The 72089-nt window shown below is 40.6% G+C and overlaps 1 protein-coding gene across 1 annotated transcript; it reads right to left on the bottom strand.

Moving 5' to 3' along the window:
* Positions 1–340: 340 nt before the first annotated feature.
* On the bottom strand, positions 341–33049 carry SLC30A5 (solute carrier family 30 member 5). Its single transcript, XM_052659176.1, has 16 exons — positions 32970–33049; positions 22914–23036; positions 18104–18170; positions 16622–16707; positions 13838–13925; positions 11166–11253; positions 9599–9675; positions 9197–9367; positions 8239–8527; positions 7865–8073; positions 7090–7247; positions 6144–6273; positions 3379–3586; positions 2381–2607; positions 1289–1417; positions 341–685 (listed from the first exon to the last, which is right to left on the bottom strand). Exons 1-16 carry the CDS (start codon positions 33047–33049, stop codon positions 515–517), a joined length of 2301 nt encoding a protein of 766 aa, XP_052515136.1. The 3' UTR covers positions 341–514.
* Positions 33050–72089: the final 39040 nt, after the last annotated feature.

The raw sequence follows: 72089 nt of genomic DNA on the forward strand, positions 1-72089 counted from the left end.
TAAGTTATAATTAGAAACCAGTTTTATATACAGAAAGTCCATAAATATAGATCTTTTATTCCTATTTTATCCTAGGGCTATGCAAAAAAGTGACTAAATTTTTTTCATTTGGGTCTTCGTAATAAACATGTTACATACATTATTTACAGTGGAGATGCTTTCTGGCGGAAAGTAAACACACAGAAGTAATCTTGGTCTTCACTTGAATCCATCATTGTATGTTCATTTTTGAAGATGATGTGATATTACATCACATTCACTCAAATTTCAAGTTTGCTATTTTACACATAATTTCAACAATTATTTCACTTGTACAATTAATGCTTCATTCTGTATTTAAATTTCCTTTAAGAAAGATTCCTTGATCCAACTTTAGGGAGCTTTAAAAATTTTTTCAAAAGCAACAAAATGTTTCTGTACAATTATGTGCAATTTTCTTCCTTCTGGTGGTATTATAAATACCCGGCCTTTTAATCTTCATTGTTCAAACCCCAGCAGTAATTCCCAAGTTATCTCACATGATGTAAGTACCATCTTTGTAGTATTTCATGGACTCCATTTGTTTTGTCATAGTCAGAACATCATGAAATCCAGTACTCAAGCCAGACATATGTTGGAAGTATGCTTCTTTTTCTACTTGAACCGTTAAATTGTTTACTCCAGCATCTTTAAGTATTCCTGTAACCTGTTATAAAAATCCATACATTGAAAAGCATTTAGATTAATGCATTTAGTGCACATGGATTAAATAATGAATATCACATTTTAAAAAACAGCCAGATAGTCAGTTATAAGTCCTTAAAGTAACATTTATTATTTAGCTGGTCAAATATTACATACGATCTGTTAGGAGGCCAGTAGCTCACTGAATTGACATTCAGAAGTGTAAAGGAAAACAGCTATTGTTTTCAATTCAGTAGGTCCAGAATAGGGATACAGGAACTGTTTTCATCCTTATCGCCACCCTGCCAACTTTATTATTATTAACTTAGGACTATTTATAATAACTTATTTCTTGACCATCTGTTGGTAATCACGGTGGATTACAAATGAACTTTTTTTTACATTAACTTAAGCTTGTCCTCCACATAATAAAGACTGACTTTATTTTTACTATTTTGGGATATAAAACAAATCTAAATATAAAAAAGAAAGCTATCCCTGGACAGCTGTAAGGCTGATATTTTTAAAAAATTAAGTGACTATCGAGCTGTAGAACTTATAATGTGTACAATTTTACTTATGAATTACCTCAACTGAAATTATTTTAAAAACTTAAGAGGATTACCTGCTGTACTATTCTTTGTTCCAGCACATCAGATGTCACCTGTATATGAATTGTTCCTGCCACAATACTGGCAGAATGACGCCAAAAATGTGGGTCTCGGTATGATATCAATCCTTCAATTTTCTGTAGCTGTCAGATAAAAGGAGAGGGGATATAAATGGACCTGAAAGGCTAATTTACTGAACACAGAGCAGTCTTTCTGATCCAGGAACCATTATTAAGCTGATTAAAAATAATAATAACAACAGTAAGGAGAGCCTAGAATTTAGAAGGGAACAGGAGGGACAACTACAAGTCAAGGTGTCTACAATACTGACCTGGCAGTGATGCCAGGGAAGGAAGTCTGGAATAGGAAGTGAACAGGGTTACACAGGCGCCTTTATACACAATGGGTGCACGCCTATTTTTACCTATATAACATGCACTTTACCTGTTTTAAACATCAGATATGTTTAGTGAACTACCTGTTTTCCTTTATACTGATACAAATGTTCAAGTTTTATTTTATATTTGAGATAACACATTCAAAAGATAGCCTTCATGTTCAACAATACAGGCTGGTTAAATTCAATGGGAAAAAATTTACAAAGCAGTACAAAACATTTTTTTGGCTATTTTTATTTTTAAAGTATTTTTACATAGAAAAATAACTTTTCAAAAGTATTTCTCTCCAGGTGGTGAAACTAACTATATATATTTTTTCTTTTTTATACTTTAAAACTTTCTGTAATGGACGTATATTAGTTTTGAAGTAAAATACTTTTTTTAGTAGGACACAGTAAAAACTTTTTTTTAGTAGATACCAATTATGAGAAAGTGAGAAAACTTTACTAATTTTATTTATGAAACCAGTGTGGTTAAAATGTTATACCTTATATAGTCAACATGCCAACTGTTCATCAGCAGATAATATTAAATGGCAAACTACAAGTTGAAATATATTCTGTGTCTGGTTTTTCTATGAATTGCCTGTCCATATTTTCAGTTCATTTTCTACAAGACTGTCGTTTTCATTTTCATCTCATTAGGCCAACTTAATTTCAAATACTATTTTAAAAGGAAGAAGAATAGTAAGGAAATTATAAACAGTACCTTTTCTAAGGCAATATGTAGCTCTTTTTCATATTCTGGTGGCAGCCTCAGAAGTAGAACCTGACAGGCATCTTTAATCAGTGGGACAACACTGAGAAATATTAATACAGCAATAAAAAGAGAACAGAGGGGATCAGCAATGAACCATCCAAACTGCTCTATAAGAATGGTGGATACGATCACACCAATACTGCCGAGCGTGTCTGCCAAAACATGTAGAAATACACCTACAAGTAAGGCATACAAAATATTAAAAATTAAAGCACATCTAATTTAGATTTTTATTCATTATACAAATATCACAGGATATCTATTATCCACCAGGTACTCTGCTAGGGGCTGGTACTTCCAAATGATTAAACCTCCTCACTTCATCAAGGAATTCATAGCATAGAGGTGAAAATAAAGATTTGGGCAACTATTCACAATGTGGTGAGTTTTACGATGGTGTAGTTTGTCTGGGAAGGATTCCTAGAAATCATACATGTGCCAACTTTTGACTTTAGTCAAATTATTTAAACTACCAGAATGGGGAATTCTCTGCGAGTCCAGAAGTTAGGACTCTGCACTTTCACTGTCAAGGGCACAGATTCAATCACCTGTTGGGGAACTAAGATCCCATAAGCTGCACAGCACATCCAAACAAATAAATATCAGAATAAATATCACATAAATGATAAATACTTCCCCTGTATTTTTTTTACAGTACAAGAAACATTTCCTAATTCTTTACATGAAAATGCATAACAACAGTTTCCCTTGCAACTAATATTTATTCAAGTGTTACAATGAAAGAGACTCTATAATTACAATAATTCATTTAAAAAAATTGACATTTATGAACATTTGTGGGCATTTTCTATAACAGATGATTTTAGATCTCTTAGCTACAGATTGTTTTTTTTTTTTTTAAATAAAATTGTACCAGAAGCCCAATTCTTAATACAGTATCAACTCAGAACAGTTGAAAGGTAGGACAGTTTTTGGCCAGGACTCACCCCTCATGTTAGCGTTCATGCCTCTGCCAGCAGATCCGTGGCTGTGGCCATGACCGTGCCCATGGTCACTGTGTCCGTGCACATGGTGTGAATGGCTGTGATCAGACGAGTGACAGCTTCCTTGAGAAGCTCCATGGCTATGGTTATGGGCATGGCTAAAGGCACAGATACCAATAAGGTTTACTATCAGCCCTCCAACTGAGACTGGCTAGCAAAAAAGAGGAAAGAAACCTTTAAATTTGTAATTAAAAAAAAAAATTTATCTAAAACTTACTATACAGCTATACGTTTTTTTTTGGTTTACAGTTTTGAAAATATAGTAAAACCTCATTAATTAGAAAAAATTTTAAAGTGTGAATTTTAGAATATTTTAGAAGCAGCACTTAAGTTTCAAATACCAAAGTGCTGACAAGTAAAAGGATTTAGGTTTGCTTTAATTAAATGATTAAGAATAAAAGTGTACTTGATTCAGGGTTTGCTAAGTCGCTTCAGTCGTGTCCGACTCTGTGCGACCCCGTAGACGGCAGGCAGCCCACCAGGCTCCACTGTCCCTGGGATTCTCCAGGCACTGGAGATTCTCCAGAACACTGGAGTAGGTTGCCATTTCCTTCTCCAATGCATGAAAGTGAAAAGTGAAAGTGAATTCGCTCAGTTGTGTCGACTCTTAGCGACCCCATGGACTGCAGCCCACCAGGCTCCTCTGTCCATGGGCTTTTTCAGGCAAGAGTACTGGAGTGGGGTGCCATTGCCTTCTCCGGATTCAGGGTTTATGAATAAGTAAATGATGCTCAAGTTTTGTCTTGTTTATTTAAATAAGAGTTTGAAAGTACTGCTTAACTAGAGCATGTATACACTGTATCTGAAATCTCATTTATATTACTAGGTAAATGTCAATACTTTAAAAGACAATGACTGTAATTTACTAATGAGTGGACTCCAAATAAACGTAGTCTTATTGTGTCTTAACTATAGTAAGATTTCCCAAAATAAAAAAAAGTATAATGAAAAAGCATTTTTTCAAAAAGTAAGTGGGATTATCTTGACTTAATGGTGCCACAATAACACCTCAGAGGATAAACAAAGTTACTTACCTTCATTAACACCTCTTACAAGGTGATCTGAAGTAGTAGCTCATGGCACTATTTAACTTACATATATCTACAATTTCTCCTTTAGAGAAATCCATTTGTTTTATAAAAAGAACATATAAAATTAAGGGCACAGAATATTTTAATTAATTTTCAAAGCTAGAAAGAGACTAGCTTTGTAGTCTGTAGTAAACATATGTAGAACTTATTTACTTTTTCTCATGACTCAGACCATCTGCCTGTCAGATTTTAAAACTTCAGTCAGCTTTATGATCCTGAAGAGTGTTAATGAATTTTGAATGAAATAAAATACTGCAGAGACTTCATTAGATCATAAATACTCTACTCTGTTGAGAAATACTTCATGTTTCTATATTTCATCAGAATGAAAATAAATAACAAAGTGAAAGACCCCTCTAAGAATTAGTCTCTCCTAAGAGGATGGTGTATATTCTATGCACAATACTAATATACATATATACCTTTTAAAAATCAGTAACAGGATCATATTCAATACTATTTTATGTATTTTTTCACTTAGTACATACTGTAAATATTTTTCATGCCAGCATATATTGATATACCTTTCTTTTTAGTAGGTGTGTAGTATTCTATTGTATGAGTGCTGTTTATTTAACTAGTCCTTTCATTGGTGAACACTGTTTTTCTTTTTTCCCTGCCATTGTACCATTATAAACAATGGTACAATGAATGGTGCACCCCTATACCCTTGTGTGAATATTTCCGTAGCAAATATTAAAGGTCAAAGATATAAGCATTTAAAAATCCAAAATATATATCCAAACTACAATTCAAAAACATTTAATATACGCTTCCATCAACAAGATTCATAATTGTTTTTAGTCATTTAATGATTAACAGTGGACTGTAAAAAAGAATATATATATGTATTTATATATATATAAAACTGAATCACTTTGTGGTAGATCGAAAACTAACATAACATTATAATAAAAATTCGACTATATTACAAAAAAAAATCCCTACCAATTAATAGTTGGCTTTCTATTATAAGCCAGGTGCTAAAATTTAAGAGTTAATATACACAATTCAGGTCCTGAAAATACATCTTAATTGTGGAAGAATGACAAATTAAACAACAGCTTTAAGTCAGAGTTGCTATAAGAAGACTGCACAGATATAATGGGAATATTCAGAAAGGGAAATCTAACATACTTTGTGGTGAGAAGAGAGGGATGAAGGGAAGGTATCCCACCAGAGGTGACACTGGAAGTGCAGGCTAAACGGGCAGAATGTGGGAAAGGTGTGAGAACGACAAGGAGAAGCACATGCAGAGGTTAAGGGGCGCAGGGAGAGCACTGAGCCACCGCAGCACTAACTCAGAGTAATAAAGTCTTTGCAAATTTCCTCAGGTACCTAAAAACACATCTTCAAACAAGAACATTTAATAAGGCAGAGAAACAATCCATGTTTTAGAATGTCATCTAATATTCTGACTACCAATGTACTGGAGAAAGGTGTATTAATTAATTTCTAAGAGTCAGCAGTGTAAATATAAATAGCAAGATAGGAAGTTGAGTAAAAAAAAAAAATAAAAACCTTGTTAGGTCAATAATTACAAGTAGTTAAACATTAGTAGGGAAATAGCTGTATGAGTATAAGTAGAAATTCAAATAGTAAAATGAAAAGACTTACTGTTAACATGTGTGTGTCTAATTCCGGAGGATCAATTAACCTAGCCACCGACTCCATAAACACAAAGAAAGCTATTACCACTAGAAAAAGCCCGTTAATAAATCCAGAGAGAATTTCTATTCGGCCATACCTAAAAATGGAGAATATATTTTTAGAAAAGGAAATTGACAAATGAAGTATTTTAAAAATATAAACATTATTATGTTATAAATGAGGAAATGAGTCCAGATTTTCAACTACACAAACAGTAAGACTTGAAAATTACCAACATTTTAAATATCATACTACTGCTGGAAGGTTTATATGTTTGTTGAGATTTTATGTGTTTTATCAGAGTCCTTCTTCAGTGTCCCCTCTTATACAAAGCCTGTCCTAATTTCTTAGCAAGAAGTTACTTTTCTCTCTTTCAAGACTTTGATGTTCTCTGTATCTATCACAACACACAGATTCAGCTTGTATCAAGATTTTTTGTATCTTTGGCTCATCCATCTTTCAAAATATAAACAGCTGAAAATAAGCTGAATTTATTAACCTATTTATAGTAGGTCTTTATCAAAATACTCTGCACAAATCATGGATTCTAATATTCACTGAATGATTCACTTAGTGAAAGGATACTGCATGTATAGTCACTTCAAAGTTTGAATTCTCTAACAGCAAAGATGTGAATGAACATGCACATTCCATGACCTCAAAGAAACACTGTTGGCCAAACAGCTCACTATTTAACTGATTTTTGCTATCTATCTATGAGAAGGATTTGTCAGGGAATATGGTCTTAAGCTTATTGCCATTCAGTATTTATCAAATGCTTGGTTTATTTCCTCTTATCTACTTTAAAGAAGAATTAGGCTCTGAAAAATTAAATTTGTATTAAAGGTAGTAAAATTTTATCACATGAGATGGAATTTGCTATTAACACAAGCCTTGAAATCAGTGTACCTACCCATAGGAGAAAATCCGAGTTGCTTTCCATCTGCTCATCAGGGCTGCAAAAAGTCCCATGACCAAAGCAGAGCAGTCAAACAGCATGTGAAATCCATCTGAGATCAGACCCAGACTATTGGTCAACACGCCGTAGAATAATTCCACAAAGGTAAAAAGCTAAAACATGTTCCAAAAACAACAACAACAACAGGGGAATAGTTTTTATTTCTCAAAAAAACAATTGGGAAATACTGTTTTAAGATAAACTTATCAGAATTTGATCATAAGGAATTTAATGCTTAATTACCCAAAGCTTACTTGAAGATATACTGCCTCTTTCATTACTTAACTGATTCTCATACAAGAAATCTCATTTCATATAAATGGTAAGAAATCATGCTAAATCAGTTATGTCCATCTTATAAATTATTTAAAAGGAGACAGCTTTATCTACATGTCTGTAGAACTCAATAAGATAGATTAGAAAATGTTAGCAATCTGGTTGGGAGTGAGATCCCATAAGGTGTACATAAGAATCTTTATAAGCTACTCTTGAATGGCACACTAAAGCAATGTCTCTAAAATACCTCAAAAGTGTTTAAGCAGTATGAATAAGATCCTGTAATCTTTCTACTAGAGAAAATATTTTAGCCCACCTCTTAACTATTAAAATTATTTGGGAATAACAAAAATTACACCAGAACTGTCAAAATTAAAAGATTAAGCCTTCAAAAAGAAAGAAAAGAAAAAAGATTAAGCTTTCAAGATATGCCATTAATATTTAAAACTCTTACCAGATTCAAACACAAGAAGTAAAAGATCTGCCTAGAGTCATTTTCCTCAAGAATCTGTTTTAGTGATTCCTTAATAAACCTAGGGATGGACTGGGAACTATGCTGAAAAGCGTCACCCATGAAGTTATAAAGAGGTGTTCCTTCAGGAGAATATCCAATGAGGGTACCTTTCTGTCCTCTCTTAGAAGGAGATGATAAGATGTTGGCAGCTAAAAGAAGGAAAAAAAAAATACATATATTACAAAAATTTTAAAAGTTTAACCTACAGAACCCAACAGTATCTCTCAGCACTAGGTAAGCACTGAACACACTCCCCAGTTGAGTGAATGAGCCGCAGAATCCACAGGAAGGAACTTGCTAGGGGAAATGCTCACATAAGGTGAAGAACACAGCGCTGACCACCACTCCTCCAGAAAGCACGTGCTCCGTGCCCCCTTGGCGTGCTGCTCTATCCACAGCCCGGAGCTGGCCTGCTATCGGATGTGTCCAAAACTTTCCAAACAGTAGAGCGCTGATAAAAATGGGAAAGGATCCATAGCGGGCACATTTGGAAACTTCCATTTTGACTGAACAAATGGACTCGACATAGAAATCCAGGATCATGACAAAAAAAACAACCGTTGAGAAAGGCATAATGAGAGAAAACCAAGAATCGACTTTACTCTAGAAATTAAAAAAAAAAAATTGTTAATACCATATGGGTATAAAGTTCACATCTTATATTTTAGTTAATCCGTTTATGTGTAAACAAGTTTTTCCATGATTCAATACAACTTGTAAAATGCCAAAATATGAGTTATAAGATATTGTCACATTTTCCTCATATTCCCCAAAGTATTAAAAAAAGAAGCATTATGGTTTAATAATTTTATAAATACTTGGTGATGTGCAATCCTTGGGTTTTTGGGTAAGTATTAAATTATTTTGGGTAGTATTTAACTGAAGGGATCAGCTAAATACTACCACAGGGATGGGTATATAAATGTAATAGTACTTGATTTGTATTTTCTATAAACAATAAAGTTAACTCTAAAAAATTTTCAGGGACTCCTCTGGTGGTCCAGTGGCTAAGACTCTGAGCTCTCAATGCTGAGGCCCTTAGTTTGATCCCTGGTGGGGGAACTAGATCCCACATGCCACAAAAGACCCTGTGCAGCCAAATAAATAAATAAAAATAAATATTAAAAAAAAAATTTCAAAACCTATAACGAAAATGCAAAGAAATTTAAGCCACTTGCAACATCAAACTGAAATAAAATATAATGTACTGAACTAAAATCTATAGGTAACAGTAATTTATTTTACTTATTACCAATAAATTCCTGCTCTTACCTCAGTTGTCACAGAAAGAACAATGACCCATGGGCATAAGAGAAGTACAGAAACAATTTGGGATAAAGCTTGAAGACGTTTGGCTCCACCAACATCTATAGAGAGTTTTCTGGAAGCTGTATGAAAACCAACTTTACAACACAAAGCCAGTACTAGCAACAATACTCCACCCTGTGAGTAAAAGTAGATAAGTCTTATTAGAAACACAAGAGTTCAATACTTAAGCCTTAAATATATAATATTTAAAGAAATGGAGCTAGCATGTTTTCTTTCATAACCCAAATTACTGAACTACTTAAATGGTTGGCAGTATTGTAAAACATTTTAAATGCACTTTTAAAGTTATCGTTGCTTTAACTTTTCAGAATCTCTCATGTTAAGAACAAAGAAAAGAAAACATACCTTGTGATCTGCCACACCTAAGAAGGCAATGGCTGTGTAAAGCATGTGGGTTAGAGCACTGTCATGATGTCCTTCAGCTAAGTGAGTCGGAGTAAAGGAAAAAAATTTAACTCTTTGAATCCTGAAGTCCTCCTGGAATTTACCTACTATTCGGGGTTTACTATTTATTAATCTGAGGGCCCCAAACCTGACTATCCTCAATTATGTTTCCCTTAAAAACAAAAGAAAATAATGAAAAAATTAATTTAGGGAACATGATTTGTAAATTAGAATGGCTTGTATATACTTCTTTTGTTGTCTCCAAGACAAGTATAATAGTGCTTAAGGCATAGTTGTTAAATTTTAGTACATAACCTCCAAACGACATATGCATACTTACTAGAACCTCCTTGGACCACTCCTATCTGATTCAATTAAGGTTGATTTTTTTGGAATGCCATGTAAAACTCAGTCCTAAATCTACTTCTTAGTCATTGATAACATAAACCTCAGCAAAGTAAGCAGCAAGCAAAAGAGGGGGGGGTAGGCAACAGTTGTTTAACAGTCAACCTGAAGTTTTGCAAAAGTCATACCATTCTCCTTCACTGTAACACAGTAAACTGGTCTTAGTTAATCAATAGGTTTTAGAGCAGTATCAATCACCAGAAGATTCAAAACTGGTGTTCTGAGCCCTGCTAAATGGAGAGGGCTAAGGGTATGTGGTGGAGAAGGCAATGGCAACCCACTCCAGTACTCTTGCCTGGAAAATCCCATGGATGGAGGAGCCTGGTGGGCTGCATGCAGTCCATGGGGTCGCTAAGAGTTGGACACGACTGAGCGACTTCACTTTCACGTTTCACTTTCATGCACTGGAGAAGGAAATGGCAACCCACTCCAGTGTTCTTGCCTGGAGAATCCCAGGGACGGGGGAGCCTGGTGGGCTGCTGTCTGTGGGGTCACACAGAGTCAGACACAACTGAAGCGACTTAGCAGCAGCAAGGGTATGTGGATAGGAAAGAACAAGCCATGTCTGCAGAGGAAAATGAGTAGATATATTTGATTGGAAGTTGGGTTTAGTCAATATAAGAGAGGAGTGGGGGGGCTGAGTTGGAAATAATTTAGAGCAAGGGAGTGAATACCAGATTAAGGAATTTAAACTTCTTTCAGGTAAGAAGATGCCAAAGGTTTTTTCATTTAATTTCAAAAAAGTTTATATTTAATAACTGCCACTGCCTTCTAAAGGGAGCATTTATTTAAATCGTTAAATTACAAGGGAGCAAACAGATTGATTTTATTGAGTGAGTAAATCATACATATATATGTATACACATACATACATTAGCGCCACAACATTCTAAAATATTCTTTCATTGTCCCAAAATTGCTGAAAATTCAGGGTGCTTTATAAGATGTTTAACTTAGAATGAATTTATTCACTATTTGAATAGTGATTTAAAATACCTCCATTAATCTATGAAAGCTTCATTCACGATTGATTAGTTTAATTCAGTTACTCCTTCTTTCCCATTCTGCCAGTCTTCTGTTTCTCCGTAAGACTAAAAAACTCCCATCTTCTGCAAAAGGATACGGTGCTCAGCCATTTTAGCCATGAGGTCATCATTGTCGAAAAGCAACAGGCAAATCACAGCAATAATGAAAAAAGCAGCCCCCCTTGTCTGAAAATGAAGAGAATAATATCAAGAGTGGCTTTTTCAAGTGTTGATTTTTAAGACCATGACTATACAAATGTAAAAGAAATTTTTTCAAATACCTATTTAAAGATAAAATAATATTTGACATTAAAATCTTTATACTATACATGTAAATTTATAGTATTAACAGTAAGATGCAAAAGTAAAGAGCTCCCATAAATTCTGCAGTATGTTTTCAGGGCACTTTAAGACACTTAATAATGACAACTTCAATTGTGTCTTTGCTACTATGAATAGGGATATTACCATGCACAAACTATTAAATGTTCAAAGAACCAATCTTCTTAAATGTTACTTTGCTTCTATTTGAAAAGCTCAAGTAGCTAAGGAATAATTAGTAGTGACATTTTATTCTCTAACATGCAAGTAATAGTGAAGACAGTTGATTTACAATAACGTCAGTACTCTAGTTATCATTCTTCTAGGGAAAAAGAACTAAGAGGGCATGTTAAGAAAATCAGTAGTCATCTCTAATATCTAGTAAAGGTATAATGCACTTAAAAGCTGACACACTTCTTAAGTTCTCATTCCAGGAAAGGATTTTGACAAAAGAAAATTAAAAGAAGGACATACTATCCAGGTTTATGCAAGTACTTCAGAATTTTTCATACAGAAGCAATCTAAATAGCACTATTATACATTCTCCAGTTACAAATTTACAGGTGTAATACCAGATACTTTCAGAAAATAAAAATTTTAAGTGCAAAATGAGGATTTTTATTCATTACAAGATAACCACTATACTTGATAAATTTCCTATCAGTGTGGTAGGTATTTTGACAAAGTCAGTATCCATAAGCCATACAATTTAAAATTTCCTAATTTTCATTGAATCAGGACATGGTAAATTAACAATACCCAAACATGGAGACTATAACTTAAGACTTTTGCTGCAAAGAGGGCACCGAGGATTCTGCAGAACTTCACAGTCAGAACTAAAAAATAAACCACAGTTCTGGTTAGATGCCCAGATTCATTACCCACACTAACAAGAGGATATGTAAGATCTATACTCTCATTTTAGTACAGTAAAATTTTTAATGTTTTAAAGTCATTTGTATTTATTTTATGAGTTGTCTTTGTCCTTAGCTTGTTTATGTTGAAGATCTTCAGCATTTTTTAAAACTATGTGAGTGATCTGAGTATATATATATATTTTTAATGTAAAATTTTGTGGCATTTTGTTACCATTGTTAGTTTGCACAATTATTTTCCAAATATTTTTATTTATTTATTCTTTTGGCTGTACCACGTAGGATCCTAGTTCCCCTCCCGGGGAAGCGTCCCCTGCAGTGGAAGCTCGGAGTTTAACCACCAGACTGCCAGGGAAGTCCCTGCACAATGGTATCTGTTACATAGACGTTTGTAATCATTATGAAGTCACATGTACTGGTTTTCCCTTTTGTAATTTTTTGACATTGATTTTGGACTATGCTGTGAGTACACTTAACGTTTATTTTGGAATACTCTGTGAGTAAAGGAAAAAGATTAAATAGTAGCATATACTTTAATACCCATAGTTCCAATCTGAAATGTACAAGTTGGGCAGACTCACTTTGCTCTACGTGGCATATTGCTTTGGTCACTTTATTCACTACTGAGCCTGAAAGTCCCTTTCAGAAAAGAGACTATTATACTTTATTTGCCGTTATTTCTCCTTTCCTCTGTAACACAGGAAGCATTTAATTTGGTAAGTAAAAGTATTATAGTTGTAAGAACTTTTAATTGCATATTGATGATAAATTTACTAAAAATAGGTTAATACTTAAATTATATAAGACGAATAGGGTTGCCTACTTGGCAAATGTTCATCAAACTTTAAATATAACAAGTTTTTAGGGACATATTTTCCAAAAATGATGTACAGGAGTTAAGAATGAAATAGGGGAGGGCTCAGGTAAAGCATGAAGGAGATGTTTGCAGGGATTGATCAGTTCTGTATCTTTGACTATGGCGATGGTTAAACAAATCTAAACACACAAATACACACACAAACATATACACATGAGTGTATGTAAAACTGGTGAAATCTGAATACTGTCTATGGGTTGTACCGATGTCAGCTTCCTGGTTTCGACAGTGTACTTGAGCTGGTAAGAAGCTACTGCTGACACTGAGTGAAGCCACAAGGACCTCTCTGTACTGTATTTGCAGCTTCCTAGGCTTCCCAGGTGGCTCAGTGGTAAAGAATCTGCAGTTCAGGAGACACAGGAGATGTGGGTTCAATCCCTGGGTCAGGAAGATCCCTTGGAGGAGGAAGTGGCAACCCACTCCAGTATTCTTGCCTGGAAAATTCCATGGACACAGCAGCCTGGCAGGCTGCAGCCCATGGGGTCTTGAAAAGTCAGACACGACTGAGTACACACACACACATGCAGGAATTTATAATGATTTAAAAATAAACAGTAAAAAATAGAACACTTATGAGAACAATTTATAATTAGCAAAAAGTCTCTGCATTCTTTTAAATGGGAAAGGATATACTATTTTATTGCCTTCCAATATTTTACTTGTATACTTTCAATTTTCAAATAACGGAAAATTCTACCTTTGCTGGTCCTCCTCCAGAACTAGTGAACAAAACACTGAGCAGTGAGATGACAACAATATCACTGTGCTCGAATAGCAGCAAGGTCCTACAAAAATAAAACACCGTAATTCATGAAGTATGTCTGATCTTTATCAGGAGGCAGGAATTCAACCGGATTAAGGGAGAAGAAAATACATCTTCCCCCTTGATTTCATAAACCATTATGGAAAAAATAAACATGCACAGCTGCCTTGGAAAACATTCTGGCATTATGTATCTTAGAAGGCTGTAACTACAAATATCTAATAATGCTACTTGTAGGATTATATCATACATATTTCTTATATACATGTACCAGGAAACACTTATAAGATACCAGCACTGTTTGCAATATCCCTAAGCTGGAAACAACCAAACTACTCACTGAAGATAGAATGGGTAATATAATATAGAGTGTATCCATTCAAAGGACTATTATACAGTGGAAAAAATGGAGGAAATTCTACAAATATACACAAATTCTAAGAAATACAGAATTGTATACTTTACAAGTGCTGCAGACTGAATGTTTGTGTCCCTCCCTGCCTGGTAGGCTACAGTCTATGGGGTTGCAAAGAGTCAGACATGACTGAGCGATTTCACTTCACTTCACTTCCCTGCCCCAAGGTTAAACTCAATCCCCAACATGACGGTATTAGGACGTAAGGAACACCTTTGAGAGGTGCTTAAGGTTATGAGGGTGAAACCCTCATAAATGAGATTAAAGCTTTATGAAAGAGACCAAAGGGAGAGGCCTTGCCCCTTCTGCTATGTCAGGTTACAGTGAAGAAACAAGACGGCTTTCCATGAACCAGGAAGAGGTCTCTCATCACACATCGAATCACCTGTACCTTGATCCTGGCCTTCCTGGCCTCCAGAATCATAAGAAACAAATGTGCATTTTTTTTAAAGTCACCCAGCCCATGGTATTTCTGTTACAGCAGCCCAAATGGACTGAGACAAAAAGAGCAAATTGTATGGTATATGAATTATATTTCAAAAAACAACATAAAACTGAAAGAACTATATATACATATATATACACACACACTACATGCATCAAAATGAGCAAATCTCAAACATAACACTACATGTAAAAAGTATGCTGCACAAAAGTACATGCAATGTAATTCTGTTCATATCAAGTAAAAAATCTGCAAAAAAGAAATACTGGTTACATCCAATGGTAGCCAGAGACAGGGATTTAATCAGGACGGGGATTCACAAGGCACCAGAGGAACTGGTAAGGTTTTATTTGGGGGAACACATGAATGTTCATATTTATTTAGATTTATTGTTTTATATGTATGAAATATTAAAAAATTATTGCCAGCTGAAGGGAGCTTATAGGATCTACAGATCTTGAGCTTCTCATTAAGAAAATTTTAATTTTTCCTCTTTACTCAAAATCTGTAATGAAAACATGGCAGTGATTATTTTAGTTCTGTTAACATTTGGGAAATTACAATAAAAAAAATATCAGCAGAATGACAGTAACTTGAAATAATATAGGCTGTGAAACACCAAAGAAGTCTATGATCAAGAAGCTGAATGACGATTTTAGTAAAACAATGAGAGGGGCAGCGTTGGCAGAGGAGCTGGTGGTACTGAGGGTTGTAAGGGCAGAAACAGATGACTAAATGAGGAGCCAAGTAAGAATTAACAACGTTCCCCCTTCCTTCCCTGACACTCAGTGATGGTGATTTCGTAACAAACAGACCAAAGGATCACTTCAGGAGGAAGAAATTATCAGTCAGTCATATTTAAGCATAAACTGAAAAGGCTTTCCCCAAGCTGAAAAATTCCAGCCAGCTTTCCCACCACTCTGGGATCCTACTGCTGTCACGGACCGGGATGTGACACTGGGGTTCTATATATTCCTCTTTCAAGAAGTACAGGGTACACAAGCTAAAGGGAGACACACCCAGAGCTCGTTTATTCGCTGGGAGAGAAGAAAAGCCTTTTCACAAAGCAGGTCCCATTAATCACTTTCTACTCTGTCCACTCCATCACCCTGAGTGAATTTGTTTAGAATACCCTTCAGCTTACTCTTTGCTTCTTGTCCCCATATTCTTCCCTCATCAATGGCAGGGTACTTTTTCTTATAATTTTGAGAGAGAGAAACATTAAGACTTATACACAGTTGCACCTGTCATAATTCTTATTAAATTAAGTGGCCCTAAAGCGTTTTGCCCCTTGAACTGACCAATTTATATAAAAGAATCTATATAAACTTAGGGGAATATGAAATCAGAGTTAACTCATCTTAAATCTGATGACTGGCACACTATTTCCAAGACATTTTTTTATAACCATACCTTTCACACATCTTCTGTGGATACTACAGGACTTTCAGAGTTGGAGGAGGGAGCATTTTTAAAAGATTTTGCTCTTCTCCTTATTGGCTGATTTTATTTACCATTTTAGACTTTTCATTTCTAAAATCAGCTGCTAAAAGGGATATAGTCAATGAATAACAAGCCATTTATGCTAAAATTTTTCTGAAACTGTTTGGTGGACTCTAGTAAAATATCTATGACATATCATGAACAATACATTAATGCTATTCAACAAAGAACTAGTCCACAGACTAAACAGGTCCTCAATATATATGTATACTTACTTAGTTGTACCTAATGCTGTCGAAGTGAAAGAAGCATTTGTATAAAACTGACAAAAATATTTGACATTAAAACATAATGGCAAAAAACTAATATTCCAAATGAAGAAATAAGAACACTCAAAACATGCATTTCTATTTACCTTAGTGGTCCACAAAGCGTGAGGCCAAAAAACCACAAGAGTGAAATGATACACCCAGCAACTGCATGTTTAAATATTTTGATCCACTAAAAATGGAAACAAAAAATTATGTTGGCCAGATATCTCAAAATCTTAAACAAAACACACAGGGGAAGATAATGGTAACACAAATATTTTAAAGGCCAAATAATTACGTATTTTGAAATCAAGCAGAAATTATTAAGATGTCTTGACTAAATCTAGATTTGCAAGATACTACGCTGTTTTGCATTTTCTATATTCTTCTCTGGTGCAAGATCCTGAGATCTTTTTCTATAGAGTACAATTTTCTCCATTTTTTACATTAGTTCTCACCAGTTTGCCAGGAACATAAAATGTTTTAGTCTTTAAATTCTTCTCCAGCAGGAATAGTCAATTCTCCAATTATTTGAAAAGGGGGATGGGGAAGTTAACATGGGGTTTAAAAATTAATCCTATTTTAAAAACTGTTCTTGGTCCTCTAAAACAGAGGTACTTAATTTCTTTCGAATAAAAACTCACAGCCCAGGTTTCTAAGTTGTGGTATAAAGCAAACATGTAGTAGGATATAAGTGCTGTCCAAAGAGGTGGTAATGTGAGATGATTACACAGAAGTAGGACACTTCTGGGTATGCATCCTGAACCTCAGATGCTTAAAGAAAATAATAATGATGACAAGGGAGACAGCCAGTATGCACTGCATACTCACTACATGGGTTTTCCCAGGTGGCACTAGTGGTAAAGAATCCGCCTGCCAATGCAGGAGACGTAAGAAATGCAGGCTTGCTCCCTGGGTTGGGAAGATCCCCTGGAGGAGGGCATGGCAACCCACTCCAGTATTCTTCCCTGGAGAATCCCCATGGACAGAGGAGCCTGGCTGGCTACAGTCCACTCGCTGCAGAGTCTGAAGCGACTTAACACTCACAACATGTCCAGCACTGTTTAAAGAACTTCACATGTATTAATCCATTTATTCTTCATAGCTTCATTAGGAAAGCATTATCATCTGCATTTTCAGGTGAGAAACTGAAGGTAAAGAAATTAAGTAACTTACTAAGTAAGAGTTAGTAACTAGAACAGCCATGAGTCTGTCTGACTCCAGGTGCCTTGTTCTTAACCTTTATGCTTCACCTGCTCCCCAGTGACATCTATCCTAGTTTTGTGGGCATGTTAATATGCCTGATTTGTAAATCTTTTCAAAATATGGATCGTGTATTAAAGGAAATAATTATATGCATGCTTGAGACATTTTCTACCCTATACTACATTTTTAAATACTTCATTATCTTAGCACTTTATAGTTTACTCTTAAAGCCTCAGTTCTGAAAAGCTAAGTCAAGAGCAAGTTAACTCTAGAAATGTTCTGTTGTGCACTTAAAATCATTCAATAAGTAACCCTAATCAAGGAAAGAACAGTGCCTCCTGGTCTACCGCTAGGACAAAAGGATTCTGCAAAAGACTTACCTGGCGTTTGGTAATACTTTTCCCAGAAGAAAAAGGCTTTTGAAACAAAACCATAAAAAATGCAGTCCTGTGAATATTGAAATATTAACAAATTAATATTAATTAATCTTATATACAAGGTATGGTTTAAAGTAAAGACACTTAAATATACGAGAACTTGAAGGGTATGTTAGCCTCTAAAGAAATTATACTAGAGAACACCACTTATTTTAATAAGGCTTCTGCCACGATGTCTTGGGAACTCTTCTTTCTTTTGTAATGGCCTTCAAAACCCAGTTTACAAGCCACAAAAGAACTCTTGATATTTTTTTATACTCTGAAATAGCAAAGAAAATAATTCCTACCTTCTCAAAAATTTAGTAATAACAAGTCTTGAAATAGAACTGAAAAAGTACTAATTATATACCCTACCTTTCACATACCCCAAATAGTTATTAAAAATACATATAACTGGTGCTTAAAATTTCCTAGTCAAGAATCACTTTTCATTATTACTAAAATTATACTGCCAGGAGTGTAACAAACTCTTATTAATACAGAGGTTGGTCACCATCAGTCCCAAGGTCCTGAGAACTTTTAGAGAAAATTTCTTACTACATGCAGAATAATGTAAAAGGTATACTGTAAGCGGGCCCTTCCCTGGTGGCTCAGATAGTAAGGAGTCTGCCTGCAATGCAGGAGACCCAGGTTAGACTGCTGGGTCAGGAAGATCCTCTGGAGAAGGAAATGGCAACCCACTGCAGTATTCTTGCCTGGAAAATCCCATAGACGGAGGAGCCTGGCAGGCTACAGTCCATGAGGTTGCAGAGTCAGACATGACTGAGTGACGAACACTTTTACTTTCTTTTTAAGCCTATCCTATATTACGAAGGGACATATAGTGAACACAGACCAGTGTGGTGCAACTTGGAGAATGAGGAACATCTGTGCCCAGACAAGGCTCAGGTGACATTCCATGCCAGCTGGAAGGTTACACTACCCCAGTAGGATGGTCTGGGAATCCCTAGGGCCCCTGAGGCCCCTTTAGCGAGCTGTGAGATCACACTATTTTTAAAGAAGTATTTAGATATTATTTACTCTTTTCACTCTTATTCTCTCAGGGCTGTACAGGAGAGCTTTTCAGAAGCTAGTTCATGTGGGTTACTGCAACTGTAAGCAGTTGAATGCTGACTGTAACCGACTGAATGCTGACTCAGATGTGGGAATCCAGCTGTGTTCTATTAAGCCAGACATTAAATTTGCAAACACTGCATTCAGTTCAGTTCAGTTGCTCAGTCGTGTCCAACTCTTTGTGACCCCGTGGACTGCACCACGCCAGGCCTCCCTGTCCATCACCAACTCCCGGAGTTTACCCAAACTCATGTCCATTGAGTTGGTGATGCCATCCAACAATCTCATTCTCTGTCATCCACTTCTCCTCCTGCCCTCAATCTTTCCCAGCATCAAGGTTTTTTCAAATGAGTCAGCTCTTCGTATCAGGTGGCCAAAGTACTGGAGTTTCAGCTTCAACATCAGTCCTTCCAGTGAACACCCCGGACTGATCTCCTTTAGGATGGACTAGTTGGATCTCCTTGCAGTCCAAGGGACTCTCAAGAGTCTTCTCCAACACCACAGTTCAAAACCATCAATTCTTTGGCTGTCAGCTTTCTTTACAGTCCAACTCTCATGTCCATACATGACTACTGGAAAAACCATAGATTTGACTAGATGGACCTTTGTTGGGAAAGTAATGGCTCTTCAAAGAAAAATGTCTTTTCAATATGCTATCTAGGTTGGTCATAACTTTTCTTCCAAGGAGTGTCTTTTAATTTCATGGCTGCAGTCACCATCTGCAGTGATTTTGGAGCCCCAAAAAATTAAGTCTGACACTGTTTCCACTGTTGCCCCATCTTATTTCCCATGAAATGATGGGACCAGATGCCATGATCTTAGTTTTCTGAATGTTGAGCTTTAAGCCAATTTTTTTACTCTCCCGTTTCACTTTCATCAAGAGGCTCTTTAGTTCTTCTTCACTTTCTGCCATATGGGTGGTGTCATCTGCATATCTGAGGTTATTGATATTTCTCCCGGCAATCTTGATTCCAGCTTGTGCTTCTTCCAGTCCAGCGTTTCTCAGGATGTACTCTGCATAGAAGTTTAATACGAAGTGTGACAATATACAGCCTTGTTGTACTCCTTTTCCTATTTGGAACCAATCTGTTGTTCCATGTCCAGTTCTAACTGTTGCTTCCTGACCTGCATACAGATTTCTCAAGAGGCAGGTCAGGTGGTCTGGTATTCCCATCTCTTTCAGAATTTTCCACAGTTTATTGTCATTCACACAGTCAAAGGCTTTGGCATAGTCAATAGAGCAGAAATAGATGTTTTTCTGGAACTCTGTTGCTTTTTCGATGATCCAGCGTATGTTGGCAATTTGATCTCTGGTTCCTCAGCATTTTCTAAATCCAGCTTGAACATCTGGAAGTTCATGGTTCACATATTGCTAAAGCCTGGCTTGGAGAATTTTGAGCATTACTTTACTAGCGTGTGAGATGAGTGGAATTATGTAGTAGTTTGAGCATTCTTTGGCATTGCCTTTCTTTGGGATTGGAATGAAAACTGACCTTTTTCAGTCCTGTGGCCACTGCTAAGTTTTCCAAATTTGCTGGCATATTGAGTGCAGAATTTTCACAGCATCATCTTTTAGGATTTGAAATAGCTCAACTGTAATTCCATTACCTCCACTAGCTTTGTTTGTATTGTTGCTTCCTAAGGCCCACTTGACTTCACATTCCAGGATGTCTGGCTCTAGGTGAGTGATCACACCATCATGATTATCTGGGTTGTGAAGACCTTTTTTGTACAGTTCTTCTGTGTATTCTTGCCACCTCTTAATATCTTCTGTTTCTGTTAGGTCCATACCATTTCTGTCCTTTATTGAGCCCATCTCTGCATGAAATGTTCCCTTGGTATCTCTAATTCTCTTGAAGAGATCTCTAGTCTTTCCCATTCTGTTGTTTTCCTCTATTTCTTTGCACTGATCACTGAGGAAGGCTTTCTTATCTCTCCTTGCTATTCTTTGGAACTCTGCGTCCAAATGGATATATCTTTCCTTTTCTCCTTTGCCTTTTGCTTCTCTTCTTTTCACAGCTATTTGTAAGGCCTCCTCAGCCAGCCATTTTGCTTTTTTGCATTTCTTTTTCTTGGGGATGGTCTTGTTCCCTGTCTCCTGTACAATGTCATGAATCTCAGTCCATAGCTCTTCAGGCACTCTATCAGGTCTAGTCCCTTAAATCTATTTGTCACTTCCACTCTGCATAAAGGATTTGAATTAGGTCATACCTGAATGATCTAGTGGTTTTCCCTACATTCTTCAATTTAAGTCTGAATTTGGCAATAAGGAGTTCATGATCTGAGTCACAGTCAGCTCCCGGTCTTGTTTTTGCTGACTGTATAGAGCTTCTCCATCCTTGGCTGCAAAGAATATAATCAATCTGATTTCCGTGTTGGCCATCTGGTGATTTCCATGTGTAGAGTCTTCTCTTGTGTTGTTGGAAGAGGTATTTGCTATGACCAGTGCGTTCTCTTGGCGAAACTCTATAGCCTTTGCCCTGCTTCATTCCGCATTCCAAGGCCAAATTTGCCTGTTACTTTCGGTGTTCCTTGACTTCCTACTTTTGCATTCCAGGCCCCTATAATGAAAACGACATCTTTTTTGGGGTGTTAGTTGTAGCAGGTCTTGTAGGTCTTCATAGAACTGTTCAACTTCAGCTTCTTCAGCGTTACTGGTTGGGGCATAGGCTTGGATTATCGTGATATTGAATGGTTTGCCTTGGAAACAAAGAGATCATTCTGTCGTTTTTGAGACTGCATCCAAGTATTGCATTTTGGACTCTTTTGTTGACAATGATGGCTACTCCATTTCTTCTAAGGGATTCCTGCCCACAGTAGTAGGTATAATGGTCATCTGAGTTAAATTCACCCATTCCAGTCCATTTTAGTTCGCTGATTCCTAGAATGTCGACATTCACTCTTGCCATCTCCTGTTTGACCACTTCCAATTTGCCTTGATTCATGGAACTAACATTCCAGGTTCCTATGCAATATTGCTCTTTACAGCATCGGACCTTGCTTCTATCACCAGTCACATCCACAACTGGGTGTTTTTGCTTTGGCTCCGTCCCTTCATTCTTTCTGGAGTTATTTCTCCACTGATCTTCAGTAGCATATTGGGCACTTACCAACTTGGAGAGTTCATCTTTCAGTGTCCTATCTTTCTGCCTTTTCATACTGTTCATGGGGTTCTCAAGACAAGAATACTGAAGTGGCTTATCCAGTGGACCACATTTTGTCAGAGCTCTCCACCATGACCCGCCTGTCTTAGGTGGCCCTATATGGTATGGCTTAGTTTCACTGTGTTAGACAAGGCTGTGGTCTATGTGATCAGACCGGCTAGTTGTCTGTGATTGTGGTTTCAGTCTGTCTGCCCTCTGATGCCCTCTCTCAGCGCCTACTGTCTTACTGGGGTTTCTCTTACCTTGGTTGTGGGGTATCTCTTCACACATTAACACAAACTAAAGTAAAAGCTGATGTTTTGGCAAGCTAATAGAGTGTGACAAATTCTTTTTTAAATCCAGCCTGTTATCTCTAACCTTAGGTAGTCTATCTTTAAAATACATACATACATATATATATATATATATCAAGCACTTTTCAGGAGGAATAAAATGCACAAAATATTTTATGTAAAACTTCCTAAAGATACTCAGTTAACACAGAATTTTCAGAGACATTAAAAAACATTAAGAAAAAAAGAACTGTACACACTCACCCAAGTTTTAATATAAAAATGAACTGAACAATGTGAACTACTTTTAGGAGATCATATGATTCAAAAAGTCCAACAGCCTTCAGAAATTTAGTGAAACACAGTAACACAATATATTTTGTTAATCTGAAAAATAAAAACAGAAACAAGTTTCAGTTATCAATGAAATCACAAGGAACTCTGAAATCTTTTTCTTGTCATACAATAGAGGTCATTATAAAAACCATAAATATAAACAAAAGATGAAACAAACAAAAACTCAACTCACCCCCCTGTGATAACTACTACTAACACTGGTATATATACTTTCAGATTCTTTTCATGTACATGAATGTATTATGTATAGTACAGTCTATTTAAAAAAAAAAGGCAAACTAAAAATAAACATTTTTGATTTCCTGAGTCACCTTGACTACTTTATAACGCACTTTTTAAAGAATTACTCCAAACAAAGAGAATAAAAACAGAAACCAAACTCTGTCATGAAATGAGACGATAATACAGGAAGGGAGAGGATGACAAACGCCTGATGTTTTCCTCTCCTCTGCTTCGTTAAGTGGCTGCAGCAGTCATAGTTGAAGTCAAGTGACCTGACCTACAGTCTTGAAAAGGCTTAGGAATGTGAAGCACCTCAGAAAGGGTGTGGAGAAGGGAATGGAAACCCACTCCAGTATTCTTGCTTGGAGAACCCCATGGACTGGGGGTTTATAGTCCATGGGGCTGCAAAGACTTGGACACAACTGAGTGACTAACACACACACACACACACACTAGAAATGTGCCAAGTAGTCTGGTCTCCAGAATCCCACCCAGCACAGCTAGGCAACCATTTTCCCTCAATGAGGACAGAACAAGTGAAGTTCAGCCTCTGGAGAGGTCTAGATAAAAAGCAAATGGAAAAAAAAAGGATGACGTGTTGGACTAAAACCACAGAGATTAAAAGGAAGTTTCCCGTCTTTACCCCAACACACCTGTCTTCCCTCAGTTAGCTCTAACATCCTAACTGTCAGACTTCAATCTCCCAGCAGGAGAACCCTTCTCTGGGAAGCCCATCAGGGGACAAGCCCTACGCAAGTCTTCTAACTAGATTTTTAGGCCTCACTCAAATATGAAAAGCCAAATCTGGATAATTGATCATTTATGATAAGTCTATAACGACAGACCAAACTAAAATAACAAAGAAATTTAAAAGATACAGAGAGCATAGAGAATAGTAGAGAACATCAAAGAACTATATATTCTCGGACAAGAAAGAACAGTGCATCCAATGAAAACCTGGTGCTGCGATAAAAAGAAAGGGAAAAGGAACTCCTGAAAGAGCAATCAGAAAACAGTGAAGAAATTGTCTGTTTTCCAGCTTAGTAGAACTGACTCGTGTGAAAAGGCCCTGAAGCTGGGAAAGATTGAAGGTGGGAGGAGAAGAGGACGACAGAGGATGAGATGGTTGGATGGCATCACTGACTCAATGGACATGAGTTTGAGTAAACTCCGGGAGTTGGTGATGGACAGGGAGGCCAGTCCATGGGGTTGCAGAGTCGGACACAACTTGGCGGCTAACTGAACTGAACTGAGTCTTCTTTGATCATATACCTAGTATTTAAAAAAAAAAAAAGCACCTGAAACCCATTATTTATCTAGATATTACAAACATGTACTACTACATTGATATTATTATATGTTATAAAACACACAAATTAGAAATGAAAAAGAATGAGATAAAAATTTGAGAAATTCTAATAGATCGTCTTCACAAGTCACCCAGGAGACTATCTGCCAAGTTTACGTCTAACAGGAGTTAATACATTAAAAAGGAGGTACAGGGGATGTGCAAAGCAGCACAGCAGAGGAAGAAGTCTCTACCCATGGGAGGAAAATACAAGAAAGCAGACACAGAAGTTTAAAGGGAACCTTAGTCATTCAAATAGTAGAGCTAAAATAGTTTGATTTGCAATGATACCAATGTACATAGGATGGTCTAAAAAATCATTGAGTGTGAATCATTAAGTCTCATGGTACTAAATCAACAAACAGTAATCTGCTTAAGAAGACATCAAAATATATACTTTTGGAAATTTTAATGCAACTGTGAAAATATATTTCAGTCCTTAAAAGAATGAATCTCAACAATTCTACCATCTTCACTGTCTGACAGCTCATTTTCTGTTTTAGACCAAATAACATTAAAGAAAATCAGATTGAGAACAAAATGGTTTTTCTTTTCATGAACATAATCTGCGGGACCTTTTTATTGGTGCCATTTGGGAATTTTAACTATGTGATAATTATCACCAATAAGCTAATAAAAACATTATGCAGAATGATGTAACTCAAATCTTAAAGCACAGAGGTTCCTACTTAATCTACCTATGAAAGTGAAGTCGCTCAGTCATGTCCGACTCTGCGACCCATGGACTGTAGCCCACCAAGGCAAGAATACTGGAGTGGGTTGCCATTTCCTTCTCCAGGGGATCTTCCCAACCCAGGGATCGAACCCAGGTCTCCCACGTTGCAGGCAGATGCTTTAACCTCTGCACCACCAGGGAAGCCCAATCTACTTATAGAATAGTATAAATATTGAAATTTCTGTTTAAAAGATCAAGCAGATTTTCTGGGGTGATAAAAACGGCCTACAGCCTGATTGTGCTCAAAAGATGAATAGGCATTTGCGAAAAATGCAAACTGATACCTTTAAAATCTACGCATTTTACAGTAATTTATATCTCAATGAGAAAAGGAGTATTGGAGAAAATAATAAAACTAGTGGCTATAACAACTACAAAAAACTGAGTGTATTTTGTTTTTGGATTGTTTGCAGAATGATTGAAAACACAGTACGACATGAAAAATCCATCACATTTCTAGCAATTATGTAGGTATGAAAGTAAATGTATATGCACTAGAAAAAAAAAAACACTAACATTTAAGAGCTGAAAAACACCTTGGAGATTCTCTAGTCCAATTCCTCCCTGTCACAGATTCGGAAGTTGAAGGCCACAGAGTTAGCGAGGGCCCAGCCCTGGACTCTTAAATATGCTCTTTTCCTAGGTCACACAGAAAACCCAAGTTCATCCAGAAGGCTTTGGGGATTCCCATCTTCTAAACCGTTTCCAATTATATATTCAGTGGCCCTCGCAAAGGGTAAAATCATTAAATATTACAAACAAAATGCATATTAAAATCCAAGATTAATGCAGATTTTCTCTATTTAAGCTAGGGCTTCCCTGGTGGCTCAGAGGGTAAAGAGTCTGCCTGCAATGTGGGACACACACAGGTTTGATCCCTGGGTTGGGAAGAACCCCTGGAGAAGGAAATGGTAACCCACTCCAGTATTCTTGCCTAGAGAATCCCATGGACAGAGGAGCCCAGCGGGCTATAGTCTACCTGGTTGCAGAGTCGGATATGACTGAGCAACTTCACTTAAGCTAGAGAAAAAAGTCAGATTAAAAAAAAAAGAAAAAAGTCAGATAGACTGAAGTAGATTAACTGTATTAATGCTAATGATCATGGCAGCAATTTGTAATTAGTCAATAAAAATACTACTTTTGTTTATTCAGTTCTGTTTATTCTTCTGTTTATTCAGTTCTTAACAAGGGGACTTACATAATATGTGCTTAGCAAATGCTTCCTAAATGAAAGAATGCTAACTCTACTGTTAACATTTGTGTGATACAGTGATGTCCAGCATAGCAATACAGATAGCACAGTAATACAGTACATAACTGGCTGTCAAGCTTCTGGCAATTTAAACTGTCATCCACTCAGGCATGAATTCAGAATGAGGGAAGAGAGAGGGAAGCTCAAGCCTCAAGCACTTCACTCCTTCAGCTCTTAACGATATGTAAAAATAAGGCAGCAGGATAGAAGCAAGGGCACAAAGAACGACACTGTCAACAAGACAGGGAGGATAAACAAGACACCAGAAAAAACCGACGGACGTACATTAAAAACCCCGGCAATCTGGGGATTCCTGATGCCAGCAAAGAGCCTTGTACAGCCCTCAGGGAGCTGTGAAGCCATTTTTCAAATATTCCCTGCTCACTTACTATGTGCCAGGTGTCACTGGAGTCCAATGAGACCAGTCTGACAGGTTGGTTTCAGGTACGACAGCCTTCCCTCCTCCTGATAGAAGGGCCTGATGCACCTGGAACTAGTTCTGCATTCTTTCTGACTTCAAAGGAGGACTTTTATCTAAAATTTATCTTAAAATGTTATCAAAGTCTTAACATTCTTTAAAAAATGACATCCGTTTGATAATAAGCCTGAATATGAGGGCCATACTTGGAATGGCAGAGAGCAAAGGCCAAGAATCTGCTCCTAGATGGTACTGCTGAGGGGCTGAACCAACACTGGCAGCCTCTGGCGTCTTTTATGTGAGAAGAATATATCTGTATTTGTTTAAAGCTCTCTTAGTTTGGTTACTTACAATTAAATGCATTTCTAGGTGCTATCCAAGAAACTTGTAATAGGGGCCCTCCCTTCAAGGAGTTTGAGGTCTAAAGAAGACAGGCAAGAAACAAGTGTTTATGTGACCCAGGTTAATTAGCAGAGATCTAAAGGAATAGATGTGGAAGCAACTAATTGCAACTAGGGAAACAAAAGTAGTCTTCAGAGTCTCAGTTGTGTGTGTGTATTAAAGACTAAGTAGAAAAAATAAACAACCCAATCAAAAAATGTGGGTTTGATCCCTGGTAGGGGAACTAAGATCCCACATCCCGTGGAACAACTAAGCCCAAGAGCCACAACTAGAGAGTCTGTGTGCTGCAACGGGGCTTCCCAGGTGGCACGGTGGCAAAGAATGCAGGAGACACAGGAGACCTGAGTTCCATCCCTGGGTTGGGAAGATCCCCTGGAGCAGGAAATGGTAACCCACTCCAATGTTCTTGCCTGGAAAATTCCATGGACAGAGGAGCCTGATGGGCTATAGTCCATGCAGTCAGTCAGATACAATCAAGTCTTGTCATCAAGAAAAAGGTAAACTACTAGACTTGTTTTAAGATGAGGGAATACGTAAAATTATTTCTAAATAATTTTTCTTAAAATTGCTGACAAAACTTAAAAATGTGGCACTTTAGCGGCAGGATTCAGCCATACGGAACATTGAACATGGTATTTCTTTGGGAAAATATTTGGCTGCGTGCATCTGAGTTTCAGCATGAGGGATCTTTCGTTGCAGCACATGGACTCTTTAGTTGTGCCACACAGTCTTAGTTGCTCCCAGGCATGTGGGATCTTAGTTCCCCGACCAGGGACTGAACCCACATCCCTGCACTGCAAGGTGGATTCTTACCCACTGGACCACCAGGGAAGTCCCTATAATACTTGCTACTCTCTAATTGTGGTGCTTGGGCTTCTAATTGCGGTGGTTTCTCTTGTTGTGGAGCTTGGGCTCTAGGGTGAGTGGGCTTCAGTACTTGCAGTTCCCCAGCTCTGGAGCACAGGCTCAACAGTTGTGGCTCAAGGACGTAGTTGCTCTGGAGCATGTGAGATCTTTCTGGATCAGGGATTGAACCTGTGTCCCCTGCACTGGCAGGCAAGTTTTTATCACTGAGCCAACAAGGATGCTTTTCCTTTTTAATTAAAAAACAAAAACAAAAACAAAAAAACAGATTGTGAAAGGAATTCCTGAGTAGTTGCTTGTTATCAACATTTTAAATAAAACCATTCCTAATTTTCTGCTCACAGGTGCCCAACTGGGTACATCCTTCCAAACCTTTTCCTTTGCATCTCCATGTATGGACAAGCATGTATTTTAGATACATTCATGTATTTACCACTGTACACATATTTTGATATTTTTATGATTTTTCATGTAATATATATTGAAGATTTGTTGTCATTATTAATTAGGAAAACTATTTTAATATTTAGCTGAAAGGTAGATACTTTGATTTTTAAAGTGTCAACTAATGAAGACTTCCTGTGGGGCTAACAACAAAACACTAGCTAAGGCCAGGTAACCATATACTATTAATAATAATAAGCACATAATCCCTAGTTCACATTGCAAAGGGAAACATATACCAAGAGGGAAAATTTTCAGGGGTGAGGAAGGGAGGCTTTTAAATGAGGGCAGTGGCTTCTGAGCCACTCACTGATCCTTCAGGCAACTTATCGGGATCCAATCCACCTTCAGTTTAGTTCAGTCGCTCAGTTGTGTCCGACTCTGCAACTCCATGAATCGCAGCACGCCAGGCCTCCCTGTCCATCACCAACTCCTGGAGTTCACTCAAACTCACGTCCATCGAGTCTGTGATGCCACCCAACCATCTCATCCTCTGTCGTCCCCTTCTCCTCCTGCCCCCAATCCCTCCCAGCATCAGAGTCTCTTCCAATGAGTCAACTCTTCGCATGAGGTGGCCAAAGTACTGGAGCTTCAGCTTTAGCATCATTCCTTCCAAAGGAATCCCAGGGCTGATCTCCTTCAGAATGGACTGGTTGGATCTGCTGGCAGTCCAGGGAACTCTCAAGAGTCTTCTCCAACACGACAGTTCAAAAGCATCAATTCTTCGGCGCTCAGCCTTCTTCACAGTCCAACTGTCACATCCATACATGACCACAGGAAAAACCATAGCCTTGACTAGACGGACCTTTGTTGGGAAAGTAATGTCTCTGCTTTTCAATATGCTATCCAGGTTGGTCATAGCTTTTCTTCCAAGGAGTAAGCATCTTTTAATTTCATGGCTGCAGTCACCATCTGCAGTGATTTTAGAGCCCCCCAAAATAAAGTCTGACACTGTTTCCACTGTTTCCCCATCTATTTCCCATGAAGTGATGGGACCAGATGCCATGATCTTTGTTTTCTGAATGTTGAGCTTTAACCCAACTTTTTCACTCTCCTCTTTCACTTTCATCAGGAGGCTTTTTAGTTCCTCTTCACTTTCTGCCATAAGGGTGGTGTCATCTGTATATCTGAGGTTATTGATATTTCTCTTGGCAATCTTGATTCCAGCTTGTGCTTCTTCCAGCCCAGCGTTTCTCATGATGTTCTCTGCATATAAGCTAAATAAGCAGGGTGACACTATACAGCCTTGACGTACTCCTTTTCCTATTTGGAACCAGTCTGTTGTTCCATGTCCAGTTCTAACTGTTGCTTCCTGATCTGCATATAGGTTTCTCAAGAGGCAGGTCAGGTTCCTGACTTGTAAATCATTATCTGCCATTAACTAGCCTCATCTAAGGTATCACTGGTATTTCCTGTGAAGGGTTAGAAAAAAACTCATTCTTCAAATCTGAAATTACTGAAATCCGAGTTTGGATTCAAACATGCCTTTTGGGCTTTGCCCACTGTAGCAGCTCGCAGTTAAAATGACAGAATCAGTGTATGTACTTCTATTTTGATTCATTCAACAAATATTTAAGTGTCTACTATGTAGAGGGCAGTATAAATGAAGTTTGGGGGCTTCACTAGTGGCTCAGTGGTAAAGAATTTGCCTGCAATGCAGGAGACATTCAATAATTATCAATCAATGCAGTAATTATAAATCGATTCAATAATTATCAGTCTGTGCAGGAGACATGGGTTTGAACCATTATTGAATCCAATAATTATCAATCAATCCAATAATTATCAATTAATGCAGGAGACACGGGTTTGAACCCTGGTCTGGGAAGATCCCATATGCTGGGACCAACTAACTAAGCAACTCGCTCAGTGGTTGTGCCACAACAGTATTGAGTCTGTGCTCTAGAGCCAGGGAGTCACCACTACTGAAGCCTGCGCACCCCCTGCAGCCTGAGCTCCACAAGAGAAGCCACCACAATAAGCCTTCACACTGAAACCAGTGAGTAGTCCCTGCTCTCTGCAACTAGAGAAAAGTCTGCACAGCCAAGAGGACCCAGCACAGCCAAAAATAAATAAATAAAAAGGAAGCTTCTAGCTTAAAAAAAAAAAAAAAGAAGTCTGAGGAACTGACTCCCAGTTCAGTTACTAGGTATGTGGCCTGAGAAAAATTATTTTTCTATGTCCCAGTTTCCTGATCTGTGAGACAAGGACATAACTAATGAGTCTGCAGTGCTGTTGTAAGACTTAAGTGAAATGCTGCATGCAAAGTCCCTGGAACATAGGAAGTGCTTAACAAATGTTGGCTGTCACCCTCTGCTCTTTCCTGCCAAGAGGATTTATTGAAGCCAACATAGAAACATGTAAAACAATTCATATTTGTGAATTCAGGCATAAAAACATCCACAAAGAATCTGTCAATTAGCTTTTGTTGCAGATTATAATCAGAATTTGATTTTCAGTCTATATAAAGAAAAATTCTTTCAACCTGGAATCTATTCAAAATTCAACCAGTCCTGATTTGAATTTGATTCTGTAATGAACTATTTAAAAAAAAATATTTATTTTTATGTATTTGGCTGCTCCAGGTCTCCGTTATGGCACTCATGATCTCCAGTCTTCCTGACAGCATGTGGGGGTCTTTTAGTTGTGGCATCTGGGCATCTAGTTCCCTGATTAGGGATCAGCCCTGGGCCTCCTGCCCTTGGGAGCAAGAATACTGGAGTGGCTAGCCATTTCCTTCTCCAGGGGATCTTCCCCACCTGGGGACTGAACCCACATTTCCTGCAATGGCAGGTGCAAACTTTTTTTTCTGAACTACTTAAGAGTAAGTTACATGTATTATGCTCCTCTACCCCTAATTACTTGTATTCCTAAACCCATGAACATTCTCTTCTGAAATCAGAGTTATAAACTATAGGAAATTTAACATGAATGTACTTTAATCTATCATCTACAAGTCCACTTTTATCAACTGACCCAGTACTATCCTTTACTACATTTTCTCCAGTATTAAATCTACACCAGAATTGCCTATTGCATTTAGCTGTCACATCTCAGTAAATAATACTTGATATGATGTTTTTTTTTGAGCTTTCCTGGTGGCTCAGTCAGTAAAGAAACCACCTGCAATGCTGGAGACCCAGGTTTGATCCCTGGATCAGGAAGACCTTTCGGAAAAGGAACTGGCAACCCACTACAGTATTCTTGCCTGGGAAATCCCATGGACAGAGGAGCCTGGAGCTGGTTAGTCCATGGGGTTGCAAAAGAGTTGGGACACGACTTAGCAACTAAACCACCACAACCATGTTTTTATTTTACAAAAACGAGCTGTTCAAAATAGATCAGAAAATTAAACTTGTACTACAAAAAAAGCAGCTGATTTAAGTTGCTCAGCGTTTCACAAAAAAAGTAATTTTAGTAATGCTATTTATTTATACAGTTCCAAAGAATTCAGCAAAGCAATCTTCCAGTCTCAAAGGAGATATCCAAGAACAAGAAACACCTAACTTCATTAACCTTATTAAATACAAAGGCGATGAAAATCAGGTTCAATCAAACTGTTGAGCCGTATTTCGTGCATCCTGCGACACTACCTCAGATATTAGCACAGGTCCATAAAGACAAGCTGGAAAGTGGTCACTGTACTGACTTACCTTTCAGGCGTTCGTGGGAACATTACAGGGAGGGAGGGAAAGGGAAATTTTTCCTTTTCACTCTATGAATTTCTGTACTGTTTGAACTTTTTGACAGTGCGCACGCATTTCTTATTTAATGATAAAACAAAATAGGCGAAGAAAGGAAAAGAAAAACTAGAGGGCGGGCTGGATTCTTAATGTGCGGGGTTATAACCTGAACCTCAAAGTTCACCTGTTTGCACTTTGATTTCCTCGCCTGAAGAGATGATGGTGACCCTTCCTTTAAAAGGTCAGAAAGGTTAAATATCACCAAACTACTATTTGAGGGAGGAGCAGCCAACAGAAATTCTTCTGACAGGTGAGAAAAACCTCTCACGTGAACTGGCCAGCAGTTCTAAGGTTAACGGACCGCTCTGAACACCAGAAACTCAGGCGGAACCTTCCCGGGTCCTAGAGCATTTATCCCGCAGCGGGGAACGGCGGAGCCAATGAGAGCTGCCGCGGGAGCGCGGACTGCACCGAGGCGGGCGCTCCGGGCTCTCGGCCGCCGGGCCCCGCGTGCACCGGGGAGGATCCGGGCAGCGGCCGGGCGGGCGCAGGGAGAGCGCGGCTCCGGAAGCGGGAGCCCGATCGGTCCCTTACCGAGCGCTGGGCACATCCACCGGCCCGAGGCCGCTGCCGCCGTGGCCGGCTAGCACGTCCCCGCCGTATTTCTCCTCCATCCCGGGGGTCAGGAGCCGCCGCCGCCGCCGCTACCCCCGCGGCGGGGTCTCCTCATGTCTCTCCGCTCCGCGGAACAGCGGGCGCGGGCGCGTCACGCCCCCATGGCAACGGCCCCGTCAGGTCTCCGCAGGCCAGATGGCCGCCGCCGCCGCTATCCCCGGCTCACAAGCACGCGTGCGTGGGGACTAGGCCACGGACAGTTCCGGGGGCGCCGGCTTTCCCGGAGGCTCACCGGAGCGGACGGCACCAGGCCACGTCATCAGGCCCAGCAGCCCTCACGCTCGGAGCGGGAGGGCCCGGTCCTGCGCCTGCGCACTGCACAACACTCCCCATCCCCATCCCCTCCCCAAGGCTCCTCCTACCGCGGGGCTTTGAATGGAGTTCTCGCCCCCCGCATCTGCCCCTCCAGTTGATGAAGCCTGAGCACATGCCTGTCCCTGCAGCGCCACCTATGGGCCGTAAGAACTACAACGAGTTCTGCTGCGGAGAGAGGAGACAGAAAATGCCTCTCTTGTGATGAAATATTGATAGACTAGAATTTCTTTTAAATTCTGATTTTAAAGCTTGTTACTTAATCCTGGCACATCAGTAAACCTGGGTAGGTAGGACCAGGCTTTATTAGGGTTATTTTTCTGTTGCTAAAAAGTTAAGAAAATGGGCTTCAGTGCCTGTCTGTCTTTGAATGTCAACTCTGCCACTTACTGTGTCAGTTGGCCTCCGTACCTCAGTTTTCTTATCTGCAAAGCAAGAATAGTAATATCTATGTCATAGGGTTGTTGGGAGGATTGTAAGTGTTAATACGTGGTGTCTGTAACAGCGAATGGTCTATAGTAATCAAATGTTAGCTATTATTTATAGGGAAATTTGAGGCCTGGGATATGGAGATAAAAATGGGGTTTTTGAGCAGTGTAAATTATGATTAGTTTACAATGTTCCACTTAATTCAAATATATTAATATATAGTCTTAGAAACATTTTAGAGAATGAGGAGTCACAGTCTCTGCCTTCTGGGACTTCATAATCTATTGTGGAAAATATTTAGCAATTTGAGAGTAAGACCTGGTTGGCAACATTCCACCTTAAACGCACAAATGCTAAGGGTTCCCAAAAAAGGTATAATAGGGGTGTAACCAGAGAAGACTCACGGATAGAAGCTGATCTGGAACCTGAGTTTTGGATATGTGAGAAAAACACTGTGGGAAGATAGGTGCTAAGTGTAGAACAAAGAAGGCATGAACTTTCCTTTTAATTTTTATTTATTTGTTTGCTTGTTTATTTATGGCCGTGCTGGGTCTTCACTGCTGCGCAGACTTTTCTCTCGTTGGGGAGAGCAGGGGCTGTTCTCTGGTTGCAGTGAACCGGCTTCTCATTGCAGCGGCCTCTCATTGCTTAGCATGGGCTCTAGGGTGCGAGGGGAAGGCATGAACTGTAAAAGCTAAGGATGCATATTTTCCCATTTGAGGCAAAGAAGAGAGCAAAGATACAATACTCCATCAGTGAATTGGGTTTTAAATTCAGGATGTTTGTTTATTGAATTTGTACAAAAACATCCATGTCTTTTACCTGAGTTAGGTGATAGTCATTGACTCAGAGTGGAGTAGATCAGGTGAAGCTGAACAGAGAATGACTTTCTTGCTTCACTTTCTTGAAGTGACACTTTTTGTAGCATTTTTTTTCTTGTAGCAATTTCTTTGCAGAATTGTTATTTTCTAATCCAGATGGCAGTGTTAACAACTAGCTATCCTGTTTTTCTAGAGCTGATTCCATTCCTTTGGAGTTCAGAGAACTAGGTAAAATGACATGTATACGTTAAGATTAATTTTTATCCCAAGTGGAGCTTGAATTCAGTTGATATTTGATTTGGTTAGAATTAGGACACTTTTCTTTTAGGCTGATATGTTTCCTGTTTTTTTTTTTTTTTTTCTGTAGTGGAAGGAAAAGCGACTCTCTTTTCTTTCCTCCTACTCACTTCTCAGCCCAGTCCAACCTGGCTTCTACGTTCACCATTCCTTTGAAGCAGCTCTCTCATGGGTATTTTTGAGCTACATATTACCTTACCTCTCTATAACTTTCAACATAGTTGATCTCTCCCTCTTTCTGGAAATATTCTCTTTCCTTGGTTTCCAGAGCCCCACATTTGGTTGTCAACGGAAGTTCATGTTCTCCCAAACTCATGATCTCGCCACTAAACCTGATCCTCTGTTGTTTCCCCCGCATTGAACGGCACCATTTACTTAGTTTAGTAAGCCAAAAACTCAGGTATCATCCTTAACACCTCCCCTTCCTTACGGTCTGTATCCAACATCGAAGTCGTGTCATTTTTTACCTTCTCAGTATTTCTTGAATCAATCCAAAATTTTCCATCCTCATCGCCATTATAATGACCGTGGTGTTTTATTTAGACGGCTACAATAACCCCCTTACTAGTCTTTCCAAGTTCTCTTCCTTTTCTACAGTCTTGTTTTCCACGTTCTGCCACAGTAATACAATCTCTTCCAGTTGCAAATCTCATTATGCACTGCCCCACCCGACTCTATGCTCCAGCCTTCCAGTGGCTTCCCATTACTCTTTTCTTAAAGATTTTATTTATTTATTTTGACTGTGCTGTGTCTTTGTTGCATCATGCAGGCTTTCTCTGGTTGCAGTGAGTGGGGGCTACTCTGTTGCAGTACACAGGCTTCTCATTGCAGTGGCTTCTCTTGTTGTGGAGCACAGGCTCCAGGCACCTAAGCTTCAGTAGCTGTGGTACATGGGCTTAGTTGCCCCGAGGTATGCGGGATCTTCCTGGACCGGGGGTGGAACTAATGTCCTCTGCGTTGGCAGACGGATTCCTATCCATTGTGACTTTCTATCCCTCTTAACACAAGCTCAGTGGTAAAGAATCTATCTGCCTACCAACGCAGGAGACCCAGGTTCGGGTTCAGTCTCCGGGTCGGGAAGATCCTCTGGGGGAGGAAATGGCAATCCACTCCAGTATTCTTGCCTGGAAAATTCCAAGGACAGAGGAGCCTGGCGGGCTACAGTCCATGGGGTTTCAAAGAATTGGACACAACTGAGCACACAGGGTTTAAGACAAAATCAAACCATTAATGTGGCCAGCAACATCCTGTATGGGCTTGCCCTAATCTATCTATTCAGCTTTATCTCATTTCAAGCTGCCTTCTACTCTCAGGATCCCAGTCATCAATTGTGCTGTTTATTTTCTAATATAAGACTTTTCTCAGACCAGTTTTCATGTGTAGAATGCACCCCATCTCAACCTTTGATTGCTAAGATCCTACTCATTCTTTTTGCTTCAGGTTGAGTTTCTCTAGGAAACAGACTCTGAGAGATGGAGTTTAGTGTGCCAGATACTTTTTAAGGAGTGCTTTTGGGACCAACAGCTGTAAAGGGGAGGGAAAGGAAACAGCTGGGTAGGAGAAGTTGAGAAGTGGTCCACACCAGCAAAAGCCACAGTAAACCTCATGGACGCATCTGGAGCTAAAATGGTTCTTGAGAAATACGTTACAGTTTTTTTTTTTTCCCGAATAAAGTCTTTTGTAGGTTCAAGATTCATCCAGGATCATGAATTGCATTTAACTGTCATGTCTCATTAGTTTTATTTTATCTGGAACAGTGCCTGGTCTCTCCTTTTTTTCGTGACCTTGACATTTTTGAAGTGAATGGGACAGTTACTTTGCAGAATGTCTGTCAGTTTGCGTTTGCCTGATGTTTCCTCACGATTGGATTTTAGGTATGCGTTTTTGGCAGGAATCGCACAGAAGTGATTCTGTATTCCTCTTGCTGCATTACATCAGAAGGGACATGATGCTGATTTGTCTCATGAACTGGTAAAAAGTTAACTTTTATCATTTCATAAGAAGACATCTGCTAGGTTTTCAGTGTAATGTTATTGAATGAGTGTTTTGCCTGGAGATACTTTGAGACCATGTTAAAATTCTGTTTCTGATCACACTTTCAGTCATTTGTATTAGTATCCATTTTGTTCCTCGATCAAAACAGTTTTTACTATAAAGTTTGCTACATGCTAATCATCTGTTCCATCATCTTGTCTACATTTATTATTTGACCTTCTACTGTAAGGTAAAAATTTCCTGTACCGCCCCCAATGTATCCATCTTAGTACTGTTAAGTTCATGGGTTCCTGTTTTATTAAATGAATTATAATCCATTGCTGTGACTCTTTTGATGCTAAATTGTCCCAAATTAAGCCACTGGTTTTTGTACAGTTCTGAAATATTCCTATCAATCTTTCAGAATTTCCATATTTTTTGGTATAAGAGGTTCCAAATTTATTACATACTTTCCCTAATTTAGCTCTGGAATTAGCCATTCCTCCAAGGAACTCTGGTTCCTTTTGAGGAGAGTGGTATTTAGAAACTGCGGTCTGTACGGGGCTTCCCTGGCAGTCCTGTAGACTCAGTGCTTCTACTGCAGGGGGCACGGGTTCCATCCCTGGTTGGGTAACTAAGATTCAGTATGTCGTGGCCAAAAACAGAAACCAAGGTGTGACATGATTCCAAAGAAAGAGGTAAATGCCATATGATATCACTTACATGTTGAATCTAAAATACAACATAAACAAACCTATCCGTGAAACAGAAACAGGGTCACATGGTGAATACGTCCATAGTCGCCACGGGGGATGAGGGAGGGAGAGGGATGGATCAGGAGTTTGGGATTAGCAGATGCAAAGTAGTATATATAGAATGGATAAACATAAGGTCCTACTGTACAGCACATAGAACTGTATTCTAAATCCTGCAATAAACTGTAATGAAAAAGAATATAAAAAAGAATATATATTTTATATATTCTCTCTATATAGAATATATGGGCTTCCCAGGGGCTGCGGTGGTAAAGAATCGACCTACAATGCAAGAAACCCAGGTTTGATCCCTAGGTTGGAAAGATACCCTGGAAGAGGAAATGGCAACCCACTCCAGTATTCCTGCCCGGGAAATCTCATGGACAGAGAAACTTAGTGGACTACAGTCCATGGGGTTGGAAAGAGTCAGACATGACTGAGCGTGCATGCAAAAATAGAATATATGTGTGTGTATACACATATATCTGAGTCATCTTACAATAGTAATTAACACAGTATTACAAATCCACTATACTTCAATAAAACAAAGACCGAGGTCTGGGTGTTCGGTATCGCGTTGCTGCTGGTGCACTCATCGCTGGTTTGAATTCTCAGTGGACAGAGTTAGGAATTATGTATGTACATATGTACACAACTAGGTGTGTGTTTTTGTACCTAAGTATATTTTTCTATTTATCATACACCAGAAACCAAAAGTTCATACCGATACTTCCAAGTGCAAGCTAATTTTAGATGTTTTTATCCTAGACTTTCCCCTTTCTATGTCTGTATCTCTCTTCCCTGAGGGTAAAAAAACCTGGCTCCCAAAAAAGATTATGTAAACTGTCCAAAATTATATAACGGGTAAGGCAAGACTCCCCACTAACTGGGCAAAGTGCACCCTAGGGTCAGCTGTTTGGCTCCTCTCTTCTGCTTGCACGAGTGACGATTGTTCCAGTGATGTAAGCGAGCCCGATGCCGGGAGGGCCTCTTTTGTAAGCCACCTCTAGGAATCTGGACCAAAGAATATGGCAGCCATCGTCCTGCGGAGCAAATTAGTGGCTGCTTCCTTCCTTCTAATGGTACTTGTTGAGTGCTCACTTTGTGTAGGTCCAATTCTAGGTACTTGTTGGTTTCCCTGAAGCAAACTCTGAAATGAGGATTTGTGGAAGTGTTCCCAGGAAAAACTGGTAGGAGTGTGGGAAGGTGGGACAGGAAAGAAAGATGAGCAGGAAGTGAGAGCAGGTTCACTTCCCCTGGGGAGCTTGGATATTGTGAAGGCCCCACTTCAGAGAGTCCTGGTTGGGGTAAGGTGTCTTAGTCCACCTGCACCGCAGTAACAAAACACTGTAAACTCAGTGGTTTTATAAATAAACAATGGAATTTACTTCTCACAGTTCTGGAGGCTGGGATTTTCACGATCAAGGTGCTGGCAGATTTGGTATCTGGTGAAAGCCATACTCCCAGTTTATAGGCAGTGTGTTTTCACTGTGCCCTCAAGTGGTGGAAGGAGGGAGTAACTCTCTAGGGTCCTTTTTACAAGGATATTAATCCAAATCATGACCTAATAACTTCCCTAAAGCCCACCTCTCAATTCCGTCACCTTGGGGTTTAGGAGTTCAGTGTGTGCATTCTGAGGGAGACACAACATTGAGACCATAGTATATAGGAATGAGGATATTTCAGGAGTAGTTCACCGACAAAGAGAGGAAGGTGCTGACTGGTTGTTAGGAGTCCTCCTGGCATGTGTAAGGATAGGAAAGGGATCAAGGGGGCATGGGCAAGGGACTTATTGATGATAATGTCCACTGCAAGACTACAAATATTTTGATCATTTCCCACATTATATGGTCTACCTTTTCAAGGTTGAAATCAGAAACCTCACATTCCCAGACTTCCTTCCACCTGGCGTTTGGGAATGTGACCTGGGTTTTTCACCACTCAGACTATCCAGGCATAACTTGACCTCAGCTGAGGAGGCAGGAAATTGAGAGTTGATGTTCTACTTGGGAAAAAGGACCCAGTACTTTGGAAGAGTGGCAGCTGAGCATCTGGTGTGTGTCTGGTGTGTGTCCATTTCTGACTGTCCTTGGTGCCAGGTGGCCATGGCATTGGTGTTTTGGGCAGAATGGCCTTCATGATATGGTTGGACCTTGTTTTTGGCTGCCTAGCTTCAGAGCGTGGGTCTCTGGTCCTCCGAGAAGTTCTGTGATTTACCCAATACCCCTCAATAAATTCCTGCCTAAACTAGTCAGAATGGAGGTTGCTGTTGGTAATTAAATCACTGAATGGTACAGGTGATATGGCAGCAACCCTTTATTTATTTATTTTTTAATATTTTTACTTTATTATTTTACTTTACAATACTGTATTGGTTTCGACATACATTGACCTGAATCCACCACGGGTGTACATGCGATCCCAACATGAACCCCCCCTCCCACCTCCCTCCCCACAACATCCCTCTGGGTCATCCCCATGCACCAGCCCCAAGCATGCTGTATCCTGCATCAGACATAGACTGGTGATTCGATTCTTACATGATATATACATGTTTCAATGCCATTCTCCCAAATCATCCCACCCTCTCCCTCTCCCTCTGAGTCCCAAAGTCCGCTATACACATCTGTGTCTTTTTTGCTGTCTTGCATACAGGGTCATCATTGCCATCTTTCTAAATTCCATATATATGTGTTAGTATACTGTATTGATGTTTTTCTTTCTGGCTTACTTCATTCTGTATAATCGGCTCCAGTTTCATCCATCTCATCAGAACTGATTCAAATGTATTCTTTTTAACGGCTGAGTAATACTCCATTGTGTATATGTACCACAGCTTTCTTATCCATTCATCTGCTGATGGACATCTAGGTTGTTTCCATGTCCTGGCTATTATAAACAGTGCTGTGATGAACATTGGGGTACATGTGTCTCTTTCAATTCTGGTTTCCTCGTTGTGTATGCCCAGCAGTGGGATTGGGCAGCAACCCTTTAAGAACAGTAATTAGCTCATAGATTTTGTGAGTGCATTTTATTTCACTCACAGTATGAGTGGGGAACACTATGATGCTTATAAAAATCAACTCCTAAAATGTTGCACCATAGTCGAGAAAGCTGCCCCAAACTCATCAGATGACTTCATTTGATGTCAAACATATTCTTGTCGTCTATTTGAAAGTGGAAAAGGAAACGAGACAATGCTCAGTAATTTCTTTTCCTTCCTGACCAGGTAGGAAGAAGAAGGAAAGTGTGTGTGTGCCCTGGAATTGTAAGGGAGATGCTGAGTTTGCAATACAAATGCTAAGCTATAAAAGGAAGCACTGGATATTTTTAAGGGTCTGAGGTTCTATCAGTTAGGCACATTAGTGTGTAATCTCTTTAGCAGACATTAAATATGGGCAGCTAAAAATGAAAAACACTATAGGAATGATCAGGAGGATGCAAATGAGGAGACGGAGGGAAATAATTGCTATTTTGACATTTTCAACTAGCAGAACAGTGGATCTAGAAGTTTCGTCATAATTATGTCCCAAGTTTTTCAAGAATTTATCCTGGCATTCATCCACACATATACCTGGTAATCATAAAGGAAATATTCACTCAAGGCCTCCTATGTGCCAGTACCAATTATATCCCAGAATGGAGAAAAATACGGTGTTACCCTTCTTCTCAAACTGATTGGAAATTTAACTGGGAGAAACACACTGTGGAAAAAAAAACTTAAAAAAAGAAATTTGTTGGAAGGCAGTTCTTTAGGGGTCTGTTGTGGTTTGCATGTCTTCTGAGCAGGAAGGAGCACAGATAGCTCTTGCCCCAGACTGTTTTCAAGGATGTTTGTATAGCAAACAACCTTGGGAGATAGAGATGATATCTCCCTCTGAAACAGAGGGAAGATTTGTTTGCTGCCTGGTGGCTCAGATAGTTAAGAATCTGCTTGCAGTGCAAGAGAGCTGCATTTGATCCCTGGGTCAGGAAGATCCCTGGAGAATGGAATGGCAATTCACTCCAGTATTCTTGCCTGGAGAATTCCATGGATAGAGGAGCCTGGGGGGCTACAGTCCATGGGGTCGCGTAGAGTTGGACGTGACTGAATGACTAACACATAACAAAGATACCGCTTCCCTCTAGGACAAGTTTGGGCTAGCAGCTCTATTAAAATATGGGGGTTTCCCAAACCCTCACTTGCATGTTAGCAACCATCTAGGCTAACATGCATCATCTCCATGGGATTTGGGAGTGGAGGAGACAAGACAACGTGATGCAAACCTGAGGTTCATGCTTCCTGCATTTTTGGATACCCCCAAAGAAAAATAAAAGGACAAAGATTTTGGACAATTTTATGAGTTAAAATATTGTATATCACTGGTATTTTAATTAAAGCAAAACTTTTTTTCACCATTGAGTTTGAACATCTGTTGACATATTTCTTGACTCTTCTGCTTCATTTTCAAGTCTATGGAAATTGTTTTCCGACCTTTCTCATTTTTGTCTTAAGGGACTTATCTAAAGAAATTCGTTTGACTCTAATTCCAGTTTGGATTCTTTGCCTGGGCCATGCTGAGGTATAACTTCTACACTGTCTTCTGCATTTTCTGAACCACCACTTGTTGATGCCACATTAGTCTTTGATCTTACCTTATTCATCATGGCTGGGTGGTTGGCCAGTGAAAACTAGATGAGGAAGAAGTCAGAAAGGTCAAACTCGAAAGATGGCTGGAGAAAGCTCATCTGTTGTCAGCTGTGCTGACATATTCTGGTAGAATCCCTGTGCTAGATGACCATGTCATCACACCATTCCCCTATTCCGGAACAGTCAGTGACTGACTCCTGTGTTCCCAGACTATGTAAAGTTTCAATCTCCCTTCTCTCTCCTTAATTTGGTTCTGTCCTTCCTTTCCCTACTTTTCCATTCCACTGCATCCGGGCTCAAAGTTGCTTCAAGACGCCAAAGCCTTTAGTGGCTCCTTATTTGGAGACTCGATTGCACATTAGATTGGAAATGTCTTAGAGCATGGTTAGATTTGCACTTTAATCCACTTTAAGAAGTGTCATTAATCATGAAAGAAGTGCAAATTTAAACAGGAAATATGCTGTGGCGGGCATAGACATGTGTGTCCCAGATCCCACTTCAAGGCGGGACTTGTTGTCCAGCTGGCAGCTTGCGGTCCTCAGTTGTGACTCCTTTTGGGTGCCCTCACTCCACGGGTGGTCTGCAATCATGCTGACCAAGGCCTGGTTCCAGGGCTTTGCCATTGTGTCTCAATGCTCTTCAACTCTGATTGATCATATGCACCCCAGAGCATATCCTGGGGTTGAGATTCCAAGCAGGTTGGATTGAAGTTCCACTTTTCTCTCTGCCCAGTCCTGCTTCCCACTCTTTTCCATAGGTGTCAATACTTCGTAAATACTTTGTGTGCAAATTCCAAACCAGTGTCTGCACCTGGAGAACCCAACCTGCATCAGACCCTTTTAAAACATTCACATCAGCAATTAAAATGGGCAAATCTAGGCCTTTCCTAAATTCTTCAGCATGTTTATTATTATTTTAAATTTTTCTGTTTATTTATGGCTGTGCTGAGTCTTTGCTATTGTGTGTGGACTTTCTCTTGCCTGAAAAATCCCATGGACAGAGGAGCTTGGTGGGCTGCAGTCCATGGGGTCGCTAGGAGTCGGACACGACTGAGCGAGTTCACTTTCACTTTTCACTTTCATGCATTGGAGAAGGAAATGGCAACCCACTCCAGTGTTCTTGCCTGGAGAATCCCAGGGACGGCAGAGCCTGGTGGGCTGCCGTCTACGGGGTCGCACAGAGTCGGACACGACTGAGCGACTTAGCAGTGGACTTTCTCTAGTTGCGGCAGGTGGGGGCTTCTCGTTTGCTGTGGCATCTGTAGTTGTGGAGCACAGGCTCTGGGGTGCATGGGCTCAGTAGTTTTGGCTAACGGGCTTAGCTGCCTCGTGGCATGTACGATCTTCCCAGGCCGGAGGCTGAACCTGTGTCCCCTCGTTGCAAGGTGGATTCTTAACCACTGGATCACCAGGGAAGCCCAGCATGCTTATTGTCAACTAAAGTCCAATATTTGCTTACCACTTTTTTCTTTTGATGTAAAATTTAAGTACAATGAAATGTACACATATTAACTGTACATTTCCTGAGTTTTGACAAATATTTGTAACCCACACCTCTATGGAGCTATGGGCTGTTCCCATCACCCCTCAAAGTTCCTTCATGTCCCTTCTCAATCAATCTGACTTCCAACAGAGGAAACAGCTACTTTCATTTTTTCCCCCGCCATACAGTAGATTAGCCTATTCTAGAACTATACATAAGTGGAATCCTGCCACAGTTCTCTTTTGAGAAAGGCTTCTTCACTCAGCATAATGTTTTTAAGAGTCTTCATAGTTGCTTCATAGATTGGTAGTTTATTATTTTTTCTTGCTGTGTATTTTGGTACTTTTGGTTCAGTGTATGAATTAACAGTTTATTCATTCTCTTACTGATGGATACCTGAGTTGCTCCAGTTTGGGAGTATTGTGAATAAAACTGCTTTAAACATACTTGTACAGGTCTTTGTGTAGAAAGGTGTTTTTTTTCTTGGGAGTAGAATTGCCAAGTCACAGAGTAGGTGTATGTTCTAGTTTATTAAGAACATGCCAGCCTTTGTTCCAAAGTAGCTGTTTTGTTTTACAGGCTTACTGCAACATATGAGTTCTGGTTGCTACACATCCTCACTGTGGTTGGTGGTATCAATCATTCAATTGTAACTGTTTACAATTCTGATAGGTATATAGTGATATCTCATTTAATTTACATTTCCCCAAAGACTAATAAGTTGAGTGCTTTTTCATTTGCTTATTGGCCATTTTTCTGTTGAGAAGTATCTATTTGAGTATTTCACCCAATTTTTCATTGGGTGATTTGTATTTTTAAACTGAGTTGTAGGAATTTTTTTTTGTATTCTGATTATACCATTCCTTTGTCAATAAATGTTTTGCAGTATTTTCTTCCAGCAAAAAAGATAAGCCTAAAAAAAAAAAAAACCAATCTCAGTACTAACCCCTGGAGAGTTATAAAATGTTTTTATATTTTTATTTATTTGATTTTTTTATGTACAAAATATTTTGACAGAACAAAGGAAAAAAGAGCTGAGCTTTAACTTGAGAGTCATTCAGAGGATCTCTGCTCTGACACACTGTGTAACTGTTAATCCTGAGCAGGTTTCCCACGATGTGATGAATTCTCTCAGGGCAGAGTCAATATCTTCGCTATTTTTAATTTTCATGTTGGTGCCTGGTAAGGTATTTGAAAGCTGGAAATTTCTGAGTGAATATTTTCTCCTGGGTTGAAATCCAGTGGTATTTTTGTTATCTGAAGAACAGGAGTGGGATTTTTTTGTCCTTAGTCACAGTTTCAATATAGATGATAATATCAGCTCTTGGTCATTATTGATTTGCTGTGGTTTGTTTGCTGTTGAGTGGTCTTCAATCAGGATTGAAAGATATGTGCCAGAGATTCAGAAAGAATTATTTCAGAGGGAACCTCGTCCTTCTTTGAACTCCTAAAACTCCTTTTCTATCTCTCTCTTGTGTGTACACTGCTTTCTCTCTACAGGGTAAGCAGTTTGAAAGCAAGGGTGAATCTCATTTGTATCTCTAGCTCCTACCGGAACTGACATCAGGATGCCTTGCACATAGCAGAACAGCAAATACCTACTGAATGGATACATAAAGTACAAACAAAACAAAATAAACCCAAACACACAATATAGCAAGCTGACACAAAAGAAAGACTAAGGAGGGACTAGCCTACGGTTTAGATGTTGCAAATTGCAATTTCTCTGCTATTTCCAAACAAATTCATTTTGCTGGGTTAAAAAACTTAATAAGCCATAAAGTTATATGCTTTCCTTATTCAGTGAGGTGTTATTTAGATATGACTGAGAAGTGAAGCCTCATTACAAAGTGCCTTTCGGTCACAATATTCTGGAATGGAGACCAACTTCAAACACTTCGCTTGTAGTTATCCTTTTGGGAATTTTTGTACTCTCAGGGTGTCGTACTCCCCAAAGTTACGTGGGAATTTCTTGAAACTATGCAAGCATTATGTACTTTAAAGGAAAGCCTGGGATGGCATAACTGACCTGAGCCTGAAATACTCCTGCTTGGGAGAATACTCGTTCTCCCAGGGATGCTGAGGTAGGTTGTCTTATTTGTTTGCAGCCATCTGTAGGATCTCTGTTAGTCATTTTCATCCATTTAACAGACATATGTTAAGCATCATGTATGTGTATGGCCCTGTGATAAATACTGTCCTTGAAAATGGGAGATAAGAAATTTTTGAAACCACTAGAGGACGATATAAGACAACACAGTCCATGGTGAATTTAGGCCGTGAATGCTTGAGGAATGTTAGAGAAGGGCAGAGACAGCACTGCAGCCTGGCCTAGAGAAGGAGACAAGTTTGTTGCCTGATCTGGGGTTCTCCTGTCAGGGAAAAATAGTATAAACTATTCTTCACAGCACCCACTTTTCTGGCTGGTTAAATGTGACCTTTTCTGAAACCTGTATATATGTGGCTTTTTCCTGCCCCAAGCAGATCTGCTGGACATCTCCTCCTTTTAAGATGTGCTTCAGTTCAGTTCAGTTCAGTTGCTCAGTCGTGTCCGACTCTTTGCGACCCCATGAATTGCAGCACGCCAGGCCTCCCTGTCTATCACCAACTCCCAGAGTTTACCCAAATTCATGTCCATCGAGTCAGTAATGCCATCCAGGCATCTCATCCTCTGTCGTCCCCTTTTCCTCCTGCCCCCAATCCCTCCCAGCATCAGAGTCTTTTCCAGTGAGTCAGCTCTTCGAATGAGGTGGCCAAAGTATTGGAGTTTCAGTTTCAGCATCAGTCCTTCCAAAGAACACCCAGAACTGATCTCCTTTAGAATGGACTGGTTGGATCTCCTTGCAGTTCAAGGAACTCTCAAGAGTCTTCTCCAACACTACGGTTCAAAAGCATCGATTCTTCGGCGCTCAGCTTTCTTCACAGTCCAGCTCTCACATCCATAGATGACCAGTGGAAAAACCATAGCCTTGACTAGACAGACCTTTGTTGGCAAAGTAATGTCTCTGCTTTTTAATATGCTGTCTAGGTTGGTCATAACTTTCCTTCCAAGGAGTAAGCGTCTTTTAATTTCATGGCTGCAATTACTATCTGCTTACTTGACTCTTTTGCATGCAACTCGGATTTGAAAGCACAGAGCCTAATTTGTTTCCATTATAATATACTTCAAAAATTATTTATAATTTATCTATTTGGATGCTGTTCTAGGTCTTAGTTGTGACACGAGGGATCTAGATCCCTGACTAGGGATTGAACTCTGGGCCCCTTGTGTTGGGAGCTCAGAGTCTTAGTCATTGGACCGTGCAAGTCCCCATCAAAATATACTTTGGTTTTACTCAGAGTTAGAAATTGAGTCACTTGTAACTTACTCTTTCTCTCTTTTTAAAAAAGATTTATTTATTTTTGGCTGTGCTGGCTTTTCCAGTTGTGGTGATCAGGGGCTTTGTGGCGTGTGGGCTTCTCACTGCAGTGGCTGCTTCTGCTGCAGAACAGGCTCTAGGCGAGGGGCCTTCGGTATTTGCAGCATGTGGGCTCAGTAGTTGCAGCTCTCCAGTTCTAGCTGTGGCTCACGGGTTTAGTCACTCCAGGGCATGGGGATCTTCCTGAAGCAGGGACTGAACCCGTGTCCCCTGCATTGGCAGGCAGGTTCTCAACTCCTGTACTAACAGGGGAGCCCCCTATCTTTTTTTTATTAATAAGTCTTGTTTATTTATTTATTTTTGGCTGTGCTGCGTCTTTGTTGCTGCGCTGGCTTCTCTGTAGTTACAGCGAGTGGGGGCTAGTCTTCATTGCGTTGCACAGGCTGCTTACTGCAGTGGCTTCATCTGTTGCCGAGCACCGGCTCCAGGGCGCCGAGCTTCAGCAGTTGCGGCACGTGGGCTCTATAGTTGCGGTTCCTGAGCCCTAGAGCACAGGCTCGATAGTTGTAGCCAGCGGGCTGAGTTGGTCCACAGCATGTGGGATCTTCCTGGATCAGGGATTGAACTCCAGTCTCCTGCACTGTGGGCAGATTCTTTACCACTGAGCTACCAGGGAAGGCCCAGGAAGCCCCCTATCTTAATTAATGTTTTTGAATGTGCTTTTCTTGCTTATGCACTTTTTCTGTTTCTGTCACAATATGATTGGAAAGGAAATGAGGATTTCTGTAGTTTTCTTTTGATGTGTCTTTATATCCAAAAGGGAATGCAAACATTTATCTTGATTTTTATGTTGTTAAAATGCTTTAGCTGAGTCCCTGGTGATAATTTAATATCATCTAGTTTGGTATTTCCACTGCTTAGTACGTTAAAGGTGTGGCGCATAAAAGACACTCATTGAACGCTGCAGAACCTCACTTAGAAGAAGTGTAGACAGGGGACATGTCAGAGCTTGCCTCTCCATGGACCATATTAAAGCTTTTCTGTTTAGAGTCTCCTGCTGAGGAAACTGGCACTGGTAAGGTCCTTATTTATAGGTGGCCATATATTCTAAATCACACCACTTATCCCCTGCTGACACATGAAGGACCATCAACCTGTAGCTACAGCAGAGACTTTTAATTAAAGTGTAATCTCTAGATCAGAAGCATCAGAGTCACTTGGGGGCTCTGTTAGAAACATAAATTATTGGATCCCACTAGAGATCTACTGAATCAGAAACTCTGGGGGCGGGCCATCTGTGTTTAATAAATCTTCCTGGAGATTTTATGCCCTAATTTGAGAACCCCTGGGCTAGAGGCCTATGAGGTGGCCTATGTTGTTGCTTGATGTTGTTTAGTTGCTTTGTCGTGTCCAGCTCGTTTGTGACCCCATGGACTGCAGCCTGCCAGGCTCCTCTGTCCTTGGGATTCTCCAGGCAAGAACACTGGAGTGGGTTGCCATTTCCTTCTGAAGGGGATCTTCCCGACCCAGGGATTGAAACTGTGTCTCCCGTATTGGCAGGCGGATTTTATTTTTTTGAACTACTGAGCCACCAGGGAAGCCCTGAGGTAGCCTATAGTTAGGAAGTCAAGCAGTTTTCTCTTTCAAGAATTTGTGCTGGCAATAAAGGGAAAGAGACAACCAGGTGATAATGGAAGCGGGGTGGATCCCCCCACGGAAGGCAGTGCATCGATGCCAAGAGGACATAGACCGTGAACTAGCAGAAGCCACGAGTGACGTAAGCCCTGAGGGAGAGAAAAGATATTTGCAGTGGGGTGGTTGGTTCTAGCAGTGAGGAGGTTGTCTCAGCCTGACAAACTGAAGAAAGAGAGCTGCTGAGTCACCGTGAGGATGGAGAGGCAGAGAACCCAGCTGCCGAGGCTGGCAGCCTGGGTCCCTTGTCACTGCTACAGCACCAGTGCCTTTTAGATGTGGGAACTGCCCTTCAGGCCCTGTAGCAGCTACTGTCCTGCTCCACTGAGCCCCACGATGCCTGGCCATGTAGCCCAGATTCCTATTTTATTAATCCTGTGTGAAACACACAGTAAATCCCCTAGTACTCAAACTGAAGTTGCCTGGACATCAAAAACCCTAACACACACAAACATACAGACATTCTCGTACGCTTTGCATGTTTGAACTTTATGTACCGTTCATAAGTCAGTTCCTTCTCATGATGCGTATGAACATGGAAAAGCTTCTATAAATTGAAGTAAAGCAAGCTGAATTTTGGCTTCTCACAGAAACAAGAGTGAAATGGGGAGGTGATATTTTTGCTTTGCAGCTTGATTTCTTTTTAGAGAGGTGACTCGAGGAACTGATTTTGCACAGTATTAAGCTTTCCAGGGATGGCCCTGGCGGTCCAGTGGCTAAGACTCCACACTCCCAGGGCTGGGGTCACAGGTTCTACCCCTGGTGGGGGTTGGGGGGACTAGATCTCACATGCTGCAACTGAAGATTCTGCATGTCACAACTAAGACTAGTGCAATCAAACAAATAAATATTAAAAGATGCTTTCCAAATTATTTCTTAATTGATCAAGCAGGCCAAGTGTATATAACATTACACTTCACATGAGATAATCTCTTAAAACCCTCGTCAAAAGCTCTTATCTTCATATTTCTAGCCTTATTTTTGCTATAAACATCAGGAGACAAACACCAGAACAGCCACAGAGTGGAGAATCTTTGTTGGCTTTTTTGAGTAGACTTTTAGAGACCTATTACCCCTCCACGTGCCCTAATGAGAAACTAATTCTGGAGCATTTATTAAGATGTTTTTATTTGTTATTTGTTTGTTTTAATTTTCACTGCAGACTTTCCTGAAGCAAGTATAGGCTCAAGTTGTTGATTTTTTTTTTTTTAAACTAAGACCTTTTATGTTTTCTTGAGCAGCTCTTTCATCAGCTTTAGAAGCTTCTCCCACATCCTGGTTTGATGCAAGCCACAGCTATATTTAAAATGCATGAATTACACCCAGAGATGCTGGTTTGTTTCATCCTTAGGGTCTCCCAGCACACAGTTTTAACACAGCATTAATGAAATTGTCTCAAACGGGGACTTGTATGCTTAATTTGAATCCACAAAGTTTAAATTCTTCTCTTTTCAATACACTGTAATTTGCCTTATAGCAGTAGATTACAAGGTGCAGTAGATTACAAGGATCACTAGAGCACTAACCCCCATTTCACAAGCCATTTAAGGGCTTAAGTATGAGCTATGAACATGACAAGATCATAAGAAATTTAAAACAAATTTGTATGTCTTGGACGTCCCTGGTGGTCTAGTGGTTAAGAATCTGCCTATCAGTGAAGGTGACACAGGTTCTATCCCTGGTCTGGGAAGATCCCACATGCAGTTAAGCCCTGTGCGCCACAACTGCTGAGCCTGCATGCCTATAGCCCATGCTCCACAAGAAGTCATTGCAATGAGAAGCCCACTCACCATAGCTAGAGAGTAGCCCCCGCTCTCTGCAACCAGAGAAAGCCCATGCACAGCACCAAAATACAATAAATAATTTTTAAAAGTATGCCCCAATGCACAGCACTCCTTTGAAAGTTTTCCCTTTTGTGATATAGAGGTGGAGGGGTACTCACTTGCACAAATGATGCTGGCAATGCTAAGAATATTTTTGAAACAATAGAAATGATTTAGTTGGAGGACTAACTAACCAGGTGCTACCCTTCCTTCTGTGAGACAAACAATTCACAGATGTTTCTGTAAGTCCTTATTAATTGCCCTAAATAGGGCATAAATTATTTCTGTTCTCTCCAGAGAAAGAAAGATTAAATCTAGAAAGCTGGTATAAGAATTAGGACAGATGGAGAATGTCGTGAGCTACTACGTCATAGTCTTAGGTTTAGATCAAATTAGTAGAAAGGACAGTCCAGAAAACAAACAGAGCAACCTGGGTGCATCAGATATTGAGGGCCTGGGCCTATAAAGGACCAAGGTAATTAGGATAAATACTTGGAATAGGTGACAAGGATGCCATTACAACGGAAAATGTAGTCATAAAAGAATGAGTATGAGGTTCCTTTTTTTTTTTTTGCATTTGGTGATCACACATCTTTTTTTGTTAATTGAAATATAGTTGGATAAAACATTATACAATTTGTGTACAGGTGTACAGCATAGTAATTGTTTAAAATTTATTTTCCTTATTTATTTTTGGCTGTGCTGGTTCTTTGCTGCTGGGAGCGGACTTTTCTCTAGCTACAGTGAGTGGGGGCTACTCTCTAGTTGTAGTGTGTGGGCTGCTCATTGTGTGGCTTCTCTTGTTGTGCAGCATGCACTCTAGGGGTATGGGCTCCGTAGTTGTGGCACGCGGGCTTAGTTGCTCCGAGGCTAGGATGTAGGATCTTCCTGGACCAGGGATCAAACCTGTGTCTCCTGTATTGGCAGGCAGATTCTTTACCACTGAGCCACCAGGGAAGCCCCAATATAGTGATTACTTTTAAAGGTTATACTCCATTTACGTTAATAGTTATTATAAAATACTGGCTATATTCCCTGTGTTGTACAACATGTTCTCATAGCTTATATCATATATAATAGTTTGTGCTGCTTACCCCCTTACCCCTATCACTTATACCTGGAATCTGAAAAAGACAACAAACTAGTGAAGATAACAAAAAAGAAGTATGAGTTTTTTTTTCTCACTCAACTAGACTAGATTCAACATAAAAAAGGAAGGCAGTCTGGGCTTTTGGTTAGACTGATGACATTTGGCATTCCCCTACATTACTTAGTGACTGAACAACAACAATAATAACCCCCATCAGTGGGTTGGAAGAGGCTAGTTTTGCCGAAAGTGAGTGGATTTCACAGTTTTATAGATTCCAAATGGGAAGAAATTTTCCTGGAATTGAGACCTGAATGAAGGAGCCTTTTGAATCTATGGAACTGATGGAGTTGTTGGAGACGTTCCTTGGTGAGAAGCAGAAATTCCCCAAAGACCTTGTAAATCTGAAGCTGATAAGAGAAATAAACCAAATTTTACAGTATTGATGAGTGGCAAAATTTGTCAGGAAGAGCTGGATATTAAGTAAATAGCTTTTAGAAAGCAGAACATAAATCTTTAGCTATGGAAAAGGGAAGAGGAGCAGAGACATGGTATTTGAGTTACTGGCCTAGACTTAAACTTGAAAAAATACGGCGTTTGTTTTGTTCTTCTTGTTTTTTAAAACAAGGGGGATAAAGCTTGTAGAGTCCCATACTCCTAGGAGCCCTGAGATAAAGGGCAGGACAGATAGTGAAGCAGGACATTTGGGATGGGAAAGAACAGTTGCTTTGGTGTGTGACTTATTTTGTTGTCCCTGAATGACAAATATGGCGAAGTGTCACAAGTGCGATATGAATGAGGCAGAAGGCTTGAACCGAGAAGGGTGACCAAAGTAATACACTCAAAGGCTTATGAGTCACTAGAACTATTGCTTCAGCATCAGTCCTTCTGATGAATATTCAGGCTTGATTTCCTTTAGGATTGATTGGTTTGATCTTGTAGTCCAAGGGACTCTTAAGAATTTTCTCCAGCACCACAGTTAAAAAGCATCCATTCTTCAGGCGTAGCCTTCTTTATGGTGCAACTCTCACATCCATACATGACTACTGGAAAAACCAAAGCTTTGACTATATGGACCTGCTTTTTTCCTTAGTCAATAGAATAGCCCAGAAGAATCAGGTAGGAGCCATCGGCGATTCTCGTCTTAAACCACAGTGCCACCTATAGAACTCTTGTTGGAACTACATGTATAAAGTTACCAAATCCGTTGGGAGTCCTGTCTAGAGTTCAGTTCCGCCGCTCAGTCCAGTCGGACTCTTTGCGACCCCATGGACTGCAGCACGCCAGCCTTCCCTGTCCATCACCAACTCCTGGAGCTTGCTCAAACTCATGTCCATCCAGTTGGTGATGCCATCCAGCCATCTCATCCTCTGTTGTCCCCTTCTCCTCCTGACTCCAATCTTTCCCAGCATCAGGGTCTTTTCCAATGAGTCAGTTCTTCGGATCAGGTGGCCAAAGTATTGGAGCTTTTGCTTCAGCATCAGTCCTTCCAATGAATATTCAGGACTGATTTCCTTAGGATTGACCGTTTTGATCTTGCAGTCCAAGGGACTTTAAAGAGTCTTCTTCAACATCACACTTCATAAGATTAGAATCACAGGATTTCAGAGGTCATGGGAATTTAAAGGTTATCAGAGACATGTTTCTATCCAAATCTTGAATCACTTTTATAGTGTATTTGATTAGCGGCTGTCTAAATTCTGCCTGAACCTCCTCGGTGAATGGAAACACACTTTCACGGAGCAGCTCATTCTCTTCATATGTTCAATACTTTTACTTCTCACTCTGGGCTTCACCAGTCTCTTCTGCACTATTGGGCCTCCTGGTCCGAGGCCTTTCCAGGGTTCTTCATGTAGAACTGGCTGCTTTCTCACTGGCACCCCTCTTTGCAGGTACTTTGGTGGTGAAAGTGAAAGAAAGTGAAGTCGCTCAGTCGTGTCCAACTCTTTGCGACCCCATGGACTGTAGCCCACCAAACTCCTCAGTCCATGGAATTCTCCAGGCAAGAATACTGAGGTGGGTTGCCATTTCCTTCTCCAGGGGATCTTCCTGACCCAGGAATCGAACCCAGGTCTCCTGCATTGTAGGCAGATTCTTTACCAACTGAGCTATCTGGTGGTGGGTTCTGCCAAATCAGTTACTGTAGGCTTTCCATCTTTTGAATTATTGCTCACATCTCCTTCCTTCTAAGAGTTTTGCTTTTTCTAAGGGTTTTGTGGCATGGGGGAATCTTAGTTTCTTGACCAGGGGTCAAACTTGTGCCCCCTCCATTGGAAGTACAGGATTGTAAATCACTGGACCATCAGGGAAGTCCCACATCTCATGTCCTCTATTTATCCCCTCTCATTCTTTTTGTTCTTATGATTTATAATTTTATTAAAAAAATTACCCACTGTCATTTTGATCTGCTGTGGAAGAGAAAAGTAAGAAGTAAAACATGACTGTTTTTATATGGAAGCCTAGTCATGCTTTTCTGATTCTGTTCTTATGCATCAAACAGTGTAAGTGTAGGCTTTTGCATTTATTCCAATTAAGAGTTTTATTGTTGAATTTTGTTTTTTATGGCCTTTGGATCCACACTGTCATTCAATATATTTGGCTCTCTTTCCAGCCATTGAAGAAGAAGAAAAGCAAGCTGGGTGTACACTCAGCTATTTGCTCAAGGCACAGGTCAAGGCTAAAGACAGAATTCTGTGGCACCAAAGACTCTGCACTGACATTGATTCATAATTATTTACCTTTGTGATCATCCGAGCCACATTCGTCCATCTTGTTCACAAGGTGAGGGTCTTTATCAAATTCTGATCTCAAATGCTGAAGTGGAATGTCGACAGATTTCTCTGATTTACTAATCTGGCACAGTCTGGAGAAGGAGGGAAGTGCTGTGAATTCGTTAAATCATGACTTGGCCTTTCTTGACACCTAGGCATGTTTGAATGCCCCCCGTTTCTCTCTCTGTGTTCAGGATCGTGTTTGATAACTTGTTTGAGAATTTTATCATCTATCCCTGCCCCAGTTTCTAAGATTCTTTTGAGATAACAAACAGTAGCTCGTTTTATTGCCGAGTTCTTCCAGTATTAGGCTGGGATGTAGTTTGTCAGAACCAGAAGGTTTGCACGAATGTAGTGAATCCAGGTGCTCTCTTAGAATCGCTAAACCAGTTTGGACTTTTGGGTCTCTCATTTGAATGCTTGTTCTTCTATTTTCTGTCCAATAAACTTTGTCCTTGGCAGAGATGAAAGATGGAAAATAGAAGAAATGTTCCATGAACTATGTATGCCCCTATTACCATTCTTTTGCTTTCCTTGTCCTTATAACTCCTATGTAATCTCTAAAAAGTCATCCGTAACATTTGAAAGTTTATAGGAGGGCACTTGGGTTTACTAAGAACTGTGAGTTATTCAACATTTCTGATCTTTATTAAATGTCTTCTTTATTGGGTTGGCATTATTATAGTCTGTGCTCTGTAGGGTTTAGAATAGAGGTTTTGGCTTAGCAACTCATGATTTAAACTCATATTCAGGAAGAAAAAAAAATGTTTCAAAATTCCTTACAGCATTTTGCCTTTCCTACACACGGGATAGAACCTGAGCTTGTTTAGCTGGGCAAAGGGGTTGAATTTCTTCACGGTGCCCTTCTAGGTCCGTTCTCCCCCTTTCTCCATGCTCTTCTCTCTCCTGTGAGGCTGTTGTGCTTGGATTACATCAAAGGCACCTATGGTCTTTGGCTTTCTGCAGGAGGTGGGAAGGAGAGCTGGTTCATTTCTCTGGATCTTGCCTGGGAGGTTGCCAGGCTGCTGCTCTCCTCAGCAGATGATCACCACTCCTGTCTAGGTGGCTCACTCTGAACTACTCTCTTTCTGAAATGGATCAGGACCCCGTGCGGCCCTCCTGAGTACAGATCCTGTCCATGTCCCCTGTTTCCTGTTTGTAGGAAAAAGGCTTTATTTACTCTCCTTGACCTTCCCTGAGTTCCAAAGGGAAGATTCAAACAGCTGCTTATCGTGGGAAGGAGGGAATGAAGAAACAGAGGAAAAGCGGTCAAGAAACAAGTGTACCCTTGGAGCAGGGTTCTGGTTCTTCCTCAAGGAAGAGACATAAACAGTTGCTGTTGTTCAGTTGCTAAGTTGTGTCCAGCTCTTTGGAACCCCATGGATTGTGGCCTGCCAGGCTCCTCTGTCCTCCACTATCGCCAAGAGTTTGCTCCATCAAGCGGTGAGCAGCTGAGCCTGAGTTTAGCAACATTTCTAGCTTCAGGCAAGCTTTCCTTCCCCTTATTCCTTTGCGGTTGGTGACCGCTCCACTGTTACTATCTCTTACGGCTCCTCTATGAGAAAAGCAAGTGACAGATTTTGTTTTCTTGGGCTCCAGAATCACCACAGACAGTGACTGCGGCCATAAACATGCTTGCTCTTTGGAAGGAAAGCTGGACAGTGTATTAAAACATAGGACATCCCTTTGTTGAAAAAGGTCCATGTGGTCAAAGCTATGGTCTTTCTACTGGTTATGGATGGATGTGAGAGTTGGACCATAAAGAAGGTAGAATGCTGAAGAATTGATGCTTTTGAATTGTGGTGCTGGAGAAGACTCTTGAGAGTTCCTTGGACAGCAAGGAGATCAAACCAGTCACTCCTCAAGGAAATCAATCCTGAATATTCATTGGAAGAACTGATGCTGAAGCTAAAGCCCCAATACTTTGGCCACCTGATGCAAAGAACTGACTCATTGGAAAAGAGCCTGATGCTGGGAAAGATTGAAGGCAAAAGGAGAAGGGGGCAACAGAAGATGAGATGGTTGGATGGCATCATTGACTCAATGGACATGAGTTTGAGCAAACTCCGGGAGATAGTGGAGGACAGAGCAGCCTGGCGGGTTGCAGTCCTGGAGCATCTGTTGTTCTAATAGCCTTCTGGATGGGGGCTGGTCGCCAGAGAGGCCAAGCCACGATTAAATCTTGGAGTTTTCAGCCCTACTCCTATTCTCTAGACAAGAGAGAGGGGCCAGAAATGAAGTTAGTAATTGTTCATGCCTATCAATCCACCTGCCAATGCAGGAGACACAAGTGATGCAGGTTTGATCCCTGGGTCGGGAAGATCCCCTGGAGAAGGAAATGGCAACTTGCTTCAGTATTCTTGCCTGGAGAATTGCATTGACAGAGGAGCCTGAAGGGCTATAGTCCAGGGGGTTGCAAAGAGTCGGACACGACTGAGTGCACGCGCAGACACACACACAATGGATGAAACATCCACGAAATCCCCATAGTGTGGGGTTTGGGGGGTTTCCAGGTGGGCTGAACACATCCACTTACTGGGAGAGTGAGGCCTGCCAGCTCCACGGGGACAGAAGTTCCTGTGCTTAGGACCCTTCCTGACCTTGCCTTGATGATGAACCTCTTCATTTGGTTGTTCACCTGTATCTTTTATCATGTCCTTTAATACACTGGTAAACATAAGCAAGTGTTCCTGAGTTCTGTGAGCTGTTCTAGGAAATAACTGAATCTAAAGGAGAAGAGGTCGTGGTAGTATTAGTCGCTCATTCACGTCCTACTCTTCGCAACCCCATGGACTGTAGCCCACCAGACTCCTCTGTCCATGGAATTCTCCAGGCAAGAATACTGGATTGGGTAGCCATTTCCTTTCTTCAGGGCATCTTCCCCATCCAGGGATCAAAACCAAGTCTCCTGCATTGCAGGCAGATTCTTTACAGTCTGAGCCACCAGGGAAGAGGTCACGGAAAGCTCCAACTTATAGCCAAGTGAGATAGAAGTTTTAGTGGAAACCCATAGGACCCTGAGTGGTCCTCCCAGGTACAAAGCACCTCTGTGTGCCTCACCCTGTATTTCTTATTTATAGGGGAAAAAAGTCTCCTCCAGTTTTAAAGGGCAGACTCAAACAGTTAATGATTAGGACGATAGTGACAGGACCCCTATTTCCTCCTGAAAGGGTATTGATAACAATCTGATGCATTTCTTTGAGCTGTTTTGTAGGAACTAAGATCTTCACCCAGGTGGTGGGTGGTGACTACATGCTGACCACAAGCACACGGACGGCAGCTGGAAGCAGAAGGTTGAGATTCTGAAAATATCACCCTGTTAGGTCATCACCAACCAATCAGAAGAAGTTCCATGAGCTGAGCATGCATCCTAGGACCCTCTCCCCTAATGTTGTGTTTAAAAACCCTTGTCTGAAAGCCCAGTTTGGGTCTTCACAGCATGAATCACCTGTTCTTCTTGGCTTGGCCTTTGTGATAAACCTTTCTCTACTCCAAACAGATTTCTTTTCTCTCTTGTATTTTATTTTGAGCTCCAGGAAAATTATTTAAAGTACTTGTAAGTATCATAGGGTCACCAGACATAATTCTCATTTGCATGATGACATTTCTGATAACTGAACAGAAAATAAAATATGGTCATTGTAAAAAACACAGATAATCCATAAGAAGAAAAAAGATCTCCCATAGTTTCACTTATTAATACGTTGATACACTTCTATTTAGTACATTTTCTGAGCAGAGGCATGTATCTGTCTTATTCTTTCCTTCTATCCTTCCTTCCCACCCTTCCTGCATGTGTGTGTGTTCATTTGCTCAGTCATGTTCGATTCTTTGTGACCTTGTGGATTGTAGCCCACCAGGCTCCTCTGTCCATGGGATTCTCCAGGCAAAAATACTGGAGTGGGTTGCCATTCCCTCCTCCAGGGGATCTTTCTGACCCAGGGATTGAATGCATGTCTCCTGTATTGGCAGGTGAATTCTTTACCACTGAGACACCTGGAAAGTGCCCCCCTTCTCCTCTCTTTTGAAAAGTTATTAAAATAATTTATTCATTTGTTTATTATTGACATATAATTGATTTACAATGTTGTAAAGTGATCAATATATGCATTCTTTTTAATATTCTTTTCCATCACGGTTTATCCCAGGATATTGAATAGAGTTCCCTTGGTACATAGGAGGACCTTATTATTTACCCATTCTATATATAATACTTGCATCCACTAATCCTAAACTCCCAATCCATCCCTCCCCTACCCGTTCTCCCCCATGGCAACCAGAAGTCTGTTCTCCATGTCTGTGAGTCTGTCTGTTTCTTTCTGTTTCATAAATACGTTCATTTGTTCCATCCTATTTCTAGTTGCTCCATAGCCCACTGAAATTTTTAGCAAACCTTTATGTCCTGCATCTTTTATGTAATAGTATTTCCTCCCACCTCTCATACAGATAGTGCAATCCTGGGACTTCCCTGGTGGTTCAGTGGTTAGGGCTCCAGGCTTCCACTCCTGGGGCTGCTGGTTCCCTGGTCCAGATGCCACATGCCCAGGGAGAGAGAGAAAGTGCAATCCTTCAACTCGAATTTGAAATCCCACTCTCTTTTTCCTCTGATGCCTTAAGGCCCATATTCCTTCTCTCTTGTCTCAGACCATCATTTTGGGGGGTGTATCCCTACCAGGTTCTGTGCATGTCCAGGTAGAGTCTGTGATTTGTCGAAATGCCTTAAATTGGGTTGGCTGCCTTGGTTCTAAGATTGAGAGGACAAACATGGTTTATTCAAGAGTAAAACATTCTTTGGAGCCAAAGACATGAAGAGCCTTTTCAAAGTGGCTAGGTAGTTATCCCAAGCCCATGGAAATGAGGAGGGGCAGGAAAAGAGTCTTCCACCCACTGAGATGGTGTTGAGCGCTCTGCTCCTTATCACATCAGCACACGCTCGTCCAGTTGAACTTTTCTGAAAACGAATTTCACAACATTTTCCACCTTACAACTCAACATGTGTGTTATTTCCTGTCAGTTTAACTTCTCCAAACTCTTGTTTAACAATAACCAGAAATTCTCAGAAACAGGATAGTGCAATGGTGCTCTTCTTTGTTGCCACCCTGTCATCTCCTTGGAGCTCCTGAAACAACACAAATGATAACTCTTAGTGGAAGACGGAAGTTAGAATGGGCCTCCCTACACGGCCCCTCCATTTCTTTGTCAGCCCTCAGGAGTCTATCATGTGACATTATTAATGTGTCCACCCCTCTTTATGAGTGACATTTTCTAACCTTTTTTTCCCAATAGGGCTTCTTCTGTACTCAGTGGCAGGTAGAAAAAAAAGTTGCCTGACCTAACACCTGCATGGTTGGCTGGATCAAGGAAAGAAGAAGTGGTGTTCTTGGTAAAAGGAGCCCTTTCCCACCTCCGAGATCTCTAAGTCTAAACATGGATCTTATTTTCTTTTTTGGACTTGGAGGTCACTCTCTTAAGATAAGTAAAATGAGATCCTCACTTGCTTGCCAAGTCCATGATTCTGCCTGAATTCTTGTAAATGACAACTTTGTTTAATAACAGAATAATAATGTTAGAGGCTCATTTTGTCCAACTTTCCGATTTTGCAGATTAGGAAAGAGGCCCAGAGACATTAAGAGATTTCTCCAATAAGAATAACACTATTTTGTATTATGTAGCTCGCAAGTACTATTGTGTCCGTTTTACCGATGAGGAAAGAGATGATCAGAGAGTTGGGGTGACTTGTCCAGGGCAGCACAGGGAGTTGGTCACAGAGGGTGGACTTGGAGCCCAAGTCTGATTCCCACTGGGATGCTCTTTGAGGGACACCATGCAGACTTGGGGTTCCCTGGTGTCTCAGCTGGTAAAGAATCCACCTGCAATGTGGGAGACCTGGGTTCAATCCCTGGGTTGGGAAGATCCCCTGGAGAAGGGAACGGCTACCCACTCCAGTATTCTGGCTTGGAGAATTCCATGGACTGCAAAGAGTTGGACATGACTGAGTGACTTACACTTTCACTTTCTTTTCATGCAGCCTCTGGGTACTGGAGGGGACTTTGGAAATAGCTAGGTCTGCTATCTGGAGCCCTGTTTTACTTTTCTGTCTGTACTTGATGATTCAAAATACTACTGAAAAAGCACTTGCATTAAAAAATTTTAATTGTATTTATCTGTCCTTCATTAGTGGGGCTTCCCTGGTAGCTCAGTTGGTAAAGAATCTGCCTGCAGTGCAGGAGACCCCAGATTGATTCCTGGGTTGGGAAGATCTGCTGGAGAAGGGAGGGGCTGCCCACTCCAGTGTTCTTGGTATTCATTCAGTGAAGGACAGTATTCAGTCCTTCACCGGTAAAGCACATGGTATGAAATTCAAAGAGCACAAAAGGGCATATGGTGAAAAAAGGTCTCCCTCATGCTCCTGTTCCCCAGCCATCTAGTTACCCTCCTCATTCTCTTTCGTGTTCATCACATATGTGCTATTCCTGGATAAGCACATATATATATGTATATGTATATAATTTTTATAAAAATTGGAAGTGTATTCTACCCTGCTCCCCACTTAAAAATTTTTTTAAAAAGTTGAAGGGGAGGGGCAATATGGGGGTCGAGGAGTAAGAGGTATGAACCATTAGGTATAAAGTAATTAACAAGGATGTATCGTACAACATGGGGAATATAGTCAATACTTTATAATAACTTATAGTATAACCTTTAAAAATTGTGAGTCACTATGTTATACACCTGTAACTCATATAATATTGTACAGCAACTATACTTCAATTGTACAGCAATAACAAGCAGATTCTGGGGTTAAAGATATTCAGTGTGGTATCATCCAATAAACTCAATGTAGTGAAATATAAAAAAAATTGTTTTAATATATAAATTGTGAGGACTTCCCTGGTGGTCTAGTGGATAGGAATCCGCCTGCCAATGTAGGGTACACCAGTTCGATTCCTGGGCTGAGAGGATCCTGCATGCCTTAGGGCAACTGAGACCGTGTTCACAACTACTGAGCCCGAGCTCCAGAGCCTCCGAGTCCCAACAAGAGAAGCCACAGCAACGAGAAAGCCGTGCACCGCAATGAAGAGGAGCCCCGTGCTTGCTGCAACTAGAGAAAATCCCCTGTGGCAACGAAGACCCAGTGCAGCCGAAATAAGTAAATAAATTGATAGAATTTTTCTGATACATTTTGGATATTAACCCTTATCAGGGCACATAGAGCTGCCACCTTCTCTTTAATGGCTGCAAGTATTCTATTGAATGGATGTACTATAATTTACTTATCAGTCCTCTCTTGACAGATATCAAGGTGGTTTCTATTCTTAGGTGTATTGCTATGAAGAATATAGTACATATGTTTTTGTTTTTTTGTGCAAGAGTACCTAGCAGGGGTTGGCAAGCCACAGCCTGAGAGCCAAATTCAAAGTGCTATTTATTTTTGTAAATAAAGTTTTATTGGAACACAGCCATGCCCATTTGTTTTCAAAAGGTCTGTGGCTGCTTTCATGCTACAAGAGCTGAGTGATAGCAGCAGTGATACCTGGCCCAGAGGCCTAAACCGCTTCCTACCTGGTCCTTGAAAGACAAAGTCTTTTCACCTCTGATCTCTAAGATAAATTCCCATTGGTGAAATTGCTGGATCGAGGGTTTTGCGTTCACACTTGATAGTTCATAATCCACGTCTCTTTGTAAAGGTTTTTCTGGTTTACTCTCCATCATCAGCATGCTTTCCCATGTTCACACCAAGGTTCAGTTCAGTTCAGTCGCTCAGTCGTGTCCGACTCTTTGCAATCCCATGAATCGCAGCACGCCAGGCCTCCCTGTCCATCACCAACTCCCAGAGTTCACTCAAACTCATGCCCATCGAGTCAGTGATGCCATCCTGCCATCTCATCCTCTGTCGTCCCCTTCTCCTCCTGCCCTCAATCCCTCCCAGCATCAGAGTCTTTTCCAATGAGTCAACTCTTCACATCAGGTGGCCAAAGTACTGGAGTTTCAGCTTTAGCATCATTCCTGGGGCAGGGACGGGGCCCCTATCAACGGGAGGGGCAGAGAGGAAATGATTCTCTTCTCCTTGGTGGTTTAGGCTGTGCTGTCCTTGGGAATGTGTGAATATTGCTACTTCCATGCGGCACAGTGATAAAGAATTCACCTGCAATGCAGGAGACGTGGGTTTGATCCCTAGGCTGGGAAAATCTCCTGGAGGAAAAAATGGCAACCCACTCCAGTACTCTTGCCTGGGAAATCCCATAGACAGAGAAGCCTGGCCAGCTACAGTCCATGGAGTTGCAAAGAGTCAGACATGACCAAGCACGAGCATGGGTCTGTGAGAGCATGGATCCAGCAGCTTCTTACCAGATTCCTGAGTAGCATCTACTCATGTTGGTGAGGAGGCAAGTCGTGAAGTCCAGAGATTCGAGGGTTCAAGTGAAGTGTTTGTAGGTCCTGGTTTTTCTTCTGCTTACAATGGAGATTTTTTTCTTGATCTGGTATTAAAGAGGCTGGTGCTGTGGGGATTGAGGGATGGATGGGTTAGGAGCCAGCTGAGTCTTTATAGTTTGTCAAATTGAAATATAAATTGTTTTGAGAATAAAACTTTCTTCTCCAAAGATAGCAAGGTTCTAAAGTTTTGTAGCTAATGAAGTTGAAGAAAGACTCCTCAGCAACTAATTAGAAACGGATTGTCCTCAACTTCCAATGGGGTTATGTTCCGGTGAACCCATCGTAAGTTGAAAATGTTATTTATTGACAATGGATTTTCAACAGTACAGCTTATTCTAGCCTACCTTAAATGAGTTTAGAACACTTCCATTAGCCTATAGTTGGGCAAAATCCTCTAATCTTTCTTCTGTGTGTATGCATGCTCCATCGCTTCAGTTGTGTCTGACTCTTTGTGAGCCTATGGACTATAGCCCTGCAGGCTCCTATGACCATGGACACTGTCCAGGCAAGAATACTGGAGTGGGTCACCATGCCCCACTCCAGGTGATCTTCCCCAGTGGGGGATTGAACCCAAGTCTCTTACGTCTCCTGCGTGGCAGGTGGGTTCTTCACTACTAGTGCCACCTGGGAAGCCCAACCTCTCTTATGATAAAGTATCAAATATCTGATGTAATTTATTGAATAAAATAGTGTACTGAAAGTGAGAAATGGAATGGTTTTATGGGTACAGAATGATTGTAAGTGTGTTGATTCTGATCAGGTGGGTGACTGGAAGCTGAGTTTGTGGCCACTGTCCAGCATCAGAGAGAGCATTGGGGCATATATAGCTAGCCTGAGAAAAGATTAAAATTAAAAACTCCAAGCACGATTTCTACTGAATGGTGTATCACTTTCTCACCATTGTAAAGCTGAAAAATCTTAAGTCAGGGACCATTTGTGCTTAAAATGTGGTAAGTTGGTAATTGCATTTAAACATGTAAAAATTAGATTTTTAAGTTCTCAGAGAGGAACTGCTGGAAATGACTGTGCTGGAAATGTGCTATATTAATTATGGTAAATCCACTGAATGGATTAGCATGTGGCTGTTAAAAGAATGCAGCAGATTTATATGTACAGTGTGGAATCTCTTTCAAGAAATTGATAAATGGAAAAGTCAAAGTAGGGGATGGTGAGTGAGTGCCTTGAGTCCGGATTTTTGAAAGCAAAGACTGAGACAGGGATTTTGGGGTTTTTAGGGTGCATTGCTCCCAGGGGCAGGAGGGATGGGGTAGGGCAGGAAAAAATGGGGGTGGTCTCAGTGGATATCAGCTTTAGCCTGATCCCATGCGGGGCCCTGGAGCATGAATTACACCACAGAGTCAACCAGTCATTGGTTCCCCTGTGTTGGCTGGGCATGCCAAAGTGTGGGGGTGTGGGTGTGGGGGGAGACTCCCTGTAGAAGGGCGAGATTGTGTCACTGACAGCAGGTGGGGAACGGATGCACCGGCGGTGCAGGGGATCTGGGCAGAGCTCCAGCAGCACCCACTGCAGAAGGCCCGCTGGCATTTGAGGGAAAGCACAGATACATACATGCACACCACTGTACATGCTTGGGAACCATAAGAGCAGAGGCTCTTGTCCTGGAGCCTAGAGATGCCTCAAGGCTTCCTGGATAGAATCATATGTCAGTGTGACTGGTTTCCTTTGTAATTGTCTGCACTTCATTTTACTTACTTTCAAACGTTACTCTGAAATGGTCATCCATAGTGTTGAGTAGATAGCTGAGGAGTCTATGGCAGTATTTGCCTTCTTGAGGTGGTAGAGAGGCTGATACTAGGGAGCTGGAATCAGGAGTGGGAGAGAGATGTCCTATTCTTTTTTTTAAACAATTATTGGCCATGCTGTGTGGCATGTGGGAATTTAGTTCCCCAACCAGGGATCAAACCTGAGCCCTCGGCAGCGGAAGCGTGGAGTCCCAACCACTGGCCCGCCACAGAAATCCCAGGGATTTCCTATTCTTTGTATCTCTTTATGTACTATTGGAATTTTTGTGATGTGTGTGGATTATATTTTAATAAGACAAAAGAGGAAATGTAGCTTAAAAAATTACCTATTGCTCTAAAGAATGGGGGAAGAAAGAAAAAGAGCAGATATGGGAGAAAGTACCCCTCAAATGAAGCCAGTTTATTCTAGGTTCTCTTTTTACTCTCATTTTCTGGGTTGCTTTTTTGGTTTTATACGGTCTCTCTGATTGCTAGATTTCATCTTCAAAAAGTCATCTCATTCGTTTATCTCTGACACCTGCATTTGATCTTGAAGCTGTTTCTGTGGACTTGATGGAACCCTGCATATATTTATCTTTTACTAATTTTTGCCCAACTCTTAATCAAATGATAACTAAAATGGAAAATCATGTCTTAGCATCTATGCATATGTTTACAACAGAGACTAGTCTGCACGATATTTTCGTGGGTCAAAAGCATGCTTTTAGGTGAAAATATTTCTGTAATGAGAAAAAACCCGGGGGTTGTTTCGTACTTAAGATTCGTTGAGGTTTATAAATAATCAGAAGAGACTGAAGGCCATTAGATGACTCCTTTTCACAATATATTTCTCAAATCTCAAGATTTACTAAATTCTGCCTCTCAGGATTTGAAAATGAATGTGCACTCTCCACCACTTTTGTTGCCGAGGGAGCTCGCATCTGCCCTGGAAAACCTTCCCGTGGAGCGTTGTCGGCAGAGATAAATGAGTGAGAGCGATCCTGAAATAACAGTGCAATTTGGCTAAAGGGTGACATCATCTTTTTGTTGTCCTGTCTGCAGCAGTAAGTTCAGCTTAGCTGGAGAATGAATTACAAGGAGCGTGCACCAGCAAGGCGGAGGAATAAAACATAAAAAATAGAAAATAAAATTAAAAAGAAGGTAGCTTTGAATATACCAGTCCAGAGAGATTTTTTTCTTGTGTGAGGTTTTGATTTAATTACCACATTATAATTTGCCCTCATTTTGGATTATGTAGAAAGATGCAAAGCTGCTGCTTTTCTTTTTGGCTGCGCTGGGTCCTCGTGGCGTTGTGAGGGCTTTCTCCAGTTGTGGCGAGCTGGGGCCACTCTTCCTTGCAGTGCTTGGGGACTCTCTTTGCGGGGCGGCCTCCTCCGTTGCGGATGCGGAGTAGAAGCTCTAGAGGGCGGACTCAGTAGTTGTGACGCGGAGGCAGAGCTGCACCCGCCCTCGCCGCCCCCCCCCCCCCCCCCCCCCGCCCCATACATGTGGAATCTTTGCGAATCTGGGATAGAATTCTGTCCCCTCCACTGGCAGGCAGATTCCCATCCGCTGCGCCACCAGGGAAGTCCGAAGGCTACTTTCTTAAAGGCTGGTTTGCTCTGTATTCACAGGTAGCACCGGAGTATAAAGAGGGACACTGAAATGGATTTCAGTCTTGAAGGGGCACGTTAAGTGCTGGTTGATGAAATGCCTTAATCAGTTCAGTCCATTCACTGTGCGTCCACATGCCTCACCATAACACTCGAAGGAGAGTTTGCTGGGTTTTATTTGAGCACCGAGAGAAGAACGTCACCATCCTTGCTGGTGAACCCCAGGCACAGCTTGTTTCTGGGGAGAAGCAGCCAGTATGTGATGGTGTATGGGTTCTTTGCCGGGGGCTGGGTCAGGATTAACTCATTGCTGTTTTGTTTCTTTTTAAGAAACAGCGTTGCTGCTGCTGCTAAGTCATTTCAGTCGTGTCCGACTCTGTGCGACCCCATAGACGGCAGCCCACTAGGCTCCCCCGTCCCTGGGATTCTCAAGGCAAGAGCACTGGAGTGGGTTGCCATTTCCTTCTCCAATGCATGAGAGTGAAAAGTGAAAGTGAAATCGCTCAGTCGTGTCTGACTTTTAGCGACCCCATGGACTGTAGCCCACCAGGCTCCTCCGTCCATGGAATTTTTCCGGCAAGAGCACTGGAGTAGGGTGCCATTGAGACAGAATTCAAATACCAAAATATTGTTTCTGTTCCCGAAATTTTAAAGTCTCCCTATCGTCTAATATCTTTTTGTCCTCTGGGGGCAGGAGGAGAAGGGGGCGACAGAGAATGAGATGGCTGGATGGCATCACAGACTCCATGGACGTGAGTCTGAGTGAACTCCGGGAGTTGGTGATGGACAGGGAGGCCTGGCGTTGCGATTCATGGGGTCGCAAAGAGTCGGACACGACTGAGCAACTGAACTGAACTGAATGTTCAGGGGCATCAGATGAGTTTCGACAAAAGCATTGATGATGGCTTTGAGGAATAAATATTGGAGATGGATCAAATCAAAAAATGAAATTTCAGTGTTGGATTAAGAGTCATGGAAAAAAAGGAGAAACAGAAATGAAGGAAAAAGAGAATTACAGAATTAAAACGAGCAGTTGATTATTGAAAGGAAAATCTGTTGTTTGAGTAAAGACCAAACGGTTTTTATTGTTGGTTTCTCACATGGCTGTGTCTTTTTTGAGCAGCATGTCCCAAGATCTAGAAACTAGAAGGAACTTAAACTTTAATTAGCAGTAATGAAAATTTACTAAACATCAGGAACAAATTTACTAGGCAATTTCATTTCCAAAGTGTGTTGGCATATATCGCAGGTAAAATGTTTTCAGAAATATCATTTTAACATAGGACCTTGTTTGCAGAAGCTATTTTTGTGGCTTAGGGAACAAACAGTTCACTGAAACAGAACTTTGCTTATATGGTTTCAAAGAATTCTATGATATGAAAAATCCTGTGGAACAGATGGGGATCAGAAGTCCCTGAACACAGAACGGGCATATTTGGTAATGAAAATATTCTTTTGGTATAGCATTATATATTATGTTCTCCTGCAAGGAACTCAGGCAGGAGGAAAAAGAGGAATTAGGAATAATATATCATAGGTGAATAGGCTGTATGCTTTCCAAAATACTCAGACTCCACCAAAGCCTGGTAGCAGGTACTATTTTCATTTTGTTGGTGAGAAACATGCTTTTAAGAAAGATGTGTTATTGGGAATTCCCTGGCAGTTCAGTGGTTAGGATGCCAAACTTTCATTGCTATGGGCCTGGGTTTGATCTCTGGTTGGGAAACTAGATCCCACAAATGCATGCATGGCCAACGGCCACCCCCCCCCCCCCCCCCAAAAAAAAACACAAAAAACCAAAACCAAAAACAGTTACAAAGTGACAGAAACTCGAACTCAAGCTGGCTTAAACAATGAAAGATAGATGTCTTCCTCTCTCTCTCTGTGTCTGTCTTTTGGCTCACAGAACTGAAAAGTCCAGAACAGGAACTGGGTTTCAATGTTTTTTCAAAGAAATGTTCAGGTGATACCATGAGGGTCCCATTTCTCTTGACAGTTCCCAGTTCTTTTTTTCTAATATATTGTTCTCTTCTAAGACGTTGTTTCCTGGTTAGGTGACAAAATGGTTGTTAATAGCTCTAAGGTTTCACTCTCAGCTTTAAATCCAGTTAGACAAAGGAGAGTATCTCCTTCTCACAGTCCCAGCAGAAGTCTAGACGTTGTGTCTCATTGGCTTTAACTGCATCACATGTTCATCCCTGAGCCATGTAACAGGGAAGGACAAATCTGACCTCACACTGGTTCTGCTTCCTTTCCTTTAACCTTTGTATTCTGCTATTTCTGCTACAAGTTAAGATTGTTGCCTACAGGGCTTCGCTGGTGGTCTAGTGTTTAGGAGTCCATCCGCCAATGCAGGGGACATGGGTTTGATCCCTGGTCCGGGATGATCTCACGTGCCTCGGAGCAACTACTAAGCCCCTCACCCCTACCCTCAGAGCCTGAGAGCCTCTGCTACTGAGCCCAGGCACTGCAACTATTGAAGCCTACACATCTGGAGCCCGTGCTCTGCAATGGAGGAGTTTGCTGTGGTGAGAAACCCAAGCATTGCATCAAAGATTGTTCCCCACTCACCGCAGCTGGAGGGGGCCTGCACGCATCACTGAAGATCCAGTTTAAAAATTAATAATCAGTCTTTTTAAAAAATGTTGCCTATAGCTTAAAATATACAGAATAGCCCATTCTCAAGGCTCTGACCTTTAAAGGTATAACATTTTCCCATTAATTTAGAGATAAAAAGTTGCAGAACAGAGAATAACATTTGTCTTGTTGAAGGTTTATAGGAATAGTATGACTATGTGGACAGTTGCAAGAATAAAGTATTCCTGCAAAATTCCTATGGGTGTTTCCAACAACCAATCACACTCCTTTCCCCTTTTAGTATAAAAGAAGTCTGAATTCTAACTCAGGTATGATGGTTCTTTGGGACACTGGGTCCACCGTGTTCTTGGACTGCTGGCTTTCTGTTGCTGCCCCAACAACTTGTCTCTTGATTTATCGGCCTGTTGTGCAGTGAGCAGTATGAGGTTGGACTTGGTAACAGCAAGAAGGATGTTGTCCTCTGATTGGCCAGCCTGGAGACAATAACTCATGGACTGAATATATGGGAAGTGGGTAGGGATGGTCCTCTAGAGGTGAAGGGGGACATTCGCTCTCCTTCTCTCATTTTATTGAGATAGAATTGATATGTAACAATTATCAAGTTTTCTATGTCTAGTGCAGTCTGTTAAATAGCTTCAAAGAGATACCATTCACATTATTTTCTCTGTGAATGTTGCCCCACAGCATTGTGAAACTTGGAGAGCATGCTGATTGAGAGTTAATTTGATACTGACTTGATTTTTTTTTTTTTGGCAGCCAATGTCTAGACTTTTTGAAGGTAAGGGTTATATTTTGATGCTTTTTTGTGTCCTTATACACAGTGTTTAACATGCTGATTTTCCTTTAATCAAATTTCAGGAAATACTTAATTGAGTTATTAAAATAGCTTTCCTGGTGTGATTATTAAATTAACTTGTATACTGTTATGGGAACAGCTGGATACTGATTCCTTATCCATCACAGTGAGAGCCTGGAGATGGGGCTGTAGAATTCATTTTTATAAAGCTCTCCAGGTGGTTCTCTTCAGAGCATTTACAAATTTTTGTCTCAGTATTTCAGCATATGAATATCAGAAAGCAGGTTGGTTGACCTAAAATTCTTCAATGTACCCCCCCCCCCCCAAAAAAAAAGCCAAGGAAGCAATGTTAAAGTCAAGGCCCATTAGAAATCTGTGTAGAATATACTGTATGATGTATGGACTGTATGATGTATGATAATACAGAATATAATACAACTACAGAAACTAAGAAAGCAAAATCAACAAGAATTACAATGGAAGAGAAAGACTGTGGCTAATCATTATGTTTTGGTTAGGTAACCAAAAATTCCTGCATAACGAATGACTCCAAAACTGAGTGATTTAAAATGACAGCCACTTATTATCTGTTCTTGTTTGGATTGCCTGGGCTAAGCCGAGTGTTCTCTCAGATCCGCATGATGTGACAGCAGTCATTCATGCAGCTGCATTCACCTGGAGGTTTGGCTGGAGCTGGGACATCTGAGATGTCTCTTGTGGTTGCGAGCCTAGCTCCTTGTGCTTTCTCTTTATCCAGTAGTCTAGCCCTAACTTCTTTACAGCATGATGCCTGGCTTCTCAGAGAAGGATACAGAAGATGCCAGTTTTCTTAATGGGGCTTAGATGTCCCAGGATGATACTTCTATGTCTATTGAACAAGTCAAGTGACAGGGCAAGCTAGGGAGAGGAGGAGAGGAAATAGACTCCACCCCTCAGTGTAAGCTGTGTGTGCAGGGAGGGGTACTATGTACTACACATACTCAAAGTCACATCTGGCATACACAGTAAGAAGTAGCTGTACCTTTGGGACATCTCAACTTAAGTCTAAAAACAACTACAGAAGTCCCTGGTGCTCCAGTGGTTGGTGCTGTCACTGCTGGGATCCCAGGTTTGGTCCCCTGATTGGGAAACTAAAGATCCTGCAAGCTTAGTTTTTTGGCTGTATAGTGCCACCAAAAAAAGACCCAAACAAAACAAACCAAAAAAGCCAAAAATGACTACAGGATCCATATGATGGAATATCCAGCAATAAAAGGAATGGAATACTGATACATGGTACAGTATGGATAAACCTCAAAAACATCATGCTGAATGAAAGAAGCCAGACACAAAAACCACATATTGTATGATTATATCTGATTCCATTTGTACAAAATGTCCAGAAAAGGCAGCTCCAAGGAGACAAAAAGTAGTCAGTGGTTGCCTGGGGATGGAGGTAAGAATAGGGATTAACTCTCAGTGGGGGGACTTTCCTCATGGTCCAGTGGCTGAGACTCTGCTCCCAATGCAGGGGACCTGGGTTTGATCCCTGGACAGGGAACTAGATCCCACGTGCTGCTACTAATAGTTTGCTTTTAGTATGCCAAATAGTTTACTTTTAGGATGCCAAAAGTAAAAATCCTGCACGCCACAACTGGAAGATCACACGTCCGGCAATGAAGATCAAAGGTCCTGAATGCTGCAACCAAGACCCAGTGCAGCCAGATAAATGAATGACTGAATGAATAAATAAATATTACAAAAATCATCAATGGTCATGAGAAATCTTACTGGGCTGATAAAAATGATTTAAAACTAGATTATGATGTGTGTGTGTATGTGTGTGTGTGTGCACACGTGTGTGCGCTCATGTGTGCCCGTGCTCAGGAGTCTTTGACTCTTTGCAACCCCATGGATTATAACACACCAGGCTCCTCTGTCCATGAGCTTTCCCAGACAAGAGTACAGGAGTGGGTTGCCATTTCCTTCTCCAAGGGATCTTCCAACCCATGGATTGTACTAGCGTCTCTTGTGCCTTCTGCATTGGCAGGCGGATCCTTTACCACTGGTGCCACCTGGGAAGCCTAGATAATGGTGAGGGTTACACAATTCAGTAAATTTATTAAAAATCATTGAATTGTACAATAGGAGGATATATAAATTATATTTCAGTAAAACTGTTAAGAAAATACAGGATGGTGGTTTTTAATTCAAGAGAAATATTCCTGAAGGCCTTGAACAATTAAAATCTTCACAATTTAAGACTAATTTTCCCATGGCAATAAGTATAAAATGGAGGGGATGTACTTGCAAAGTGTAAGCCCTGCACACCTATGGAGGCCTATTTTTGCTTGAACTGCTTTTTGTTTCTTGGTCTTTAGTCTTTTACACAGTTCTCTCTTCTAATTTCACAGTAGGGCATTATCAAGGTTGGTATCTTGAT

Source organism: Budorcas taxicolor, chromosome 20 (assembly GCF_023091745.1).
Source record: "Budorcas taxicolor isolate Tak-1 chromosome 20, Takin1.1, whole genome shotgun sequence".
NCBI lineage: Eukaryota > Metazoa > Chordata > Mammalia > Artiodactyla > Bovidae > Budorcas > Budorcas taxicolor.

Excerpts from the sequence above, each read along its gene's own strand:
- SLC30A5 (XM_052659176.1), bottom strand. The coding sequence starts at position 33,049 with ATGGAGGAGAAATACGGCGGGGACGTGCTAGCCGGCCACGGCGGCAGC. Across the intron at positions 9,676-11,165 it reads GGCTAAAATGGCTGAGCACC|CTGAAGGACATCATGACAGT; the intron begins GTATCCTTTTGC and ends CGACTCACTTAG. Across the intron at positions 686-1,288 it reads AACAAAGAATAGTACAGCAG|GTTACAGGAATACTTAAAGA; the intron begins GTAATCCTCTTA and ends TTTTTATAACAG.